Source organism: Triticum aestivum, chromosome 7B, assembly GCF_018294505.1.
Source record: "Triticum aestivum cultivar Chinese Spring chromosome 7B, IWGSC CS RefSeq v2.1, whole genome shotgun sequence".
Classification (NCBI taxonomy): domain Eukaryota; kingdom Viridiplantae; phylum Streptophyta; class Magnoliopsida; order Poales; family Poaceae; genus Triticum; species Triticum aestivum.
The window spans coordinates 469971383-470043471 of NC_057813.1; the positions used below are offsets into that span (position 1 = coordinate 469971383).

General features: G+C 43.5%; 1 protein-coding gene across 1 annotated transcript; it reads left to right on the forward strand.

Moving 5' to 3' along the window:
- The first annotated feature begins 23226 nt into the window (after nucleotides 1–23226).
- LOC123161172 (uncharacterized) lies at nucleotides 23227–24185 on the forward strand. Its single transcript, XM_044579021.1, has one exon. The coding sequence runs from the start codon at nucleotides 23388–23390 to the stop codon at nucleotides 24081–24083; it is 696 nt and encodes a 231-aa protein (XP_044434956.1). The 5' UTR covers nucleotides 23227–23387; the 3' UTR covers nucleotides 24084–24185.
- Nucleotides 24186–72089: the final 47904 nt, after the last annotated feature.

A 72089-nucleotide genomic window follows, 5' to 3' on the forward strand; every position in this document is an offset into this window, starting at 1 on the left:
ATATTAAGGCCTCCTTTTAATAGAGAACTGGAACAAAGCATTAGCACATAGTGAATACATGAACTCCTCAAACTATGGTCATCACCGAGAAGTATCCCGATTATTGTCACTTCGGGGTTGTCAGATCATAACACATAATAGGTGACTATAGACTTGCAAGATAGGATCAAGAACACACATATATTCATGAAAACATAATAGGTTCAGATCTGAAATCATGGCACTCGGGCCCTAGTGACAAGCATTAAGCATAGCAAAGTCATAGCAACATCAATCTCAGAACATAGTGGATACTAGGGATCAAACCCTAACAAAACTAACTTGATTACATGGTAAATCTCATCCAACCCATCACCGTCTAGCAAGCCTCCGATGGAATTACTCACGCACGGCGGTGAGAATCATGAAATTGGTGATGGAGGATGGTTGATGATGACGACAGTGACGAATCCCCCTCTCCGGAGCCCCGAACGGACTCCGGATCAGCCCTCCCGAGAGATATTAGGGCTTGGCGGCGGCTCCATGTCGTAAAACGCGATGAAACTTTCTCTCTAAATTTTTTCTCCCCGAACGTGAATATATGGAGTTGGAGTTGAGGTCGGTGGAGGTCCAGGGGGCCCACGAGATAGGGGGCGCGCCCAGGAGGAGGGGGCGCGCCCCCTGTCTCGTGGACAGGGTGTGGGCTCCCTGGTGTATTTCTTTCGCCCAATAATTCTTATTAATTCCAAAAAGTGCCTCCGTGGATTTTCAGGACATTTCGAGAACTTTTCTTTTCTACACATAAAACAACATCTTGGCAGTTCTACTGAAAACAACGTCAGTTTGGGTTAGTTTCATTCAAATCATGCAAGTTAGAGTCCAAAACAAGGGCAAAAGTGTTTGGAAAAGTAGATACGTTGGAGACATATCAACTCCCCCAAGCTTAAACCTTTGCTTGTCCTCAAGCAATTCAGTTGATAAACTGAAAGTGATAAATAAAAACTTTTACAAACTCTGTTTGCTGTTGTTGTTGTAAACATGAAAAGCGAGCATTCAAGTTTCAGCAAATATTATGAACTAAGCATACTCATAATAACACTTAGGTCTCACAATTACTCATATCAATAGCATAATCAGCTAGCGAGCCATAATAATAAAACTCGGATGACAACACTTTCTCAAAATAATCATAACATGATAAAACCAAATGGTATCTTGCTAGCCCTTTCCGAGACCGCAAAACATAAATGCAGAGCACCTTTAAAGATCAAGGACTGACTAAACATTGTTATTCATGGTAAAAGAGATCCAGTCAAGTCATACCCAATATAAACCAATAGTTATGAATGCAAATGATAGTGTGCTCTCCAGCGGGTGCTTTTTAATAAGAAGGGTGATGACTCAACATAAAAGTAAATAGATAGGCCCTTCGCAGAGGGAAGCAGGGATTTGTAGAGGTGCCAGAGCTCGATTTTAAAATAGAGATTGAATAACATTTTGAGCGGCATACTTTCACTATCAACGCAACAACTATGAGATGGCTGTATCTTCCATACTACAAGCATTATAGGCAGTTCCCAAACAGAATGGTAAAGGTTTATGCTCCCCCAACCACCAACAAGCATCAATCCATGGCTTGCTCAAAACAACGAGTGCCTCCAACTAACAACAACCTTGGGGGAGTTTTGTTTAATTATTTCGATTTGCTTTGATCTTTTTGGATCATGGGACTAGGCATCCTGGTTATCGGCCCTTTCTCGTGAATGAGGAGCGGAGTCCACTCCTCTTGAGAATAACCCACCTAGCATGGAAGATATAGGCAGCCCTAGTTGTAACATGAGCTGCTCGAGCATACAAAATAGAATTTCATTTGAAGGTTTGGATTTTGGCACATACAAGTTTACTTGGAACGACAGGTAAATACCGCATATAGGAAGGTATAGTGGACCCATATGGAACAACTTTGGGGTTTAAAGAGTTTGGATGCACAAGCAATATTCCCGCTTAGTACAGGTGAAGGCTAGCAAAAGACTGGGAAGTGACCAACGAGAGAGCGACAACAGTCATAAACATGCATTAAAATTAATTCACACCGAATACAAGCATGAGTAGGATATAATCCACCATGAACATAAATATCATGAAGGCTATGTTGATTTGATTCAACTACATGCGTGAACATGTGCCAAGTCGAGTCACTCAATTCATTCAAAGGAGGATACCATCCCATCATACCACATCATAATCATTCTAGTAGCATGTTGGCACGCAAGGTAAACCATTATAACTCATAGCTAATCAAGCATGGCACAAGCAACTATAATCTCTAAATGTCATTGCAAATATGTTTACCTCATAATAAGCTGACTCAGAAATGATGAACTCATCATATTTACAAAAACAAGAGAGGTCGAGTTCATACCAGCTTTTTTCATCCCAATAAGTCCATCATATATCGTCATTATTGCCTTTCACTTGCACGACTGAGCGATGTGTATAATAATAAGAGTGCAGGTGCATTGGACTAAGATGGAATCTGCAAGCATTCAACTCAAAAGAGAAGACAAGATAATATGGGCTCTAAATTAAATAAACAATCATGCATATGAGAGCCACTAAACATTTTCAATATGGTCTTCTCGACCCCCAAAGGAAAGAAAAGAAAAAGAAAACTATTTACACGGGAAAGCTCCCAACAAGTAAAAAGAAGAACTAGAAATCTTTTTGGGTTTTCTTTTTAATTTCTACTACAAGCATGGAAATTAAACTAACTAATTTTTTTGGTTTTTCTTAAGGTTTATCAAACACACAAGAAGAAAACTAGAAAAAGAAAATTAAACTAGCATGGATAATACAATGAAAGAGTATGAGCACCGATGACTAGTGTGTGAACATGAATGTAAAGTCGGTGAGAAATACGTACTCCCCCAAGCTTAGGCTTTTGGCCTAAGTTGGTTTAGTACCAAGGACCGCCTGGCTGATTGAAGGAAATATGCCCTAGAGGCAATAATAAAGTTATTATTTATTTCCTTATTTCATGATAAATGTTTATTATTCATGCTAGAATTGTATTAACCGGAAACATAATACATGTGTGAATACATAGACAAACATAGTGTCACTAGTATGCCTCTACTTGACTAGCTCGTTAATCAAAGATGGTTAAGTTTCCTAACCATAGACATGAGTTGTCATTTGATTAACGGGATCACATCATTAGGAGAATGATGTGATTGACATGACCCATTCCGTTAGCCTAGCACTTGATCGTTTAGTATATTGCTATTGCTTTCTTCATAACTTATACATGTTCCTGTAACTATGAGATTATGCAACTCCCGTTTACCGGAGGAACACTTTGGGTGCTACCAAACGTCACAACGTAACTGGGTGATTATAAAGGAGTACTACAGGTGTCTCCAAAGGTACATGTTGGGTTGGCGTATTTCGAGATTAGGTTTTGTCACTCCGATTGTCGGAGAGGTATCTCTGGGCCCTCTCGGTAATGCACATCACTTAAGCCTTGCAAGCATTGTAACTAATGAGTTAGTTGCGGGATGGTGCATTACGGAACGAGTAAAGAGACTTGCCGGCAACGAGATTGAACTAGGTATTGGATATCGACGATCGAATCTCGGGCAAGTAACATACCGATGACAAAGGGAACAACGTATGTTGTTATGCGGTTTGACCGATAAAGATCTTTGTAGAATATGTAGGAGCCAATATGGGCATCCAGGTTCCGCTATTGGTTATTGACCAAGAATAGTTCTAGGTCATGTCTACATAGTTCTCGAACCCGTAGGGTCCGCACGCTTAAGGTTTCGATGACAGTTATATTATGAGTTTATGAGTTTTGATGTACCGAAGGAGTTCGGAGTCCCGTATGAGATCGGGGACATGACGAGGAGTCTCGAAATGGTCGAGACGTAAAGATCGATATATTGGACGACTATATTCGGAGTTCGGAAAGGTTCCGAGTGATTCGGGTATTTATCGGAGTACCGGAGAGTTATGGGAATTCGCCGGGGAGAAGTATTGGGCCTTATTGGGCCATACGGGAAAGAGAGAGAGGCTGCCTAGGGCAGGCCGTGCCCCCCCAAGGCCTAGTCCGAATTGGACTAGGGGAAGGGGCCGCACCCCCTCCTTCCTTCCCTTCTCTCTTCCCGTTCCTTCTCTCCTACTCCTACTAGGAAAGGAGGAGTCCTACTCCCGGTGGGAGTAGGACTCCCCCCTTGGGCGTGCTTCCCCCTCCTTGGCCGGCCCTCCCCTAGCTCCTTTATATACGGGGGCAGGGGGGCACCCCATGACACACAAGTTGATCTACGGATCGTTCCTTAGCCGTGTGCGGTGCCCCCCTCCACCATATTCCACCTCGGTCATATCATCGTGGAGTTTAGGCGAAGCCCTGCGCCGGTAGAGCATCATCATCGTCACCACGCCGTCGTGCTGACAGAACTCATCCCCGAAGCTTTGCTGGATCGGAGCCCGGGGATCGTCAGCAAGCTGAACGTGTGCTGAACTCGGAGGTGCCATACGTTCGGTGCTTGGATCGGTCGGATCGTGAAGATGTATGACTACATCAACCGCGTTGTGCTAACGCTTCCGCTTACGGTCTACGAGGGTACGTGGACAACACTCTCCCCTCTCGTTGCTATGCCATCACCATGATCTTGCGTGTACGTAGGAAATTTTTGAAATTACTACGTTCCCCAACAGTGGCATCTGAGCCTAGGTTTTATGCGTTGATGTTATATGCACGAGTAGAACACAAGTGAGTTGTGGGCGATACAAGTCATACTGCTTACCAGCATGTCATACTTTGGTTCGGCGGTATTGTGAGATGAAGCGGCCCGGACCGACATTACGCGTACGCTTACGCGAGACTGGTTTCACCGTTACGAGCACTCGTGCTTAAAGGTGGCTGGCGGGTGTCTGTCTCTCTCACTTTAGCTGAATCGAGTGTGGCTACGCACGGTCCTTGCGAAGGTTAAAACAGCACTAACTTGACGAACTATCGTTGTGGTTTTGATGCGTAGGTAAGAACGGTTCTTGCTCAGCCCGTAGCAGCCACGTAAAATTTGCAACAACAAAGTAGAGGACGTCTAACTTGTTTTTGCAGGGCATGTTCTGATGTGATATGGTCAAGACGTGATGAGATATAAGTTGTTGTATGAGATGATCATGTTTTTTTGAAGTTATCGGCAACTGGCAGAAGCCCTATGGTTGTCTCTTTGTTGCATAAGATGCAAGTGCCAAATAATTGGTTTACTTTATCGCTATGCGATAGCAATAGTTGCAAGAGCAATAGTTGGCGAGACGACCATGTGACGACACATTGATATAGATCAAGATGATGAAGATCATGGTGTCATGCCGGTAATGATAGAGATCATGACAGTACTTTGGAGATGGAGATCAAAGGCGCAAGATGATCATGGCCATATCATGTCACATATTTTGATTGCATATGATGTTTATCTGTTATACATCTTATTCTGTTTTGTTTGACGGTAGCATTTTAAGATGATCTCTCACTAATTATCAAGAAGTTTTCTCCCTGAGTATGCACCGTTGCGAAAGTTCTTCGTGCTGAGACACCACGTGATGATCGGGTGTGATAGGCTCTACGTTCAAATACAACGGGTGCAAAACAGTTGCACACGCGGAATACTCAGGTTAAACTTGACGAGCCTAGCATATACAGATATAGCCTCGGAACACGGAGACCGAAAGGTCAAGCGTGAATCATATAGTAGATATGATCAACATATTGATGTTCACCATTGAAACTACTCCATCTCACGTGATGATCGGACATGGTGTAGTTGATATGGATCACGTAATCACTTAGAGGATTAGAGGGATGTCTATCAAAGTGGGAGTTCTTAAGTAATATGATTAATTGAACTTAAATTTATCATGAACTTAGTCCTAGTAGTATTTTGCAAATTATGTTGTAGATCAATAGCTTGCGTTGTTGCTTTCATATGTTTATTTTGATATGTTCCTAGAGAAAATTGTGTTGAAAAATGTTAGTAGCAATGATGCGGATTGGATCCGTGATCTGAGGTTTATCCTCATTGCTACGTAGAAGAATTATGTCCTTGATGCACCGCTAGGTGACAAACCTATTGCAGGAGCAGATGCAGACGTTATGAACGTTTGGCTAGCTCAATATGATGACTACTTGATAGTTTTAGTGCACCATGCTTAACGGCTTAGAATCGGGACTTCAAAGACGTTTTGAACGTCATGGACCATATGAGATGTTCCAGGAATTGAAGTTGATATTTCAAGCAAATACCCGAGTTGAGAGATATGAAGTCCCCAACAAGTTCTAAGGCTAAAAGATGGAGGAGAATCGCTCAACTAGTGAGCATGTGCTCAGATTGTCTGGGTACTTCAATCGCTTGAATCAAGTGGGAGTTAATCTTCCAGATAAGATAGTGATTGACAGAATTTTCTAGTCGCCATCACTAAGTTACTAGAACTTCGTGATGAACTATAGTACGCAAGGGATGACGAAAACGATTACCGAGCTCTTCGTGATGTTGAAATTGACGAAGGTAGAAATCAAGAAAGAGCATCAAGTGTTGATGGTTGACAAGATCACTAGTTTCAAGAAAAGGGCAAAGGGAAAGAAAGGGAACTTCAAGTGGAAAGACAAGCAAGTTGTCACTCCCACGAAGAAGCCAAAAGCTGAACCAAAGCCTGAAACTGAGTGCTTACACTGCAAAGGAAACGGTCACTGGAAACGGAAATACCCTGAATATTTGGTGGATAAGAAGGATGGCAAAGTGAACAAGGGTATATTTGATATACAGGTTATTGATGTGTACCTTACTAGTGTTTATAGTAGCCCCTGAGTATTTGATACTTGTTCAGTTGCTAAGATTAGTAACTCGAAACAGGAGTTACAGAATATACAGAGACTAGTTGAAGGGGAAGTGACGATGAGTGTTGGAAGTAGTTCCAAGATTGATATGATCATCATCGCACACTCCCTATACTTTCGGGATTAGTGTTAAACCTAAATAAATGTTATTTGGCATTTGCGTTGAGCATGAACATGATTTGATCGTGTTTATTGCGATACGGTTATTCATTTAAAGTTAGAGAATAATTGTTATTCTGTTTACATGAATAAGACCTTCGATGGTTATACACCCAATGAAAATAGTTTGTTGGATCTCGATCATAGTGATACACATATTCATAATATTGATGCCAAAAGATGCAAAGTTAATAATGATAGTGCAACTTATTTCTGGCACTGCCGTTTGGGTCATATTGGTGTAAAGCGCATGAAGAAACTCCATAAAGATGGATTTTCGGAATCACTTGGTTATGAATCATTTGATGCTTGCGAACCGTGCCTTTTTGGCAAGATGACTAAAACTCCGTTCTCCGGAACAATGGAACAAGCTACTGACTTATTGGAAATAATACATTACGATGTATGCGATCCAATGAGTGTTGATGCTCGTGGCAAGTATCGTTATTTTCTGACCTTCACAAGATGATTTGAGCAGATATGGGTATATCTACTTGATGAAACATAAGTCTGGAATAGTTGAAAGGTTCAAAGAATTTCAGAGTGAAGTGGAAAAATCATCGTAACAAGAAAATAAAGTTTCTGCGATCTGATCGCGGAGACGAATATTTGAGTTACGAGTTTGGTCTTCAATTAAAACAATGTGGAATAGTTTCACATCTCACGCCACCTGGAACACCACAACGTTATGGTGTGTCCGAACGTCGTAACCGCACTTTATTGGATATGGTGCGATCTATGATGTCTCTTACTGATCTACCATTATCGTTTTGGGGTTATGCATTAGAGACAGCTGCATTCACGTTAAAAGGGCACCATCTAAATCCGTTGAGACGACATTGTATGAACTATGGTTTAGAAGTAAACCTAAGCTGCCGTTTCTTAAAGTTTGGAGTTGCGATGCTTATATGAAAAAGGTTTTCAACCTGATAAGCTCGGACCCAAATCGGAGAAGTGCGTCTTCATAGAATACCCAAAGGAAACTGTTGGGTACTCCTTCTATCACAAATCCAAAGGCAAAACATTCGTTGCTAAGAATGGATCCTTTCTAGAGAAGGAGTTTCTCTCGAAAGAAGTGAGTGGGAGGAAAGTAGAACTTGATGAGGTAACTGTACCTGCTCCCTCATTTGAAAGTAGTTCATCACAGAAATCTGTTCCTGTGACTACTACACCAATTAGTGAGGAAGTTAATGATGATGATCATGAAACTTCAGATTAAGTTACTACAGAATCTCGTAGGTCTTACAGAGTAAGATCCGCACCAGAGTGGTACGGTAATCCTGTTCTGGAAGTTATGTTACTAGACCATGACAAACCTACGAACTATGAAGAAGCGATGGTGAGCCCAGATTCCGCAAAATGGCTTGAGGCCATGAGATCTGAGATAAGATCCATGTATGAAAACAAAGTATGGACTTTGATTGACTTGCCCAATGATTGGCGAGACATTGAGATAAAATGGATCTTCAAGAGGAAGACGGACGCTGATAGTGTTACTATCTACAAAGCTAGAATTGTCGCAAAAGGTTTACGACAAGTTCAAGGTGTTGACTACGATGAGAGTTTTTCACTCGTATCTATGCTTAAGTCTGTCTGAATCATGTTAGCAATTGCCGCATTTTATGAAATCTAGCAAATGGATAAACAAAACTGCATTCCTTAATGGTTTTCTTAAAGAAGAGTTGTATATGATGCAACCAGAAGGTTTTGTCAATCCTAAAGGTGCTAACAAATTGTGCAAGCTCCAGCGATCCATCTATGGACTGGTGCAAGCATCTCGGAGTTGGAATATATGCTTTGATGAGTTGATCAAAGCATATGGTTTTATACAGACTTTTGAAGAAGCTTGTATTTACAAGAAAGTGAGTGGGAGCTCTGTAGCATTTCTAATATTATATGTGGATGACATATTGTTAATTGGAAATGATATGGAAATTCTGGATAGCATGAAAGGATACTTGAATAAGAGTTTTTCAAAGCAAGACCTCGGTGAAGCTGCTTACACATTGAGCATCAAGATCTATATAGATAGATCAAGACGCTTGATAAGATTTTTCAATGAGTACATACCTTGATAATTTTTTTGAAATAGTTCAAAATGGAACAGTCAAAGAAGGAGTTCTTGCCTGTGTTACAAGGTGTGAAGTTGAGTAAGACTCAAGACCCGACCATTGCATAAAATAGAAAGAGAATGAAAAGTCATTCCCTATGCCTCAGTCATAGGTTCTATAAAGTATGCTATGCTGTGAACCAGACCTATTGTATACCTTGCTCTGTATTTGGCAAAGGAATACAATTTTGATCTAATAAGTAGATCACTGGACATGGGTCAAGAATATCCTTAGTGAGGACTAAGGAGACGTTTCTCGATTATGGAGGTGATAAAAGAGGCCGTCGTAAAAGTTACAATGATGCAAGCTTTTACACCAATCCAGATGACTCTAAGTCTCAATCTGGATACATATTGAAAGTGGGAGCAATTAGCTAGAGTAGCTCCGTGCAGAGCATTGTGGACATAGAATATTTGCGAAATACATACGGCTCTGAATATGACAGACCCGTTGACTAAGCTTCTCTCACGAGCAAAACATGATCATACCTTAGTACTCTTTTGGGTGTTAATCACATAGCGATGTGAACTAGATTATTGACTCTAGTAAACCCTTTGGGTGTTGATCACATGATGATGTGAACTATGGGTATTAATCACATACAGATGTGAATATTAGTGTTAAATCACATGGCGATGTGAACTAGATTATTGACTCTAGTGCAAGTGGGAGACTGAAGGAAATATGCCCTAGAGGCAATAATAAAGTTATTATTTATTTCCTTATTTCATGATAAATGTTTATTATTCATGCTAGAATTGTATTAACCGGAAACATAATACATGTGTGAATACATAGACAAACATAGTGTCACTAGTATGCCTCTACTTGACTAGCTTGTTAATCAAAGATGGTTAAGTTTCCTAACCATAGACATGAGTTGTCATTTGATTAACGGGATCACATCATTAGGAGAATGATGTGATTGACATGACCCATTCCGTTAGCCTAGCACGTGATCGTTTAGTATATTGCTATTGCTTTCTTCATAACTTATACATGTTCCTGTAACTATGAGATTATGCAACTCCCGTTTACCGGAGGAACACTTTGGGTGCTACCAAACGTCACAACGTAACTAGGTGATTATAAAGGAGTACTACAAGTGTCTCCAAAGGTACATGTTGGGTTGGCGTATTTCGAGATTAGGTTTTGTCACTCCGATTGTCGGAGAGGTATCTCTGGGCCCTCTCGGTAATGCACATCACTTAAGCCTTGCAAGCATTGTAACTAATGAGTTAGTTGCGGGATGATGTATTACATAACGAGTAAAGAGACTTGCCAGTAACGAGATTGAACTAGGTATTGGATATCAACGATCGAATCTCGGGCAAGTAACATACCGATGACAAAGGGAACAACCTCCTTCCTTCCCTTCTCTCTTCCCCTTCCTTCTCTCCTACTCCTACTAGGAAAGGAGTCCTACTCCCGGTGGGAGTAGGACTCCCCCCTTGGGCGCGCCTCCTCCCCCTTGGCCGGCCCACCCCTAGCTCCTTTATATACGGGGGCAGGGGGCACCCCAGGACACACAAGTTGATCTATGGATCGTTCCTTAGCCGTGTGCGGTGCCCCCCTCCACCATATTCCACCTCGGTCATATCGTCGCGGAGTTTAGGCGAAGCCCTGCGCCGGTAGAGCATCATCATCGTCACCACGCCGTCGTGCTGACGGAACTCATCCCCGAAGCTTTGCTGGATCGGAGCCCGGGGATCGTCATCGAGCTGAACGTGTGCTGAACTCGGAGGTGCCGTACGTTCGGTGCGTGGATCGGTCGGATCATGAAGACGCACGACTACATCAACTGCGTTGTGCTAACGCTTCCGCTTACGGTCTATGAGGGTACGTGGACAACACTCTCCCCTCTCGTTGCTATGCCATCACCATGATCTTGCGTGTACGTAGGAAATTTTTGAAATTACTACGTTCCCCAACACTGATATCCATAAGTGAAACTAGGGTCATACTGAGATGCAGCGGCAACCGCCTCTTGAGCTGCGGCGTGTTGGCGAGCTGCCTCCGCTCTCCTCTCGTGTTTAGCTGCTTCCTCCCTGGTGACAATATATCTTCCTTTTGCCGGATAATCAAAAAGGTAAGGAGCAGGAAGAATAACATGGATGACGTTGCGTCTGTCATAGATTAATCGATATTGAAGGAATTGTTCATTCCTCCCAAGAAATTGACGATTGGCCATAGCTTCATAATCCAAATAAATATGAGTTATCAACATATCTCCCGCTCGTGGGGCTATACCAAGATAGTTAGCCACACGGGTTGCATAAATTTCTCCAAATAAATTTCCCTTTCTACTATTATTCTACAACCTACGTGCAACTATTGCCCCCAAGTTATAACCTTCATAACCTAACACAACACTCTTGAGGACACACAGATCAGGGACACACATGTGACATGCTTCATCCTTCCCGTTAATACATCTATCAATAAAGAGAGCAAAATAATGTATAGCAGGAAAATGAATGCTCCCTATGGTAGCTTGTGCTATGTTCCTAGATTCTCCCACAGTAATACTAACAAGAAAATCTCTAAATTCAGATTTGTGAGGATCATTAATATTACCCCACTGCGGGAGTTTGCAAGCAGTTGTAAAATCCTTTGAGTCCATGGTATAAGATGTATCATAAATATCAAATATGACACTAGGAGAATTACGCGCATAATTATATTTAAACCTCTGAACAAAGGAATCAGTCAATTGATAGTACCGAGGACACTTATCTTGTAAGAAGTCCTCCAGCTCAGCATTACGCACATATGCGTCAAATTCCTCCTTGAAGCCTGCTTCGACCATAAAATCATCGGATGGCCACTCAAAAGCTCGTACATCCGCGTCCCTCGGCAATTCAACATCTTGCTCATGTATAGCAATCCCGGGCCCTTTCTTCATCGAGGAACCACCTTGGTACATTCTCCTAGACATAATTCTTTTTCTAAAAAATTTCTAAAATTTTAGTAACTTCAAAATAAAAGTGAATAAAACTAAACAAGATTGGTAGCAACCACTCCTACAAGTGCCTAGAGCCTATATCATGCATTAGAATATCTTGGGACCTCATAAATTTAACATGCAAGCTCAATAACATGGTCACCTATGCAGCAAAAATTTGCAATGAATAAAGCACTAGAATAAAAACTAATTGGATCAATGGAGGAGTCACATACCAAGCTACAATCTTCCAAAGTAGTTTTGTGAATAGAGCTTTGAGCAAGGAGATCGTAAATCGCATCACAATGAGCTAGAACTCGTGCTTGAGCTGGATGGGGATTTTTTTGGGTAGAAGATGAAGTGTGTGGGTGCTGGCATAAGTGGAGGGGGGCCACCAGGGGCCCACGAGACAGGGGGCGCGCCCAGGTGGGGTGGGCGCGCCCTCCACTCTCGTGGCCTGGTGCGTGCCCCTCCTGCAGTGTTTTCAGTGCCTAAAATCCTCAAATATTCCATAAAAAATCATACTAAATTTGCAGGGCATTTGGAGCACTTTTATTTTCGGGATATTTTTTAATGCACGGATAATTCAAAAAACAGACGGATAATACTATTTTTTCTTTATTTATTCTAAATAACAGAAAGTAAAAAGAGGGTACAGAAGGTTGTGCCTTCTAGTTTCATCTATCTCATGATCATCAAAATGAATCCACTAACAAGGTTGATCAAGTCTTGTTAACAAACTCATTCCGAATAACACGGAACCGGAGAAATTTCGAATAACACTAAGTTACCTGAACGGGGATATGAAAATCCCCAACAATAAGAATATCATACTTTTTCTTGACAGTAGGGAGAGAAATTCAAAACCTCCAATAATGATAGTTGGAACTTTTCCAATAGAATTGATGCTATGAACTTGAGATTGTTTCCTCGGAAATTGTACCGTATGCTCATTACCATTAACATGAAAAGTGATATTGCCTTTGTTGCAATCAATAACAGCCCCTGCAGTGTTCAAAAAAGGTCTACCAAGGATAATAGACATACTATCGTCCTCGGGAATATCAAGAATAACAAAGTCTGTTAAGATAGTGACATTTGCAACCACAACAGACACATCCTCACAAATACCGACAGGTATAGCAGTTGATTTATCAGCCATTTGCAAAGATATTTCAGTAGGTGTCAACTTATTCAATTCAAGTCTACGATATAAAGAGAGAGGCATAACACTAACACTGGCTCCAAGATCACATAAAGCAGAACATAATTTCTTTTAATGGAGCATGGTATAGTTGGTACCCCGGGATCTCCAAGTTTCTTTGGTATTCCACCCTTAAAAGTGTAATTAGCAAGCATGGTAGAAATTTCAACTTCCGGTATCTTTCTTTTATTTGTGATGATATCCTTCATATACTTAGCATAAGGGTTTACTTTGAGCATATCAGTTAAGCGCATATGTAAGAAGATAGGTCTAATCATTTCAGCAAAGCGCTCAAAATCCTCATCATCCTTTGCCTTGGATGGTTTAGGAGGAAAGGGCATGGGTTTCTGAACCCATGGTTATCTTTCTCTACCGTGCTTCCTAGCAACAAAATCTTTATTATCATAACGTTGATTCTTTGATTGTGGGTTATCAAGATCAACAGCAGGTTCAATCTCTACTTCATTGTTTTTGCTGGGTTGAGCATCAACATGAACATTATCATTAACATTATCACTAGGTTCATGTTCATCACCTGATTGTGTTTCAGCATCAGAAATAGAAATATTATTGGGATTCTCAGGTGTGTCTACAGTAGGTTCACTAGAAGCTTGCAAAGTCCTATCATTTTTCTTTTTCTTCTTTTTAGAATAACTAGGTGCCTCTAAATTATTTCTCTGAGAATCTTGTTCGATTCTCTTAGGGTGGCCTTCAGGATATAAAGGTTCCTGAGTCATTCTAGCAGTTCTAGTAGCCACTCTAATAGCAAAGTCATTTTTATTATTTAATTCATCAAGCAAATCATTTTGAGCTTTGAGTACTTGCTCAGCTTGAGTAGCAACCATAGAACTATATTTGCTAATGAGTTTGAGTTCACCTTTAACTCTAGCCATATTATCGCTCACACGTCCTATCTCGAAAGCATTATTCTTTAACTCTCTACCAACATAAGCATTAAAACTTTCTTGTCTAGCCATAAAGTCATCAAATTCATCTAAGCATGGGCTATGAAATTTAGTAGAGGGGATTTCAACTTTATCATATCTATAGAGAGAATTTACCTTTACTACCTGTGTCGGGTTATCAAGACAATGTGGTTCTTCAACAGGCGGTATATTAAGACCATGTATTTCTTCAATAGGTGGTAAATTCTTAACATCTTTAGCTTAAATACCTTTTTCTTTCATTGATTTATTTGCCTCTTGCATATCTTCAGGACTGAGAAATAAAACACCTCTCTTCTTCGGAGTGGGTTTAGGAATAGGCTCAGGAGTTGGCTCAATTGGTTCAGGAATTGCCTCAGGAATTGGCTCAGGAAGAGTCCAATTATTTTCATTAGTCAACATATTATTCAATAGTAATTCAGCTTCGTCGACTGTTCTTTCCCTGAAAACACAACCATCACAACTATCCAAGTAGTCCTTGGAAGCAACGGTTAGTCCATTATAAAAGATATCAAGTATTTCATTTTTCTTAAGAGGATGATCAGACAAAGCATTAAGTAACCGGAGAAGCCTCCCCCAAGCTTGTGGGAGACTCTCTTCTTTGATTTGCACAAAATTATATATTTCCCGCAAGGCAGCTTGTTTCTTATGAGCAGGGAAATATTTAGCAGAGAAGTAATAAATCATATCCTGGGGACTACGCACACAACCAGGAGCAAGAGAATTATACCAAGTCTTAGCATCACCCTTTAACGAGAACGGGAATATCTTAAGAATATAATAATAGCGAGACTTCTCATCATTAGTAAACAGGGTGGCTATATCATTCAACTTGGTAAGATGTGCCACAACAGTTTCAGATTCTAGGCCATAAAAAGGATCAGATTCAACTAAAGTGATAATCTCAGGATCAATAGAGAATTCATAATCCTTATCAGTAACACAGATAGGTGAAGTAGCAAAAGCAGGGTCAGGTTTCATTCTAGCATTAAGAGACTGTTGCTTCCATTTAGCTAATAATTTCTTAAGATCATATCTATCATTGCAAGCAAAGATAGCTCTAGCAGCTTCTTCATTCATAACATAACCCTCAGGAACAACAGGTAATTCATAATCATTGGGAGAATTTTCATCATCACTATCATAAATAATAGCATCTTCAATAATTTCATTCCCCCTAACTCTAGCAAGTTGTTTATCAAGAAATTCACCTAATGGCAAAGTAGTATCACACACAGAAGTAGTTTCATCATGCATAGCAGAAGTGGCATCATCAATAACACGCGACATATCAGAATTCATAGCAGTAGCAGGTTTAGGTGTCGCAAGCTTACTAATAATGGAAGGAGAATCTAGTGTAGAGCTAGATGGCAGTTCCTTACCCCCCCTCGTAGTTGAGGGCAAAATCTTGGTTCTGTCGTCTTTCAAGTTCTTCATAGTGATCAACAGATATAAATATCAAGTGACTCAGAGAATAGAGCTATGCTCCCCGGAAACGGCACCAGAAATTAGTCTTGATAACCCACAAGTGTAGGGGACCACAACAGCTTTCGAGGGTAAAGTATTCAACCCAAATTTATTGATTCGACAAAAGGGGAGCCAAAGAATATTCTTGAGTATTAGAAGTTGAGTTGTCAATTCAACCACACATGGATAACTTAGTATCTGCAGCAAAGTATTTAGTAGCAAGTAGTATGATAATAAAGGTGACAGTGGCAAAAGTAAAGATAATAGTTTTTGGGTTTTTGTAGTGATTGTAACAGTAGCAACAGAAAAGTAAATAAGCGAAGAACAATATGTGAAAAGCTCGTAGGCAATGGATCAATGATGGATAATTATGCCGGATGCGATTCCTCATGTAATAGCTATAACATAGGGTGACGCAGAACTAGCTCCAGTTCATCAATATAATGTAGGCATGTATTCCGTAAATAGTCATATATACGTGCTTATGGAAAAGAACTTGCATGGCATCTTTTGTCCTACCCTCCCGTGGCAGCGGGGTCCTAGCGGAAACTAAGGGATATTAAGGCCTCCTTTTAATAGAGAACCGGAACAAAGCATTAGCACATGGTGAATACATGAACTCCTTAAACTATGGTCATCACCGAGAAGTATCCCGATTATTGTCACTTCGGGGTTGTCGGATCATAACACATAATAGGTGACTATAGACTTGCAAGATAGGATCAAGAACACACACATATTCATGAAAACATAATAGGTTCAGATCTGAAATCATGGCACTCGGGCCCTAGTGACAAGCATTAAGCATAGCAAAGTCATAGCAACATCAATCTCAGAACATAGTGGATACTAGGGATCAAACCCTAACAAAACTAACTTGATTACATGGTAAATCTCATCCAACCCATCACCGTCCAGCAAGCCTCCGATGGAATTACTCACGCACGGCGGTGAGAATCATGAAATTAGTGATGGAGGATGGTAGATGATGACGTCGGCGACGAATCCCCCTCTTCGGAGCCCCGAACGGACTCCAGATCAGCCCTCCTGAGAGAGATTAGGGCTTGGCGGCGGCTCTGTGTCGTAAAACGCAATGAAACTTTCTCTCTAATTTTTTTCTCCCCATACGTGAATATATGGAGTTGGAGTTGAGGTCGGTGGAGGTCTAGGGGGCCCACGAGATAGGGGGCGCGCCCAGGAGGAGGGGGCGCGCCCCCCTGTCTCGTGGACAGGGTGCGGGCCCCCTGGTGTATTTCTTTCGCCCAATAATTCTTATTAATTCCAAAAAGTGCCTCCGTGGATTTTCAGGACATTCCGAGAACTTTTTTTTCTACACATAAAACAACATCATGACAGTTCTGCTGAAAACAACGTCAGTTTGGGTTAGTTTCGTACAAATCATGCAAGTTAGAGTCCAAAACAAGGGCAAAAGTGTTTGGAAAAGTAGATACGTTGGAAACGTATCATCTATGCTCGATCAATTTGCATCGCCCGCCGCCGCCATCGACCGTCCGCGCCTCTACTCCGACACCGGCGCGACTGGCCGGCTACTTCACCGACCCGGCGGCCTCGCACAATAGGTGGCCCCTCAAGGCCGTCATCCGCGTGCTGGCCCGCCCGTCGCGCTGCACCAGCCGTCACCGTCCTACTCCGACTGGGACACCTGAATCGCCTACACCCGGTGGACTCGCGCCATGCGGTGGCCAATCATAGCCGCCACTCGCGCATCGGCCCGCCAATCGATCCACGCCACCCGCCTCTGTCGCGTCTGCACGGCGGCCCTGCGGGTTGCCTTGCCGGCTCGTCCCCGACTGCGTAAGGCTGGCTGCATCAGGCCCGTCGGCCGCCTTGAGCTCGGCGTCGCTACTCCGTTGGTCGCTCGGGCCTCGCTGCCCGCGCGTCGGTGCTGCTTTGGTGCCCGGGTGGCGGTGCTGACGTGCTTGTCCGCACGTCGTCCCACGCCGTCCATCATCGCCGGCTTCATCTCGGACTCCCCCGCCACCCGCCTCAACTGAGCGGCGTCCCCGACCTCACGCGCGATCTGATTGATCACCCGCCCGCTGCCGCGATCCGCCTCATCTATGTCGTGCGACCGACCTGGCCCGTCGGTTGCGCGCGCCTCCGCCGCCCCGTGGTTCTTCGCCCGGCTGCACTGATCTGCGTCACTGCTGCGTTGCCCCTTCGGGCCGTAGTGCCGCGGTCCACGGTCCCTGCCGCTGCCCCGAGGTCTTCCCGCCGTCGCCCCGGCCCCGAGGTCTTCCCGCCGTCGCCCCGACCTTCCCGCCGCCACTGCGTCGCCCCTTCGGGCTGTAGCATCGCAGCCTGCGGTTCACCGCCATCCCCGCGCGTCGACTTCCCGTGGCATGCGCCACGCCACCTCCTTTGGCGCGGGAAGCCACCGTTCACGCCGGTCTTCGTCACGCTGTCAGGGTTCTTTGCCTACTTCGAGGTCCGCTGCCGCGCTCCTAACCTAGTTAGTGCCGCCGTCAGGCCACCGCCGCCGCTCTACTTTGGCTGTTGCCGCCGTCACCGCCCGTCCACCTCCTTCGTCTTCGTCCAGCACCATCCCGTCGCCAGCGTCGCCGTCATCTACCCTGACCACTTCGTCTACTCCGACAACCGCGGGCGACATCAGCCCCGCGCCCATTGGCGCTGCAACCGTTGTCGAGTTCTTCTCTGTTGGCCCCTCCGACTTCTTCGACATGGCGTACAGCTCGTGCAGGTCCCTCGTCTACGCATGCCCGGTGCTGGCAACACCGATGCATGCCTTCATCCACGACGTGTCCCCGGGCCTGACAAGCCTGGTGCAGAGCTTTGTCAACTTCGTCTTCGTCCGTCTACGCATGCCCAGCGATGGCAACACCGGCGCGTGCCTTCTTTCACGACGTGTCCCTGGGCTTGGCAAACCCGCCGTGACGCCTCGTCAACACCACCTCCTCTCCGGTGCACCCCTACTTTGACATCACTGCGCCCATGCTAACTCGGTGCCTCCTTGCACCCGCGTCTCCACGACGACTTCCTCGACACCGGCTACCCCGACTCGACATCGACATGCCATTCTTTGCATGGCTACCTCGACCATGGCTACACCGCCCTACGCTCTCGGCTACATCGATATCGACACAAATGGCTACCGCCTTGCTTGAGCAACCTTGCCGGTTTCCACTCCATCCACGACTTCCGTGATGCGTCGACCGTTATGACTATGGGGGGGGGGGAGGGGGGGGGTGTCTGTCGTTGTGCCTTCTTATTCTTCTCCAGTCTCACCGTCTGCGTCGCTACCATTTTGACAGTAGGGGGATGTTGAGTATATTGATTAGATTAGAAACATAGGTTAGACTAGGAAATATTCTGGCTTGCCTTTTACTCCAAGTAGATCATGTACTCCTATATATATGCCCACGAGGCTCAAGAATTACAACAATGATTCCACCAAATCCCTCTATCCCTTCTAACAATAACCCTCAGGTATCTCAGGAAATTCATATCTAGGAGCACTAGTTCCAATGGGTGAATTAAAATTTTCAGTTTCAATAACCTCATCAACTTCAGTAGTTTCATCAGTTTTAGCATTCTCAATTTCTTTAGCTTTAGCAATTTGTTCATCAAGAAATTCTCCTAGTGGCATAGTATTATTAAGCAAAGTACTAGCATCATCAGCATCATCATTCATAGCAGAAGTAGCATCATCAATTACTTCTAACATATAAGAAATAATAGCAGGTTGTGGTGTTGCAAGCTTACTTAAAACAGAAGATGAATCAAGTGCAGAGCTAGATGGTAGTTCCTTACCCCCTTGTCTTATAGGGAACGATCTTGGTTCTATCATCCTTAAGATTCTTCATAGTGATCAACAGATATAAATCCCAAGTGACTCAACAAATATAGCTATTCTCACCGACAACGGCGCCAGATGAAGGTCTTGATAATCCACAAGTATAGGGGATCGCAACAATTTTCAAGGGTAAAGTATTCAACCCAAATTTATTTATTTGACACAAGAGGAGCCAACGAATATTTGTAAGTATTAGCAGTTGAGTCATCAATTCAACCACACCTGGAGATTAAATATCTGCAGCAAAGTGATCAGTAGCACAGTAGTATGATAGTATGATAGCAATAGCAATGATATTAACAGTAATAGTAGTAGCAGTTGTAACAATAGTAACAACAGTAGTAGCTTAGCAAGAACAATATGTGAAAAACTCGTAGGCATTGGATCCGTGATTTTGTTGGATAATATTCATCATATAACAACCATAACCTAGGGCGACACAGAACTAGCTCTAGCTCATCGATGTAATGTAGGCATGTATTCCGTAAATAGTCATATGTGCTTATGGAGAAGAACTAGCATGGCATATTTTATCCTACCCTCCCGTGGCAGCGGGGTCCATAAGGAAAGGGATATTAAGGCCTCCTTTTGATAGAGAACCGGATCAAAGCATTAGCACATAGTGAATACATGAAATCCTCAAATTACGGTAGTCACTGGAAAGAATCCCAATTGTTATCACTTTGGGGTATGCGGATCATAACACGTAATAGGTGCATATAACTAGCAAGATCGGATCAAGAACATAGATATAATGGTGAAAATATAAATGGTTCAGATCTGAAATCATGGCACTCGGGCCCTAGTGACAAACATTAAGCATAGCAAATTCATAGCAACATCAATCTCAAAACATAGTGGATACTAGGGATCAAGCCCTAACAAAACTAACTCATTTATATGATGAATCTCATCCAACCCATCACCGTCCAGCAAGCCTATGAATAGATTACTCACTCCCGGCGGTGAGCATCACGAAATTGGTGATGGAGGATGGCTGGTGGTGACAATGACGGCGAATCCTCCTCTCTGGAGCCCAGAACAGACTCTAGATCTGGTCTCTCGATTAAGAACAAGAGGTGGCGGTGGCTCTGTATCGTCAAACGTGATGAAACTTTCTCTCCTATTTTTCTCTTAGGAAATAGGACTTTATATTATCCATATTAGGGTCAGCGGAGCCTCGTGGGCTCCTCCACTACCCACTAGGGCGTGCCACAGGGGGGTGGCGCGCCCTGGTGCCAAGTGGACAACTGCCCCTCTCTAGTGGGTCTTGGTTTTAGTTTTTTTATTCCAAAATATTTCTCCAAAAAGTTTTGTCCAATTCCGAGAACTTTTATTTATGCACAAAAACAACATCATGGTAGTTCTGCTGAAAACAACGTCAGTCCGGGTTAGTTTCATTCAAAACATGTAAATTAGAGTCCAAAACAAGAGCAAAAGCATTACGGAAAGTAGATATGATGGAGACGTATCATAGGGCATCATAACTGAATAAGGGCATCTCCAACACCGACCCTCAAACCTCCCGCATCCATTTGGACCATGTTGTTCAAACCGTGAAAAAGCCATCCAACTTCCAACACGGGCCTGTATCGGTCCACGACATGGTCCAGACGCGTTTTCTCCCGCAAACCGAAAACAAATGTGGGAGGTTTGCGGGAGTCCGGACCGCTGTCACGTCCGCTTCTGACTGCCCTGGCCCACCCAAACCACCCACCCGTTCTTCTCACGCTTTTCATCCCACGTGTCGCGCCGCTTACGATGCCGCATTTATGCCGGCCTGGAGCATGCAGCGGCCGGCATTGATGTCATGATTTGAACGGACGGGAAGGCGGTGTAGATGGACGCGACCTCTCGGGCGTCGGCGCCACTTCAATGCGGGCGCCACGTCCCGATTAACCCACTCTGGCCGCTGCATCGGGTCGTTCCTCCTCTCCGTGCCTGGCGGCGATGCTGAAGTCCTGGTTCTCCACGCAGGCCGGCGACCACGGTGGCAATTCGTCATCAGGCGGATCATGACGTCACCGCCCTCGCTCACTTGGACCAGCCGCAGTAGCGGCCCCGTCTCCTCTCGGAGGCGGCTCCAACAGACGAAGAATTTGTCCGTCAGATGAAGATCATGACAGAGCGTTCGCTCCGTCTGATGGGTCTGGCTCCACCGTCGTCGACGCGCATGAAGGACGAGCCACCGTCCCCGCCGTGGGTCCGCATTAAGCGGGAGCTCACATCCCCACTCCGGTAGGTGAAGGACGAGCCGGTGTCCCCGCCACGCAACAGTCGCCTCCACATCGATGGTCGCATGAAGCAGGAGACGACATCCCCTAGCGCATCCGCCGCGTGAAGGACGAGCCGCGGAGCCGGCGTCACCCCTGCCGCACAATCGCTACGCGCGGATCGACGGTCCCTCGTCGCCACCACGTCGCCACCGCCGGCAGATGAAGGAGGAGCTGCCGCCCGAGATCGCCAAGACGCGTGGCCGCATCCTCCACTACCTCGGAGGCGATGGTTTCGGCGGTGCCTCCGGCTCTCCAACCGTGGTATCCGAGGCTGAGCACGCGGCGCGACAGCAGGCGAGGTACGACCTGCGCAAGCCGGTAGCCGCTCTGCGTTCGCCAAGACGAACGTGGCGCCGGGAAGGGTCCGCAACGACCCGTACCTCGCTGCGGCGTGGGAGTTCGACCGCTCCGTCACCAGCGCGAGCTTGCCAAGATCGGCGAGGAGTGGTCGCTTAGCGACTTCTCCGCCAACGCCGCCACGCCTTTGGCAGTGGCCAGGGCGGTCCTTCGCACCATGCAACAGGAGGCCGAGCGGCTCCTCTGCGAGCGCCAGGTAGCCGTCGGACAGGGCTGCCGCGGACCTCCGACATCCTTGCGCTGCTAGAGGGACGATGACGATGACGACGGCGGTGCGGCAGGACAGGGCGGCCACACTTACGAGGTGGTCGTCCGATATAGGGTTTAATTTTTTTATAGTTTTTTAGTAGAACGGTCGAAATATTGTCCGTTTATGTAAATTATATTAGAACTTGAATGAAATCCGTCTGATTTGACTGAATTTCATCCGGTTTGTTCAAATAGATTTTGCAATGTATGCAACTATGGTTGGATAATGTGTTCTCACATCCGTGTCTGTGGACTGCTCTTTCTGTTTGTGGACGAATGCGGTTGAAAATTTACGGGTCGCCATTCCATCTTCTAGCGCCGCGCTAGGCTGAATAACTGCTCCATTTCATCTTCCTAGCGTTGAGGGCGAGAGACGGGGACGGGATCTCCGGTGTTGGGCTGGACGACGGAGGGCCGGATGGCTCTAGCAGATCACCTGTCTTACAATTTAATTTTACCGTGGAGATACCGGCAACTAGGAATGCACATGAGTAACTCTCAAAAGAAACGATCAACGCAACATTAACACGCATGTAGAAGCCCGCAATTAATGTGACAGCATCAGCCAACCAACTGCTCTACTAGCAGCGGTATTCTTTTGCAATAAGCAGCACGACTTCCTCGCATGGACGACCTTGCCTCTCTAGTTGGATTTTAAGAAAGGCTTTGTTTGGAATTTGTCGTCTTCACACCGTAATCACCACGCGCGCAATACGCCGTCGACTTTGACTACCGACGCAGCAGCAGCAGCTAATCTCCCGAGCTACCCCTTCCGGCCCCGCGTCCATACTCCCACCTGCTAATATATGCAGCCCAGAGATCCAGAAAAAAGAGTACAAGTGTACAGCCCCATCCATAAACTCATATCCTTCCATCACCGGGCATCACGTGAACCCTAGCTAGCTCTTGCATACGCAAGTTACGTAGCTAGTACTTCGTTTTCGGATCATCGCCGTAGCTTGGCATGGGTGGCGCTCGCGCCCTGGCGTGCTTCCTCTGCCTCTCGGTCTCGCGGCGGGGGCGCACGGCGAGGCTGGTGCTGTGGGGCGGCGAGGCGCGGGCGGCCAAGCACGGGACGCAGGCGGGGCAGGTGATGCTCGACTTCGCAGGGACCGTCGTGTGCCTCGCCGACGGGTTCTACATCGGCCGGCCCGCGCCGGTGCTGGCCATCGAGGACCGCCTCGTCGCGGGGGCCACCTACCTCGTGCTCCCCGTCGACCGCCTGCCGCAGGGCTACGACGCCGTCACCGCGGCGTCCCTGGCCGCGTTCTCCTACGACAAGGCCAGCCCGGCGGGGTCCATTACGGGGGGACCCAAGAGCCCGTTCGAGTACGTCAAGGGCGACGACGGCCGGAGGGTGATCAAGGTCACCCCGGAGTTCCTCGTGAAGGCCGTCACCGCGAGACCGGGCTGCGGCAGCGGCCGGGGTGGGGCCGAGGTCAACGGAGAGGGCGCGTGCGGCGGGGCGCTGTGCAGCACGCCGGAGCTGAGGAAGCACTACGAGCAGCTGGTAGGATCCGGGAGGGGGAGGACATGGTCGCCGCGGCTGGACACGATCAAGGAACGCAAGGGGAGGAGGCTCGTGGCGGCGGTGAGCCCCGGAAGGCTGTCGCCGGTGGCAGTCAGGCTGTTAGGGCTGGGCAAAGGAGAATTCAGGTAGCCAAAGGCTACCAAGGTTCAGTGGCGTGTTAACATTTGCCAGCTCCTTGCTTGTTTCATTTTGTTTGACGGGATCAAGCAATTGAGAGTTGATTTGTACAAATTGAGCGATCGACTCTGGATATGTTATCGTCATGACCAAAGAAGAATTTGGTATAGCTAGGCGTTCTATCGACAAATCGTGTATTCTAGTATTGCTTGACTTGATTTTGTTGACGAAATTGTACATACATCAATTTACATTTTATTAAGTAATATGTGCCATTACGGCATCTCCAACGACGTCTCTTAAAATTGACAAACTATTTATCCGTAGACGTATCCGGACTCATCCATGGACATAGATACAGAAGGCATCAATCCAATCCTATACCTTAAATGTCTGCTTTTTATTTAACTAAAACAATAATTATTGAAAAAAATTAAAAAAATTAAACTCATTAAGAAACGCTAGAATGGTGGCCAACCAGCTACGCCATGTGGCGCATGCTGGTTGGTCACAGTGAGAAAGTATTTTTTATGGTAGGGAGATTTTTTGAGAGAAGTTTTTTTAGGGTTTTTTAAGATGGTTGTGATGTCCACGTGATCCGAGAATATTTTTTGAAAAATTTGACATGATGGTGAGGTGCATATAGTTTTCTTGCGGGCCCCAACCATTAGTAATTGCCCAACGTGGCTTCCGCCATTGATGCACCGGCTTTCCGTGTGGCTTCCGCCATGCACGGACACACGAGCTTCTGCCATGCGGCAAGCACATTACCAAGCAACAGTCTTGTCTAAGGCTAGTCACAATGAGCAAGAACATAAGCTAGTAATTTACATACTTCGCTAGACTATGTTACTACCTTCATAGTGGGTAGGAACATCTATGTAGTGTCATGCAACAATGTATTTATTAGGTTATAGACTCATTGTTTCTTGGAGTGTGTGATGTTCCGGTAACTTAGCTAGTTACCACAAGCACCTCTCTCTTCATTAAATACGTGCCACATAAGTAAAGTTGTATTGGAGTGTGTGATGTTACTTCTAAGTTCCTCTCCACTGTGACCAGCGTAAAAGAAAAAAGACCAAGCAACAGTCTTGTCTAAAAGAAAAAAAAGACCAAGCAAGAAGCAACAGTCCGTCTAAGTATGCACATATAGATCAGTCCGTGGTATGTGGTGGCTTTTTGTTGGCCCGATGAACTTCTGGACTCCGGCAAACGTTCTCTAGATATGTGGTCAGTTTATTGAAATTCGGACATGCGGACTGGTCCACGCGCATTTAGAGGCCTTGTTGGATGGCAAAAACGGTTTGGGCAGGTACAAACGCTTTGAGCGTTCGCTTTGGAGAAGTTCTTAGTCCACTTGTACACCAAGAACTCAAGAAATGATCAATTTAGACCATAAACTCATATATTTGACAAATAAGGCTAAAACCGCGTTGAGAGAAAAAAAACTGTTCTCGTTGGTGTACCTTGGACCGCTCGCAACTGATTAATCTTCACAAGGTTTTATTGCAAGAGTGTCGACTTCACTATTTAAATGCCACCCAGTGGGTTTAATAGGACTCGAACCCACCCCATGAGAGAGGAACCAATGTTGAGTCACCACAAAGATGCTAAATCACTTCTGTATGAAGTGTCACAACAATTGAAACACATTCATCACATTTCTAAACAAACATATACAATTCAAATGCACGATGTACTAATTCAACTATGAGCATAAATCAAATTTGTCAAATCCATCAAGCAACTAATTAAACATAACAATGATTTGGGCTAAAAGATACCAAATGAACAAGTTCCAAAAATCCACGAACACATGGTAGACCAAAAGCCATCGTAGTTCACATGGGCCTCACGCACTCGCGCCGTCACTAGCGGAACCACTGTCGGATCCAAATCCAACGGATCACGGGTAGGGGGTCCCGAGCTGGTGATCTTGCTTGATGCACTACAAGAAATATGTCAACTTGTGACCTTGATTATTGGGCACTGAAAGATCATTGTTTTTCATTTGCGACCTTTTTATGACCAAAAACAGAAGGTCAAAAGCTGTCGGTCGTAAACTGAAATTAACGACCTTCTCTATGAGAAGGTCGTAGACGTTTACGACCAAAACAGAAGGTCGTTGAACCCATGACCTTTTGTTTTGGTCACTGGCTGTTTGCCCAGGCCACGTCGGATCCGACGTGGCAATCTGACGTGGCAAAACTACGACCAATTGAAAAGGTCGTTGACAAGATTTAGCCCGGTCCGGTTCGGTGTTTTACATGGGCGAGCCCAACAATTCAGCCTTTTATATATTTTTTCCCTATTAATTTTGATTAGCTACATGGGCCAGGCCCAACATTATAGCTTTTTATTTTCTGGACGTTTTCATTTCAGCGTTTTTATTTTCTAGGCCTTTTGCGGACCATTTCTTATTTGGGCCTCTTGTATTTTTCTTTTGGGCCTAGGCCTTTTACATTCTATTTCCTTAATTTTCAGCCTTTTTCCTGTGAATATTATTTGGGCCACATCATTTTGAGATGCCAAATACTATTAGGTCTCACTTTTCAGGTACATCCTAGGTTTCAATTTTCATAATTTGAAGCAATATTTCATTGAAAACAATTAACAGATGGAAATTATCAATACACATGCCAATTTTGGCTAGCACAATCTTTACATAGTACATTTCACCCAGATACTACCGTTTTAACACCATGCCTTCCGGGCTCAAAAATGCTGGTGCAACCTATCAATGCATGATTCAGACATGCCTGGAAACACAAATCGGCAAAACAGTGCGATGCTTACGTAGATGACGTGGTCATCAAAATCAGACACGTCAAATCATTAATAGACTACTTGAGGCTTACGTTCGACAATCTCTGAACATACGACATCAAGCTCAACCCGGAAAAATGCGTTTTCAGCGTACCAGCCGGAAAACTCTTGGGCTTTATTGTTTCCAATAGAGGAATCGAAGCAAACCCAGCTAAAATACGAGCTCTCTCACAGTTGGATACCCCAACAGACCTCAAGCAATTCCAGAAATTAACTGGATGCGTGCCCGCCCTAAGCCGCTTTATCTCCCGATTAGGAGAAAAGGCGCTACCTCTTTACCGCCTTCTTCGACGCACCGAACACTTCGAGTGGATGGATGCAGCTACGGCTGGGCTGGAGGAAATAAAAGCCCTCTTGGCCACCAATCCAATTCTAGCAGCGCCAAATGTCGGCAAACCCATGCTGCTATACATAGCTACAACATACCAGGTTGTAAGCGTAGTGCTCGTCGCCGAACGAGAGACAGATGGACATAAATTCCCACTACAAAAGCCGGTATACTATGTATCCATTGTGCTCACTCCATGCAAGTCACGGTACCCACATTATCAAAAGATAGCATACGCGGTCTTCATGGCATCCCGAAAACTACGACACTACTTTCAAGAGTGTTCAATCACGGTGGCCTCCGAAGTACCACTCAATGACATAATAAATAACCACGATGCCACGGGCCAGATTGCAAAATGGGCTATGGGGCTCCTCCCATTCGACATAACATACAAAACACGGCGGACCATTAAGTCGCAGGTACTGGCTGACTTCGTCGCCGAATGGACAGAAGCCGAACTCCCTAAAGAGTACGGCGGCGTACTCCAACTGGATCATGCACTTTGATGGCTCTAAGATGCTAGCTGGTCTAGGGGTTGGCGTCGTCCTGACGTCCCCCACCAGAGATACAGTCCAATACGTACTCCAAATACTTTACACAGATTCCAACAATGTAGTTGAGTATGAGGCATTGTTGCACGGTCTTCGGATGGCGGTCTCCATGGGCATTCAACGTCTAGAAGTACGTGGGGATTCAAATCTCGCAATATCTCAAATAAATGGAGACTTTGACGCCAAGGGCCCGAAAATGGCGCTTACCATAATGCCGTTCTCCAAATGTCAGCCTGATTCGAGGGGCTCGAATTCCACCATGTGGTTCGAGAAAATAATCAAGCGGCGGATATCCTAGCACGCATAGGCGCTAAACGTGACCCCGTCCCACCAAATATTTTTTTGGAAAGGCGGTTCAAGCCATCCGTGGTATGGGAAGGGGAGTCCGGCAATACTAGTCCAGATCCGCACACAACCCCAGATCCTGAACAATCCGACATAATCGGAGGCTCCGCCACCGAAATCACACCTTCGGCCCACGTGATTATGGCGGTCTTCGCCCCATGGACGGAACCCTTCCTAGCTTACTTAAATAGGCAGGAACTCCCAGAGGACCAAAACGAGGCACGTTGCATTGTGCGGCGCTCTAAAGCCTACAAAGTCCACGAGGGAGAGATTTATAAGAAAAGCGCAACCAGAGTGCTCCAAAGGTGCATCTCCGAAGAGGAAGGGTGGCAGCTCTTGGCTGAAATTCATGCCGGACTCGGCGGCCACCATGCCGCAGCCCGGGCGCTCGTAAGCAAGGCCTTCCGTACAAGTTTCTACTTGCCGACAGCCCAGGCGGACGCACAAAACCTTGTCCAACGCTGCGTCGGTTGCCAGCTTTTTGCAAATCAAAGCCATATGCCGCCCACCTCCCTCCAAACAATCCCCATAACTTGGCCCTTTGCGGTCTGGGGGCTCGATATGGTTGGAGCCCTTAAAGGAGGAAGCCATAAGAAGAAATACTTATTGGTCATGGTCGATAAATTCACCAAATGGATAGAAGCCAAACTAGTTAAAACAGCCGAATCCGGACCAGTGATAGACTTTATATCCGGGGTCGTACACCGCTACGGTGTCCCCCATAGCATCATCACCGATAACTGCTCAAACTTTACAGCCGATGAGGTGAAAACCTGGTGCAGCAAAATATGCATAAAACTTGATTACGCCTCTGTCTATCACCCCCAAATAAACGGTCAAGTCGAACGAGTGAACGGTCTTATTATGAGCGGCATTAAACCTAGACTAGTGCGATCCTTGAAGGAATAAGATACGCACTGGGTCAAGGAGCTTGACCCCGTATTATGGGGGCTGCGGACCACGCCAAATCGCACAACCGGATACACACCGTTTTTATGGTGTACGACGCAGAGGCAGTGCTACCCTGTGATATCATCCATGATTCACCTAGAGTGCGCATGTATGAAGAGAGAGAAGCCGAGCTGGATCGATAGGACAGCTTAGATGCCCTGGAGGAGGAGCGTGACGTTGCAAAGGCCCGTTCCGCATTCTATCAACAACAGACTCGAAGGTATCAAAGCATAGAAGTGCGAGCCAAAACTTATAACATTGGCGAACTCGTTCTACGACTACCAGACAAGAAAAAGGACACGCTCAAGCCCAAGTGGGAGGGCTCCTTCATCATCGACAAAGTTCTCACTGGAGGTGTGTACCATCTGCATGATGCATCAGACAATCGACTCGAGCCGAACCCATGGAACGTGGCCAGACTCCGAAGATTCTACGCCTAGCGCTGGACTCTGTGTTTATCTCCTTACCTCCGTCTTCCTTTTTAAATTATACCCTCTCTCTCTCCTTTTTACATTTATAGCCTTAAAAGCTTCACGTATTCTTTGACCGCACACTCTGGCAGCGCTCTGCGCGCTCAATATACCTGGGGGCTTCTTACACAGAAGCTTAATTGTCTTTCGGGCTTTATGCCCACCACATATGCGTCACTTCTCCATATGTGCCTTTTTTCACCACTATATGCATCGATATGACTTAAGTTTTGGCCACGCTGGGTTGCCTGGCTCTTGTGTTTATGGCCTACGTTCCCGTTAATTCGGCTAGGGTATAAGGGGAGCACCTCTGCGATTGTTACTGCCGGGTCAGCCGGATGTGTACCTTAGACTGGGTGAAGCCGAAAGCTAGCGTTCTTAAGGGAATATTCGGTCGGTGAACAACAGATGTATTTTACCTATTACAAAACATGCCCCCAGATGCTTATATCCTGCGTAAATCTTCGCAGTTCGGACATGCACATCAATGCATGCACACCCAAGGAAAGGAACCCTTAACGGAACTATTCTCCCTGGAAGATGTTTCTTACTACCCATGTAATATAACATAACTAGTAGGGTACTTGTCTGTTCAAGCACTTATGACCCCTACGCCTGGTTTCCACGCGTGCCCCGCTTTTCACGTAACCGAACGGGTATTCGGATACACTTCAGACTGTCAGGTCCAGAGGTTGAAGCGAAAAGGTCGGCCAAGACAAATGATTTACAATCCGGCTAGGGACAAAATGTGTCCTTTGAAGTACAAAGTCACTTAGACTGACTAAATTCTTATTCTATACCATCCAACAGGCTGTCTAGCATACAGTCCTGTTGGGAATACTTAGCGGCTAATGCTACCTGGTCATACACCAGATGTAGAGGGATCTCCTTCCCATCTGACCCTACAGGTCTGACCTCGGCCATGTCGTTCGGGTTAGCCTTGGTGTATTGCGTCTTCACCATGGCCCAGGCTTCCCTTGCGCCTTGTCGACAGGCCGATATCTTCCATAATCGGAAGCGCTGCCGCTCTCCCTTAAGCATCTCCACAAGCTCCTCCATGCCTCCTGGCAGGGAGGCGGATGGCCACAAAGCTTGGGCAACGCCTCGCATCACCTGCCGAACTTGTTCGTGCAGTTGTGAGAGCTCAGGCAGAAGATCGCCTGCAGATCCGGGCATCTCCTCCTCGGGACAACCTGTTAGCATGCCTATAGACATAATTCTGTTAGCACGCTTCTTCGCCGAACTTTATAGTGGTTCGCCAGGGCACTTACTGAATATGCCGCGCCGAAGCCTCTTATTCTCCTTTGCGGAGTCAGCAAGCTGGGCCCGAACATCCTTTAATTCGACGTCCAGTCAAACGTTCACGTCCTGGAGAGTATTTTTCTCCTTTATAACCTTTGTAAGCACACGCTGGCCAGCCTTCAGCTGTCGCCGGACATGTTGCTCATCCTCTTGTACGATCTCCGGATTGCCTCCGGGATTGTCTGTAGATTCTATTGTTAGAATCGCATTCATGCTGAATACTTAACTGGTACATGCCATGACATTATTGTCGTTTAAAGCAAATATTACCAGATGGGGCCTTCATAGACTCCTCCATCACAACAATTGCGGCCCGCAGTTGGGCCTTGCACTCCTCCAGCTCTTTGGATAACAGGGTATTCTTCTCTGTGAGAACCTATGCACACGAGGATCCTTAAATCAGTTGTGCCAACTGTTTCAAGTCTCAGGGGCTACTGATATACATGCTTATCAAATTTTCTTACCCATATATCCTTTACGTACTGGTCTGTGGCCCTGGCGAGGCCACCCTGAGCACCCCGGATGTACGCGTCCCCTGAGTTGAAGGCATCGGACGCCTCTTCAGAGAAATTAGGGTCACATAGTGCAGCCCGACGGCGCCTATGATTCATGGCGCTCTCCACTTTGGAGTTTGTAGCGGAAAATCTATCCGCATCCTCTGATGGAGGATCGTCCGCGTTGACCTCCGCCCTTGAGTCCGGCCTCGGAGTCCGGCTGGTGGAGGCATGACCGGCATGCTCTCCGGATATAGTCCGACGAGCACTTTTTCTGTCAGAAGACAGTAGACATTGTTATATCTTAACAATGATAAATTTGTGGCAGGTTTTTTAACATACCTTTGCAATGGCATCTCGGTCCTTACCGCCTTCCTTTTAAGCCTACCCGACTTCGGTGCCCCTTGTTGGCGAGTCGCTGCGGGTTCGGCTTGGCGCCCCGATGGCCTTCCCTGTATGACACAATACATGTGCGGTGGGTGAAGCGTAAAGAGGGAATCCTTTTGGAAGTTGGGACTTTGGCTTTACTTACCTGGGATACAGGGAGTAGGCCAAGATAATCAGCTATATGGCCACCATCACACCATCATAGCTTAACTGATAAAATATCCTGTCAACAAGCTCCACAAATGTGTCCGGATCTTCTTCGATCCGGGGTCAAGAGCCCGGTTGGGGTCCTCTGGCCGAGGAAATGGGCTGTGAACATCCTTCATGGCTCTTCGTAGTTCCTGCTATGAATCGACGAAGTAAACATCTGTGCTAAAAATGTGGGAAAGACTAGAATAAAAGATAGTGACTCACGCAGCTTGGGGGATTGTACATGGAGAATCCATCCCATGGCTTGATATGGATGAACTCCTCCTCTTCTCCTTTGTACAAATCGGACAACATCTTCGCCAGAGCGGCGGGAGAGTCCGGACCTTTACGGCCGCAATAGGTGGCATCGTCTTCTCCATTGAAGTACCACATGGGTTTCCCCCGATATTGAAGTGGCTGCACTCCCCGCATTATACATATGGACATAACTTCAATTATTGTCAGTCCTGATTTGGCCAGCGTATTTATCCTGTCCATCAGGAAAAGGATCTCTCTGTTATCTTCCTCCTAGGGCACCAGCTATGGCGTTTCTTCAACGAGGCATTTACAAACTCGGGAAGGCCCTTCCGAACAGGGTCTGGAAGAGGGACATCCTCCACATAGAACCATTCCAAGGGCCAGTCTTTGGATGTCTTCTTCGGGGTGCCAGATAGGTATCCGGTCCCGGCAATGCGCCATATTTCAGCTCCGCCCACTTGATATACCAACCCCTCCTGAGTGTGGGGTACGAGGCAGAATAGCCTCTTCTACAACTCGAAATGAGCTTCACAACCCAGAAAAAGCTCGCAGAAGGCAACGTATCCTGCAATATGCAGTATGGAGGCTGGGGTAAAGTTATGCAGCTGGAGGCCATAGAACTCCAGGAGCCCGCGGAGGAAAGGATTGATTGGAAATCCGAGCCCCCTCAACAAATAGGGGACGAACCATACCCGCTCTCCCTTGGATCGGTTTGGAAAGCTCTCCGCTTGCTCCCCGCCATTATAAGTGGCTAGTCCAGCCCGGACGGGGACCATGTATGCAGGTGGGAGAAACCCCTTGGTCTGCAACTCTACTAGTCGGCTGTGGGGGACAGAGCATTTCTCCCAATCGCCTGGCCTAGTGCTACGGGAGCGAGAGGAGGAACCGCGACGACCGGCCATGGTGGTATGGATTTTTCCGGGCGCGCTTTGATGAATACTCGCTAGGAGGAGATGGTGTGATTTGGATCTGGGAATACCCGTCTCTTTTATAGATGATTTACTCGCATGGTCGGGGTGGCAAATGTAAAAATGCCTCGATTTCTCACATTCGCTCGACACATGGAGATAGCCATTATTAAAAGCACAGAAGCCGAGGAGCGCGACATTGATGAGGAGCCGGACACTGCTCGTTACAACAATGCTCTGGAGGATTTGGAGAAGAACCCGCCTTGCAATGCCGAAGACAATATGCGCGTCGGACTCATCGTCATTGAAGCCTGGTTCAGGGGCTACTGAGGGAGTCCTGGATTAAGGGGTCCTCGGACAGGCAGACTATATACTTTGGCCGGACTATTGGACTATGAAGATACAAGATTGAAGACTTCGTCCCGTGTCCGGATGGGACTCTCCTTTGCGTGGAAGGCAAGCTTGGATATTCGGATATGTAGATTTCCTTCTCTATAACCGACTCTGTGTAACCCTAGCCCCCTCCGGTGTCTATATAAACCGGAGAGTTTAGTCCGTAGGACAACAACAATCATAATCATAGGCTAGCTTCTAGGGTCTAGCCTCTACGATCTCGTGGTAGATCAACTCTTGTAATACTCATATCATCAAGATCAATCAAGCAGGAAGTAGGGTATTACCTCCATCAAGACGGCCCGACCCTGGGTAAAACATTGTGTAATACATGGATGGCGCGATCTGCTCCATGTATGTCGGTGTCAAAACCGGCGGATCTCGGGTAGGGGGTCCTGAACTATGCGTCTAAGGCTAATGGTAACAGGAGGCGGGGGACACGATGTTTACCCAGGTTCGGGCCCTCTCGATGGAGGTAATACCCTACTTCCTGCTTGATTGATCTTGATGATATGAGTATTACAAGAGTTGATCTACCACGAGATCATATAGGGTAAACCCTAGAAGCTAGCCTATGATTATGATTGTTCTTGTCCTATGGACTAAACTCTCCGGTTTATATAGACACCGGAGGGGGCTAGGGTTACACAGAGTCGGTTACAGAGAAGGAGATCTACATATCCGAATTACCAAGCTTGCCTTCCATGCAAAGGAGAGTCCCATCCGGACACGGGACGAAGTCTTCAATCTTGTATCTTCACAGTCCAATAGTCCGGCCAAAGTATATGGTCTGGCAGTCCGAGGACCCCTTAATCCCGGACTCCCTCACCAGTCACCAACATGGATGATTCGATTCATGGGACCTTTTGTTGCATTTCACCTGAAATGAAGCAATGCCCCATGAGCTAGCAGCTTCTTCTTTTTCTTAAGAAAAGGGCTCCAACCCCGGTTCCATTTCCATCAGAAAATGAAACCCACAGAGCTTCTTCTTCATTATTTGCAATAAAATTGAGCAACATCAAGGTTGGTTGTGAAGCTCCTGGAATGTTCAACTATAATTTGGATATCATTTGTGTAGTTCAACTAAGATCAAGCGTGAAATGTATATCTCTGTTTGCACAAAAAAGGTGGAAAGGAGGGTGACTAACAAGTGATAAAACATGCATCAAATGAAAAGAAGCATGTTCCTTATCTGAATGGCAATCCTACAAGGACAGTAGCAATTTCTAAAGCAGCAACATTGCTAGATATTAGTGTGGGCATTAGGATTAACTATGACAACCGTTAAATACGACATTACTTTAATGGTGTCATTGCTTCATTTTACCAGCAATGTTACATTAACAGCTGCTACAGAGTCGGTATTTGGGCACGGGAGAGTAGGCGGACCAGGACAATTGCATTTCTAATGAAAAGAAGCAACTTATCTTAATGGGACATTTAGCAGGACATGAAAAATAGTGCCATTGATTCATATTACTGGAGGCATTACATTGAAAACAACATTGGTTTAACGAGTCCTTACTTTTAACAGTGCGACTACTACATTTTACCAGTGGCATTACATAAGAGTGGCTCGGGGCAACAAACAACATAATAGGATATTTGGGTTGGTCCCATTTTTGTTCGGTATAGCCACCTTATACTGTGTGAGGCTAGCAAATCTAGTGTTGGACTTACTCTATTGACTTGTCCCCCAGTCCCCACTTTCTTTCCCTTTTCAACCAACAGATCAGGTTTATATTAAGTTTGTACTGCATTTCCCTTTATTTCCCTATTAGACCTAGAGACCAGTTGGATAGCCAGTCTCTGCTACTTTTTGCCCCCATTATTACCTCTTTCGACCAAGTCCTAGATTCAGGTAACAAATCTTCCCCCACCCCCACCCCCTTTCTTCCTTGTTTGAACCAAGTAGTACTAGATTCGAGTGCATGAACTAGTTTTACCTCTTAATAGTAAAAATTTAGGTGGTTTTCGAACGGCCGATCGATCCTATCTACAAGGGGGCCTGAGAAATAGTAAAAGATACAAATGCAGCGACGTCGAGAGCTCGGGAAGTAGAGCAAGGCCGGTTTCGAAGGAAGTTATACCTGAGGGTCACCGGGATGTCACTAGGTGGGCGGCGGGAGGCCGGATCTGCCCACACTACGGCAACGAGGAAGAAGGGGTCGAAGGCCCTCCCTAGCCAGTGGTGCTTAGGAGAGAACGACAAGGCATGCTGATCGGGACACGCTAGTAGTGGTTAAGAGCCGTCGCCGAGGACGACCGCGTGAATGTTGCACCTTCTCATCTTCCCTGACCGAGAGGATCCGGCTGGATCTATGACCAGCGGTGAGCAGAGAGAGAGAGAGAGAGAGAGAGTGGCCACCACTGTCGTTTTTAGATCTGGAGAGGACAAGATAGTGTGAAGAGAGCAACACTAGCAAGCAAGCACGGAGGCTCCTGCCTATATAGTGGAGTACTAGTTTTCTTTTGTCTATCGGAGCCGTCTTGACCTCGTCAATGACTGTCGAGAAGTCTTCATGCACGTGCCCCAGAGGCGCAGTTGTCGTCATTTTGATCTGAAGCACCGGATTATAAAATATAACACGAAATATGCCACATGACAAGGAATCATAACCTCACCTCCCAAAGGAGACAACATGAATCCGGACGGACAAACTAGACGAGGATCAAAGATCAAATTAAAGATAAACTCGTAGAAAAGGAGTCCATCGATAGATGTCCTAATTAACATAGCCGGCTTGACCTAGATGGCAGCCGAGTAGTCTTCGTGCATGTGCCCCCAATGACTAGCCCCTTGGAGGAACTCAGTTGCCGCTGTTTAACCCTCACAATGATCCGAAGCACATGACTCCTAATTTTGCGAGATGACAAGAAACCTTTTTTTAGATCTCTCACCAGAACTACAGCCCTGTACAACACAACCTGCACGATATGTAGACGATAGCCAATCCAGGTGTGTCTGCTGGAGTCTAGTCACATGCATGGACGAATTGATCTTCCGTGTCTTGTAGGGATCATCCAGGCACCAACGTATGTACAACACTTCTCTAGTACTATCGCCGGGGAGTGTGCCTATGGCCGGTTCTCAATTGCGGTCCCACATGTGTGTGCAAATGCAATATGATGCGCGTTCCATTCTGGGAGCGGCGTGTCAGACCGACCGACCGTCTGGGGTGCGACGCGAACATGATGGGCGTGCTGTATATTTCGTACATGTATGCCGCCGTTTTCTTGAGGCTTTTCTCCATGGCGCAATCCATGGATATACAATTAGTATATTGTACTATTTAAAAGTCAAGGGTGGGGCTTTTCCTGTGCGGTAGGCAGGGCAGTTCTGCCTAGTCGGTTCGACAGAGACGCGAGAAGATGAGGGAGTAGGCTGCTGCAAATGTTGGGCTGTGTGATTTGACGGCGATTTACTGCTAGACAGGTGGGGCCCCATGATTTAACTTGCCATTATCGTTTTAACTTCGGCGCTACAACCGATGTGAGTCTCCCGATTCCTGACCACCTCCATACAGGTGCCTCTCCCAATGCTCCACCATGTAGAGTCTGACTCTTGCATGAGAGCCCACTCCTCCACTTTTTCCTTGCCTCTTTCCTCTACATATGCAAAAATGTCATGTAAAGCGGGCTTATAGCCCACTATTGTACTTACTTGCTCCTACAGGTGCTAAGCCTGCCACATATGCATAAAGTCTGATGTGGCAAGCTAATTAAGAAGAGAGAGACTAGTTTGGTAACCCAATGAAGGAATGGTGCTAAGCGCGTGTACCTAGGTGAAAAGACAATTTTGAGTCTATAGCTAATTAAATGAAGCAAACTTAGCAACAAAAAGCTAAGCACCTATGCATTGGGGACTTGATTGCTAAGCCATTTAATGCCCTTAGCACCTCATCTAAGCACCATTTCATTGGAAGAGGTCACTCCTTGGCAAATGCAATAAATACTACGAAGAAAGAGATAGAGAGAAGTAAAAAAAGTACTCTTATAGCCAACCTTATAGCTAACCTTGTTGTAGTATGAGTGACTAAGTGATGACTATGTATGACATGCCAACATCAGATAGCCTAACGCACCATGTTAAATCTCCAAGGGCGCGACCTCGCGAGCGAAGCGACGGTCGTGGTAGGCGCTACCATGATACGGGCTGCTGGCAACCCTTGGATCTGAGATCAAATGGTCGCATGCTAAGTTGCTGAAAATTTGCAGAATAACCCTCCAAGATAGGATATTCACCCATAGGTCTAGAATCACGCCATGCAACCATTCGATCTCAGTTCCAAGGGCTCTCGGAAGCCCGTATCATGGGAGAATGGAAAGCTTCGTATCACCTGTAATTTTCTCGACGCTTGACATGACATCAAAAGTCATTTAATTGGGCGTCGAGTAGACATGACAACTAATTGGGCCCCCATAGTACTATGCATGAATCCATTTATCCACCAGGCAAGCCACTATCCTGCCGTTCACATGCCCCACTCGACATTTTTACAATCGAAAAACCGCTGGCAGTTCGCTCCCACTTGTCCCTGGACGTCCTTTAACATTACGACAGTTCGCTCCTAGTCGTCCTGTCCTTTCACATTACGGCAGTTCCACTAATCCTAACCCTCCTCCCAAATCCATGGCGTCCCAAATCTCCATGATCAGCGGTGAGTACAAGGTTAGAACCATCACCAGCGATGAGTTCGACGTCATCTACACTCGTTCTTCCGTGACGGTGAAAGGATGCCTTGCTCGCTTCAAACGCATGTTTGAAAACTCAAATGATGAGTGGGTCGCTCGGCTAGATGTTGGGTACACCACAACCCTGGACAAAGAGAAGAATCTAAAGGAGGAAGAGAAGATGATGCCCGCCGTGATCCAAGTTTGCGTGCATGACTTATGCTTGGTGTACCACATATGCCATGCTGACGTTGAGTGCGAGGAATTTAAGAAATTACTCAAGGGCGACCTAGTCAAATTCTTTACTGTAGACTTTACAAACGAAAGAATAATCCTAGGTCGGATAGGCCTTGTTGTAGGCAACCCCTTCGACCTCTAGAAGAATGGGCTGGTGCCCTCCCGTGATCATCGTTCAATGCTAACCCTGGCAGGAGCCATGGTTCATCCTTCGTACGGTAAACTAAAGAAACCTCTACACACGTTTCATCGTGCATGGCAGTGGAATGTACTAGATATAGACCACATCCACTATGCTGCATTGGATGGCTACCTTTGTTTTAATATCTACAAGGGTTGGATGAAGATCAAGAGCCAAGTGTGCGGTTTAAGCAAAGAAGTATCGGCCAAGAGGAAGAGGCACAAGGACGAAGTCGAGGACGTGGACGAGGACTCCGAGTAAGGTGGAAGTGTCATTGCTCATGGTGGTTCTAATGCAGTGTCTACCGGATTAGTTGCTTAGTTTAATTTCAGGTGTGTTTACTTTTATTTGAGGGGTGTGTTGTGCCGATCCCCCAACAGAACTATGTTATGTTTCTTCTTGTTACTTTAACTCTTCAGTACGTACATACTAGTATTTCTTACAATTCATCTTTTGGTTGGTATAGTACTACCACTCGTTTCTTCACATTATATACGTACAATATATATGGCCAACATCATATAGCCAGCAGTTTAGTTGTCAAAGAATTTCAGGGTGCTTAGTTTTGTCAAAGAATTTCAGGGTGCTTAGTTTTATTTGAGGGGTGTGTTGTGTTGGACACCATTATTGTGACTCAAATCTCTTTTGCCATGTTATAATGACATAAATACCGATGGGCCAACATGCCAACTCTTCCTCTATCTCACTACAGTAAAATAAAGTGTGGGTCCTACTTGATCCCAACAACGTTCTTATTTTCCTATAAAATTATTCGCTTGGTTACTCCTGACAAGCGGGGCCACACTTATCATTGTGAGAATTGGCTTATTTTTGTCATGTAACATGGTCAACGGGTTTGACGTGAAAATAACAATGTCTAATGGCATTTTGAGCAAACATCTAACATAATGATGGCGTATTGTGGACCCCACGTAACAAGGGGTGGACGTAGTGATCCCGTGTGGGCCTAATGATACCCCATTCAACGCTCTCTCGGCGCCTATGGTTTTTGCTTGCGAAAATCAAGGAATTTTACTATTTCCACCTATGTACCTCTTTGTTCTCAGGCAGTCCAAGCTGGAGGCATTTTTTAGTATACTAACGGAGGTGAAATCATCTCGGTAGCCATCTCCATCAACTTGAAGGCCACCATGATCGCTCGTGAGTAGTTTCCTTTAGATTATGGATTCATGGTAGTAGCTTGATGATTTTCTTTCCCTTGCTTCTCAGTACAAAGATCATATAAGTTTCCCTATATGATTGTGATCAATCTGATGTAATTTGTTGGTGTGTTTGTTGCGATGTGATGAATTGTCACTTTATCATCATATGTACCCATGAATTCTTTTTAGATCAATTTGGTTTCTTTGTTGCATAATTCTTATACATATATGCTCCCTGATCTATCTGTCTTTCTTTGGCTATGTTCATGCATGATCTCCAAGAGGGAGTTGTATATTTTAGTTGGGTTTAATCTTAAAACTAATCTACCATAGTGATAGAAATTGGAAAAGGGTTATATTGTTTTGTTGCCACTAGGGATAAAGGTATGATTGCGTAGTTGCCCTTTAACGCAAGGTGAAGACAATATGTCATCCACTTCATGTCATCATACTTAGTGCAATACTCTGTTTCTACATGCTAGATTTGGTCTTGGGTGGAGTATTAGTTATAGATGCAGTTGATTAAATGGTCTATAGATGTTTGTACATGATGATCACATGCAATTATGCCATTTATAATCATACTTATAAAAACTACAATTTAACCGATTCACAACTATAATTTGTTTACCACAACTTGCTATCTTTCAGAGAGAAATCAGCGGTGAACCTATGAATCCCGGCCCATTCTTCTTCCTAATGCTTCCAACCTCAATCAACACTCTCTACAATTCTTTGCTTTTACTTTTCCTTGTAACTACCAAGGCTAGTAACACTGACAATCTTACTTGTTCCATTGGGGGCCAAGGTAGTTTTGCATTTGTGTGTGCACGTACTGATCATTGGATGCTTAGTAAACTCCTAATGGTTCGATAAACCTTAAGGTCATCCGGTTTCAGGGAAAATTGCTACTTGCTAAAAACCTTGCACTTGGGCCCAAAAACCTTCCTAGTTGAGAGGAAGCAAGCCTTTTTTTTGAAGCCGTTGCCGAGGAGTTTTGTTTTGTGGGTGTACTGAGATTCCTAGCAACTTGCCATCAACATCAAGCCTTCTCTGATGACGTTATTGTGGTGTGTTTGGATACTACCAAATGTCGCGCACTCCTTTACTTTACTTCACAGTTATCTATCTTTCCTAGCTACTTTTTATTGCTTTTTATGTGGCTTTTCTGCTTTTGAAATAAACTCAAAAAACACAAAACTGTTTAAATTCCAGCAAGTATACACTTTTGTTTTACGCTTGGAAACATGCCTTCATCTACCCAAATATCCAAGATCGTTACTCTTCTAACTTAAAACTTGATGGTTATATTAGAGAGGAACCTAGCCCACCTATTAAATATGGTGGCAGTTATGACATTAGGCCTGCAGTTTTGAAAACAAAAACTTATGTCATGGGGTGCGGAAATATTATTGGAAAGGATGATACACAAGATTTATTTTATTTGTATTGGAGTTATACAGACGGTACAGTATACCAGGGGTGGCCCATTGACTAGAAAGCCCAACACTGGGAAGGCCTCAAGGCCTAGGGGGCTCACATTATAGCTCTATCATAGCGTGTAGTCTAGGGGCATGGCTCGAAGGTGAACTATGATGTTGGTGTGCAAGCTAAGAGAATCCCTCTCCAATAAGGTCGGTTAGGAACCCTGTAAATCCTAGCTCTCATCCCCTTTATAAGGCAAGGTAAGCAGTAGCTAGAGGCACATGTTCCATTATACAAGACCTTGGTAGTCATCATCATCATCCACTTGAAACCCCCTCCCATGAGGTGCTCCCACATCAATCTAAAGGAAAGTAGGAGTAGGGTATTACCTCAACCATGAGGTTCCAAACCTGGGTAAAAAAACCTCGTGTGAACTCCCCTCTAGTACTTCTAGCTACGTTTGCCACCCTACCGGGGGCACTGTCGGTTTTCTTCAGCGTCAGTTGGCGCGCCAGTCAGGGACTGCGTCGGCCGGAGACCACGGATGTCACTTGAACTACATCGGTATTTCCCCAAAGAGGAAGGGATGATGCATCACAACTATGGTAGGTATTTCCCTCAGTTATGAAACCAAGGTATCAATCCAGTAGGAGAACCAAGCAACACTATGTAAACGGTATCTGCACACAAAGAACAAATACTTGCAACCCGACGCATAAGAGGGGTTGTCAATCCCTCCATGGTAAAAAGATAGATAAATTTCTGGTAGATTGGATAAATAGATCTCGATAAAATGCAAAGTAAAAGATGTAAATAAAAAGTGCAGAAAGGTATTTTTGGGTTTTTGGAAATATAGATCTGAAAATAAAAGTGGAAAATAATAAATCAGAAAGAAAATATGAAGAAGAATAGACCCGAGGGCCGTAGATTTCACTAGTGGCTTCTCTCAAGAAAAATAACATACGGTGGGTAAACAAATTACTTTTGGGCAATTGATAGAACTTCGAATAATTATGACAATATCCAGACAATGATCATTATATAGGCATCACGTCCAAGATTAGTAGACCAATTCCAGCTTGCATCTACTACTATTACTCCACACATTAACCGCTATCCAGCATGCATCTAGTGTATTAAGTTCATGGAGAAACAGAGTAATGAGAAAGATGACATGATGTAGACAAGATCTATCCATTTAGGAATAGACCCCATCTTGTTATGCTTAATGACAACGATCCACACGTGTCCTGCTGCCCCTTCTGTCACTGGGAAAGAACACCGCACGACCGAACCCATCACAAAGCACCTCTTCCCATGGCAAGAAAAATCGATCTAGTCAGCCTAACTAAACCAAAGATTCGAAGAAGAAATACAAGGATATAAGTAATCATGCAAAATAAGACTCAAATAACTTTCATGGATAAAACAGATCTGATCATAAACTCAAAGGTCATCGGATCCCAACAAACACACCGCAAAAAGAGTTACATCAAATAGATCTCTAAGAGACCATTGTATTGAGAATCAAAAGAGAGAGAAAGCCATCTAGCTACTAACTACGGACCCGCCAGTCTACAATGAAATACTCACGCATCATTGGAGAGGCACCAATGAGGATGATGAACCCCTCCGTGATAGTGTCTAGATTGGATCGGGTGGTTCTGGAACTTGCGGCGACTTGAATTGTGTTTCGTCACTCCCCTAGGGTTTTTGGATTTTCGTGGTATTTATAGAGCAAAGAGGCGGTGCGGGAGGCGGCCTAGGAGGGCACAACCCACCAGGGTGCGCCTGGGCCCCCAGGTGCAACCAGGTGGGTTGTGCTCTCCTCAGAGCTCTCCTCAGAGCTCTCCTCTAGTACTTCTTTAGCCCAACAGGTGTCTTCTGGTCCAGAAAAAATCTTCAAAAAGTTTCGCTACATTTGGACTCCATTTGGTATTGATTTTTTGCAAAGTAAAAAACAAGCTAAAACAACAACTGGTAATGGGCACTATGTCAAGAGGTTAGTCCCAAAAAATGATATAAAGTTGCTATAAAATTATTGTAAAATATCCAAGAATGATAATATAACAATATGTAACAAGCAAAAATTATAGGTACGTTGGAGACGTATCAGCATCCCCAAGCTTAATTCCTGCTCGTCCTCGAGTAGGTAAATGATAAAAACAGAATTTTTCATGTGGAATGCTGCCTAACAAGTTCATGACATATTCTTTTCTTTTGTAGCATGGACATATGGACTTTTATATGGTTCAAATCAATAGTCTAGTTTTGACATGAAGATTTGAATACCCAAGCATATCAACAAGCAACCATGTCTTTCAAAATATCAACACTAAAGCAAGTTATCCCTAGCCCAATATGCTCAATCATTCATGAAACACACTCACATGTTAGCTACACCCAATGCTCAAGTATCATCATAGTGCCCCTTAGTTGGTGCTTTGTAAGAGAAGATGGAGACTCAAATAAAAATAAAAATTGCATAAAGTAAATAGAATGTCCCTTCGCAGAGGGAAGTAAGGATTTGTAGAGGTGCCAAAGCTCAAAGCAAAAAAGAGAGATAAATTTTTTTGGGTGGCATGCTTTTCCTGTCAACAAAAACAATCGAGTAGTTCCCAATACTTTCCTGCTAGATATATCATAGGCAGTTCCCAAACATAAAATAAAGTTTATTCCTTTTTCCACCATGCTTTCACATCCCACGGCTAGCCATAACCATGGGTGTCATCCATATGGACACTTTCCAAGGAATTTATTATTTGATAACATAAAGTAAATTCACTTTTGATTTCGGGACTGGGCATTCCAAATACCTTTGTCGTACTCTCGTGCAATGACAAGTGAATAAACACACATCTTGAAAATAACACATCTAGCTTGGAAAAATATTAGCCACCCTCTACCGTTTCATGAGCGGTACGAGCACACAAAAAAGAAATTTATTTTCAAAATTAGAGATGGCACATACAAATTTTCTTAGAACGGCATGGAAATACCGCATATAGGTAGGTATAGTGGACTCATATGGCAAAACTGAGTTTAAGGATTTTGGATGCACAAGTAGTATTCCTACTTAGTACAAGTGAAGGTCTAGCAAAAAGATTGGGGAGCATCCAACCAAGAAAGAAAAATCTCATAAGCAAGCATTGAGCATAACTAACAACGAATAATGCATCACAAGTAGGATGCAATTTCATTGCATAACTATTGACTTTCGTGCTTGCATAGGGAATCACAAACCTTAACACCAGTATTCTTACCAAAGCACTACTACTCATCAACATGACTCACATATCACTATCATCGTATCGCAAAACTATTACAAAGAACCAAGTTTAATTTGTCCAATGATCTTCTTGAAAGTTTTTATTATATCCCTCTTCAATATCTATCACTTTGGGACTAGTTTCATATGTTGCTTTTGATAGCTCAAACAAATCTAAGTGAAGAACATGAGCATAATTTTTTTCGTCTCTCAAAATAATATAAGTGAAGCATGAGATAATTTCTTCAAAAATTACTAGCTCTCAAATAAATCTAAGTGAAGCATGAGAAAATTTATTCAAAAATATTAAAGCACAGCGTGCTCAAAAAGATATAAGTGAAGCAATAGAGCAATTCCATAGCTAAACAAAATTAAGTGAAGCACATAGAGCAATTCTAACAAATCATAGCATAATTTTGGCTCTCTCAAATAGGTGTGTTCAGCAAGGATACTTGACTCAAACAAAAAGCAAAACAAGCAAAGACTCATATAATACAAGACGCTCCAACCAAAACTCATGATATGTGACGAATAAAAATATAGCTCCAAGTACAATATCGATGGTCGTCGGAAGAAAGAGGGGATGCCACTCGGGGCATCCCCAAGCTCATCCTTGAATATTACCTTAGGGTGCCATGGGAATCCCCAAGCTTAGGCTGTTGTTACTCCTTATTCCTGCATCCATCGTGATCTCACCCAAAACATGAAAACTTCAATCACATAAAACTTAACAAAACCTTCGTGAGATCCGTTAGTATAACAAACCAAACACCACTCTAAGTATTGTTGATAACCCATTCATATTTTATTATGAAATTATATCTACTGTATTCCAACTTTTCTATGGCTCGTGCCCCTCGATAAAGTCCATAGATTCATCAAAATAAGCACACAATGCAACGAAAACAGAATCTGTCAAAAATAGAACAGTCTGTAGCAATCTGAAAACTTTGTATACTTATGTAACTCCAAAAGGTACGAAAATTAGGACAATGTGGACAATTTGTATATCAATCTTGTGTAGACAATTCAGAGAAAAAACACATTTCTATGAATTTCCAAAATTGTTTTACTGGACACAAAAGTTTCTGTTTTTCAACAAGATCAAATCAATTATCACCCAACATGATCCAAAAGGCTTTGCTTGTCCCGAACACTAATTAAAACATAAAAACACAATCACAACAGAGGCATAATTGTGCAAACACTCAAGAACAGAAAGAAAAAAATCAAAAATAAATTTTATTCATTGGGTTGCCTCCCAACAAGCGCTATTGTTTTACGCCCCTAGCTAGGCATAAAGCATAGATTCAAGTATTATCATCTTTAGTTCTAGATCCATAAGATGCCCTCATGATTGATTCATATGGTGGATTAGTTCTTGTTCTAGGGAAGTGTTCCATTCCCTTTCTTAGTGGAAATTGAAATTTAATATTGTCTTCTTTCATATCAATCACGACACAAATAGTACGTAAAAACGGTCTACCAAGTATAATTGGACAAGACGGATTGCAATCAATATCAAGAACTATAAAATCTATGGGCACATAATTCCTATTTGCAATAATAAGAACTTCATTAATTCTGCCCATAGGCTTTTTAATAGTAGAATCCGCCAAGTGCAAATTTAAAGAACACTCTTCAATATTGGTAAGACCAAGCACATCACATAAAGATTTCGGAATTGTGGAAACACTAGCACCCAAATTATATGAAGCAAAACACTGATAATCTTTAATCTTGACTTTGATGGTAGGTTCCCATTCGTCATGTAATTTTCTAGGAATTGAGATCTCTAATTCCAACTTTTCTTCCAAAGATTTCATCATGGCATCTATGATATGTTTAGTAAAAGATTTATTTTGTTCATAAGCATGGGGTGAATTAATCATGGATTGCAACAAATAGATACAATCAATCAAAGAGCAATTATCATAATTAAAGTCTTTTTAATCCAAAAGAGTGGGCACACCACTAGCTAAAGTTTTAACCACTCCAAACCCACTTTTATCAAAAAAAAAAATCATCAATATTTTCACCCTCCGAATTATCGGGACGCCTTCTAGCTAAAGTCGACTCTTCTCCAGTTTACCATCAATTTTAATCTTACTAAACAAGGAATCAATATAAGAAACACCAATCACTTTAAGATCTTCATCACTTCTATGAAAGCAATCACTAGAAAATGTTTTTCTAAAAATTCTCTTTTAGCTCTAAGCATAGCGGTTCTTTTCTTACTTTCATCCATAGAAACATATAAAGCTTTAATTGATTCCTCAACTTTGGGTACAAAAATTGTCATCTTGAGATTTTTTACATCATGAGAAATTCTATCAATGCTTCTACACATATCATCAATCTTATTCAACTTTTCTTCTATCGTATTATTGAATTTTTTTGATTATTGTTAAATTCTTTAATATTATTCTTAAGATTAGAGGTGTTCCTGTTATTATTATAAGAAGGATTACCATAGGAACCACCATAATTATTAGAGGAATTTCCAGGAAAAGTCCTAGGATTAAAATTACCTCTATAAGCATTGTTATTAAAATTGTTTCGCGAGAAAAAATTCACATCTACGAGATCACTATTTTTCTCAATCAAAGTAGACAAAGGCACATCATTAAGATCAATAGGAGAATTTTTATTAGCAACCAATTTCATAAGAGCACCAACCTTTTCACTTAAAGTACTAATTACTTCAACCAAATTAATTTTTTACTAGTAGGTGCCCTTTCGGTATGCCATTGTGAATAATTTGCCATAATATTATCAAGCAATTTAGTAGCTTCATCCAAAGTAATTTCCATAAAAGTACCACCCGCGGCGGAATCTAAAAGATTTCTAGAGACAAAATTCAATCCCACATAAAAAATTTGTATGATCATCCAAAGATTTAAACCATGTGTAGGACAATTTCTTAGCATCATTTTCATTCTTTCCCAAGATTGTGCAACATGTTCATGCTCAAGTTGCTTAAAATTCATGATTTGAGTTCAAAGGGAAATAATTTTCGCGAGCAGAAAATACTTAGTATTGAAAGCATTTTTGCATTTATCCCAAGAATCGATACTGTTGCGAGGCAAAGAAGAAAACCAAATTTTTGCACGGTCTCGCAAAGAAAACAAAATAATTTCAACTTCATAATATAATTGGCCACATCTTTTTTTATTTTGCATATCGCATAGTTCTACGGATGTGTTAAGATGGGACACAGTATCCTCGTTAGGAGTACCAGAAAACTGATCGTTCATAACAAGATTCAACAAAGCGACATTAATATCAAAAGATTCTGCACTAGTGGCGGGAGGAGCAATCGGAGTTCTAATAAAATCATTGTTGTTGGTATTGGAAAAATCACACAACATGGTGTTGTCTTGAGTCATCGTGCACACAAAAACAGATCTAACGAGAAAAAGGCGAATGAAAACAAGGGCGAAAAAATGGCAAATTTTTGTGAAATGGGGGAGATGAAAATGAGAGGCAAATGGAAAATAATGTAAATTGCAAGGATATGAGATTTGTGATTAGGAACCTGATAGATGTTGATGATGTCTCCCCGACAATGGTGCCAAAAATTCCTTTTGATGTCGCTTGAACTACGTCGGTATTTCCCCAAAGAGGAAGGGATGACACAACACAGTTACGGTAGGTATTTCCCTCAGTTGTGAAACCAAGGTATAAATCCAGTAGGAGAACCAAGCAACACTATGTAAATGGTACCTGCATACAAAGAACAAATACTTGCAACCTGACGCGTAAGAGGGGTTGTCAATCCCTTCACGGTAAAAAGATAGATAAATTTGTGGTAGATTGAATAAATAGATCCTGATAAAACGCGAAGTAAAAGATGCAAATAAAAAGTGCAGCAAGGTATTTTTTTTGGTTTTTGGAAATATAGATCTGTAAATAAAAGTGGCAAATAATAGATCGGAAAGCAAATTGAAGAGGAATAGACTCGGGGCCCCTAGATTTCACTAGTGGTTTCTCTCAAGAAAAATAGCATATGGTGGGTAAACAAATTACTGTTGGGAAATTGATAGAACTTTAAATAATTATGACGATATCCACGCAATGATCACTATACATGCATCACATCCAAGATTAGTAGACCGACTCCTGCCTGCATCTACTACTATTACTCCACACATCAACCTCTATCCAGCATGCATCTAGTGTATTAGGTTCATGGAGAAATGGAGTAATGCAATAAGAATGATGACATGATGTAGACAAGATCTATTCATATAGGAATAGACCACATCTTGTTATCCTTAATAGTAACAATCAATACGTGTCTTGCTGCCCCTTCTGTCACTGGGAAAGAACACCGCACGACCGAACCCATCACAACGCACCTCTTCCCATGCCAAATTAGTCAGCCTAACTAAACCAAAGATTCGAAGAAGAAATACGAGGCTATAAGTAATCATGCATATAAGAGATCAAAAGAAGACTCAAATAACTTTAATGGATAAATTAGATCTGATCATAAACTTAAAGTTCATTGGATCCCAACAAACACACTGCAAAAAGAGTTACATCAAATAGATCTCCAAGAGACCATTGTATTGAGAATCAAAAGAGAGAGAGAGATAGGAAGCCATCTAGGTACTAACTATGGACCTGTAGGTCTACAATGAACTACTCACACATCATCAGAGAGGCACCAATGAGGATGATGAACCCCTCCATGATGGTGTCTAGATTGTATCTGGTGGTTTTGAAACTTGCGGCGGCTGGAATTTTGTTTCTTCGACTCCCCTAGGGTTTTTGTATTTTCGGGGTATTTGTAGAGCAAAGAGACGGTGCAAGAGGCGGCCGAGGTTTGCACAACCCACCAGGGTGCGCCTGGGACCCCAGGCGCGACCAGGTGGGTTGTGCTCCCCTTAGAGCCCCCCTCTGGTATTTCTTTGGCCCAACAAGTGTTTTCTGGTTCGAAAAAATCTCCAAAAAGTTTTGCTGCGTTTGGACTTTGTTTGGTATTGATTTTCTGTGAAGTAAAAAAGAAGCAAAAAACAACAACTGGCACTGGGCACTATGTAAATAGGTTAGTCCTAAAAAATGATATAAAGTTGCTATAAAATGATTTTAAAACATCAAGGAATGATAATATAATAGCATGGAACAAGCAAAAATTATAGATACGTTGGAGACATATCAGTCACCTCCATATCGGATCTTACATTGTGCTTGGCGATCTCGCACCAGGACATAGCCTCACCTTCAGTTCCCTCAACTTTGTTGCGGAGGGGGCGCTTGGTCGTCGCCGATCACTAGAATCAAGCATCGGCGCCCACCCCCATTCACACCATCTTCTTTGGAGCGCTTGCATTCGTCTCGATCACTACAACGACCTCCAGCTATGCATGCTAAAACTTGATCAAGAAGCAAGCTAGGCTTCCACAAAACCCGTACTTGCAGCACCAGCCTCCCACTTAGATGATGACACTTCCTTGGAAATCCTCCAGATCGAGATCCAAATCAAGGCTACAAGGCTGGGATGTTGTGGTTATTTGACAACAACCGACCAGCCTACCTTCACATCACACCTTCCCACTCGTCAATGGCCACGATCCAGAAGACTACATTTGGGATGGCTACATCTTGGATGATTGTGCCACTACAACAAGCCTCATCTCGCTCCTGAAAATAGAAAAATATGCTAACATTGACGACATCAAATTAGTTGCATTAAATTATTTATAAAATGTATTTTGGTACTACATATATTTTGTCAAACCTAATAAATTTGACTCAGGACAAGCCTAAAACTTCATCTATTTTGGAACAGATGGGGTAGCTAGTGCACCCGTATTTCTCATTTATCCCTCTATCATTGAAACAAGAATTTTCATTTTGGCCTTATGGAGCTTGAAGTACAATATTTTTGTGGGTTGCATGCTTTGGTGCTAAAATTGTATCAACACTTTGACGCTTCTTGATTAAAATTCGTGGAATATGTATTCTCAATCTGTGAATTGATTAAAGCATGAGATGAGCATTTCGGAGCAGCCGATGCGTCTTTTCTTCATTTGTAAGTTTTATTTTTATCTATATCACTCTGGTTCATAGGTTGAACTTCAGGGTGCCTTGAGATCTTTTCGTGAGTGTTGCTCTCTCACCGCCGGCCATGGCTCTACCACGCCACCTTCATTCGCTGGTCAGTGGTGCACCGTCGGATGATCGCCTTCTTGTCATACACAATGATCATTTGATGGTGCACCACCGTCCATGACAGGTAGGATATGTCGGTATTTCAAGGTGTTCATCAAGTAGGATACCGTGAAGAACCCTGCACTAGAATACTCAGACTTTTGAACCACTTTAAGAGACCATAAGGACATCCACAACTATTTTTGATCCACTAAAGATCATGAATAACCTGCCCTTCATCTTGAGCTAAACGCTCTTTTTGATTCACTAGAGCTCGGTACGCTGATTTCACAGTGTAGATACCTGATTTCTCATGTGTCCATGCCAAGAAATCCTCTCCTCCACTCTATTGTAAATTAATATTAATAATTGCTTTGGCATCAGGTGTGATTCCCTAACCAACTCACTTCTCCATGTCTAGTTCTCCACGTCCATGAGGTCTCTAGCATGGTCCACATTGGTGACCACCTAAACATAGAAGCCATCATGATAGTTGTAGGGATCCACTTGTCTGTCCATACATTCATCACCAATTCACTATATAAGACTAGCAGTAAGAGACTCATGCCCGACCTATTGTGTACCAAGTAGTCAAAGAAGTTTTTGGCACCGCAACTTGTATAAATAGTGCCCGAGAAATGTCGCCCTTTCATGACTTTGGCACGTATGGAGTTAGGGTTTGTTAAGAAATGCCAGTCGTGCTTTCCCAGCAGTTCCAAGTTAAACGGGAGGAAATGACAAAATCCCATTCCTCCTTAACATTTTGGTGTTGCAAGTTCTTTCCATGAGACCCAATGAAGAGAACTTTGGTCGATGTAACTACTCCAATATTACTTTGCCATACTGGAAGTCAAACTCTTACACACCTTTTTTGCCAATAAGAAACAATTCATGTTGTACATGGGTATTGCTTGTATCACTGATTTCAACAGAGTTTCTCTCTTCGTGCAAGCAAAGAGCCTCTCGACCACCCTTGCATTATAGTACTTGATTGTTCACCACTATGATCAAATGAACCACCAGTGGTCCTGCCAACAACAGTAGGAAGCCCAAGGTATCTTTCACTAAAAGCATCAACATAACATCCTAGTATTCCTTTCAAAGACTACCTAGAAGCATGTGGGATTTTTGGGCTAAACTAAATAGCATTTTGACTCAGTTCATACACTGGGCCGAAGCTTCCCCATAAATCACAGTATATCATTGAGTCTTTCCACGCTCTGTGAATTTGCATTAATAAAAATCAGTCTAGTATCTGTAAAAAGTGAATGACTCACCCATGGTGGGCGGAAAGTCGATTTTATGCCCGTGTCAATATGGCCTCCAAAGTACTTGCGAAGAGGCGAGAATCCTTCCGCACATAAGATAAACAAAACTAGTGCCATTGGGTCACCCTTTTTAAGGCCTCTTGATGGGGTAAAATATGGTTGAAATTGCCCATTAAAATGGATCGAGCAGCGAACAATGGAGACTCATTTCATAATAAGCCTAACCAAGGTGCTATTGAAGCCCAGTGTGCGAATAGTAGCCTCCAAATGATGTCATTCTACATGGTCATATAGTTTCATAATATCTAGCTTAACAACACAAGAATATATTTTTTCCTTTCTTCCTCCTTCGCAAAGTGTGCACACTTTGGAAAGCAAAAAGAACATTGTTAGCAATTAAGCAACCTGGAACAAAAGAACTTTGCTCCTCGCTAATTATCTCATCCATGCAGCTCCTCACACGGTTTGTCCCTGAGTTGGCAGCAAGTATACAAGGCATAACGCAATAGGGCAAAATTGGAGATCATTTGTGGTGGCAAACCTTGGGGATTAGGGTAATCGACGTGTAGGATAGGCCCATGGGTAAATCGCCATTGTTTAGGAATCCATATAGGGTAGCGTAACATAATATTTCAACAAGTGCCAGTGCCGCTAGAAAAAACCCGATGTGAAGACATCCACCCTAGGAGCTTTTAATGGGGCTGTCTGAAAAAGGATGTCTAGTATGTCACTTTCCGAGGAAGCTGTGTAGTTGATAGACTTGTTGTGTGTTACTTATTTGGATAGGAATTGTCACTCGTCCAACTAAAATCAAACCAAGAGCTATCATTCCCGAAGCTATTTTGGAAAATACAAATTTGGAATTCATTTAGCAATAACAAATGTTGTGACTCGATTTTGTGGCGGAATACATTCAAGATTTGAAAATCGTTGTGACTCATCCTCAAAAAAAAATCATTGTAACTCGGCCCATAAGTTTACTGAACTTTTGAGTATGAGAAGACTTTTGAGCATATAGTTGAGTGGGCCGGCCCATTAGCATGTGAAGGATTCTAAAGCATATAGCAGCTTTCCATGATTGTTATTTTTTTCTTCATTATAACTTCTGTTTTCTCTGTTTTTCAATGCTTTTATTTGTTATTTTCTTGATTTCCAATAGTTTATTCTTTTCTTTTTGTTATCTTTGTTTTTGTTCGTTTTTTCTCAGTTTTCACTAGATTTTTCTATTCTTTTTTTTCTTTCTTTTTTTTCTTCGGGTTTCTTCATTTCTCTTTCTTTTTCGCAGGTTTTCTTGGGTTTTCCTTTCTTTATGATTTTCATCGCTTTTTAGAACCTTTTTGATTGAGTTTTTTTGTTTTCTATGTGTTGTTTGTATTTTTTTCCTCGGTTTCATATGTATATTTCTCATGTACATGTTAAACGTTCTTTTTCTACATTAAATAAATCCAATTAACATTTTATTAAATAGATATTTTGATGTCCATATGTTTCATATACATCAAGAACATTTTTATACGCATTTAACATTTTTAATACATGGTTACAATTTTCAATACAACTTAACATTTCTTACAAATAAATGTTTCATGTCTACTTTTTGATAAACATTATACATTTTCTATATACATCCAAAACATTTATTCGATATACGATTAACATTTTCCAAATACACGATTAACATTTTTTTAATAATGCCACATACAGTTTTTTTTAAATGCATGACATTTTTAAAATGTCATAAACATTTTTATTCTATCCTATCGACATTTTTCATATACATTTGTACGTTTATTTTATAAACTTTTAATATTTTTCAAATATATTATTTTTATAATGTAAAATATATATTTTAAACATGTGAACATTTTTGAAACTTCACAAACATTTTTCTAATATGCTATCAACATTTTATTGGAAGGAAGCTAGCAATTGTTTTACATTGTGTTAACATTCAATTTCTTGGTTTTAACATTTTATTTGTTTTTATGTTTTCAAATACATTTATCTACATGTTTTTGGAAATTAGAACAAAAGAATAAAAGAAACAAAGGAAGAAAACAGAAGAAAAGTCAAACTTACGTGGAATCTAACTAGGCCAGGCTATGACGTCCTGACATGAGCGGTCGTCCAACTTGCATTAGGCGAGGTATAGGCGCGCCATATAGAGGGGACCTTTGCATCATATAGAGCGTGATAGACAGGAGTTCACGCGACAAAACAATCCAATCACTAAACAATTTTAAAGTAAGGATATTTTCTTAGAAGTCAAACAATTCTTTGAAACATGCACAATATTTGAATACGCAAACATTTTTTGAAACATGAATATTTTTTAAATGGGAATTGTTTTTGAAACATGTACACAATTTTGAAACTCTAAATATTTTTGTAAAATTGTGAATAGTGTGAACCGTTTTTTAATATGGAACAATTTTTAAAACTTAACGCATTTTAAAACTCAGACTTAAAAAATGAATTTATGAAAAATAATAATTGATAAATAAATATAAAAATGAAAAGAAAGACGAGAAAATACCAGGTGGCCTCACACATACGATAAGTGGGCCAGCCCACTCTATTGTCCCGTGTGGTTTCACTAGCAATTTGACGCATTGAGCGTCATATTGGGTTTTCCCATATAGTGGCTATAATATGGTAAATTTTCCCAAATACGTGATTTCAGCCCGTGGTTAAGGCATCTTTAACACGTATCCTCACAAACGCAATCTTATATGTCTGCGTACATCTGATAAGGTGGAGATCATTCAACGATATCCCTTAATTAGATAACGAAGCAAGTCATGCAACACATATTTGATCCAGAAATACACGTAGCTTAGGCATGATCCCTCAAGAAAATGGGGATTACTATATTGAAATGTTAGTACAAGATGTTAAAGACAAATTTATTTAAGATTTGGTTCTGATTTATGGGGGCTCGACATTATAGAAAAGTAAGAAAATTGGCTGACTTATCCAGTCTTTCAAAATAGCATGAGCCCTATCTTGGTGGGGTTGATTTCAACATCATTAGAAAAGCATTTGAAAAAATAAGCCAGGGACACTTGTACATTGGAGTTCAATGCAATCATTAAGCAAGTTGGCCTTACGGAACTTGACTTGAATGGAATACATTGTACTTGAGGTAATAATTTACAAAATCCTATTTTTGAGAAGTTGGATAGAGTGCTATATTGCCCAATTTGGGAGGAAAACTACCCACCATTTGAGGTTACTATTCTAGTAGAGAGAAATCTGACCACACACCTTTGTTTATGGACTATGGTGATGTGCGAAAAAAACTAATCATATTTCGAGATTTGGAAACTCTTGATTTATTTAGAAATGGGATTCAAAATTTGGTGGTTGATACTTGGTAGGATCCTACTCCAAGGGGCTCCAATGTTGGAAAAAAATGCAGTGTAGTCTGAGCAAACTCAAGTGAAAATTAAATAGGATGGAATAAAAATATGCATGCTTGGTGCATGATTTTAAAGAGATATATTCTTATAAAATTATAATACTAATAAACATTGTGAGTTGTTTGGTTTAACTGCTGATACGAGACTGGGACAAAAAGATGGGAGAGCTTAGTTGGATAGAATTATGAAACATGAGGTACTTAAATGAAAACGGATAGCCACCATAAATAAAATTCTTGAAGAAGAAGGTAATAGTAAATATATGCATGCTAAAGTTAACGGTATATGCAGGAAAAACAAAATAAATTCCCTGGACAAGATTGAGGGCACGATTAAAGGGGATAATTTTTTGATTGAGTATGTAACTAAATTATAGAAAAACCTCTTTGGACATCCTGAGGTTTCCAACATTTCTTTGAATATTGAGGATCCTAACCTATTCCTAGAGGGTTGTAGAAAAAATTCTTGTAACATTGCCTTTGAAAGAAATTAAGGAATTTATCTTTAAAATGTCCCATAATATATCCCTTAGACCTGATGAATTACTGTTGAATTCTAACATCTTTGGGATTTGACTAAATTTGATGTGGCGGACTTGTTTGATGATTTTCATAAAGGGAGCCTTGATATTTCTAGATTAAACTATGACATCATTACCTTGGTTTCCAAAACTAAAGATGGTAACGAGATATAGAAATAAAAGCTATCTGCGTGCTAAATTTCGGTTTATATTTTTCACAAAAGACCTAATGAATAGGCTCAATGATGTGTCTGGGGATGTTATATTGCCCATCCTAACCGCTTTTGTAAAACAGAGATGCATAATGGAGGGAGTGATGATTTTACATCTGGCTTTAAACAACAATCATATTAAAACACAGAGTGATGTAATCTTTAAGGTTGATTTTGAAAAAGCTTATCTAAAATCAAGTGGCCTTTTGTTTGACAAATGCTGAAAATTAAAGGGTTTCCTGACCAATGGATTGACTGGTTAATTATCAGAATGGGCCCTACTTCCACACCCAGAAAGGCTTGAGGCGAGGCGATGCATTATCTCCTCTAATGTCTGACTTGGTTGTTCATGCGCAGGCTATATGTGACATCTTGACTTAATAAGAGTGATATACTACTCATATCAACAAGCTGCACCTTCTTTTCCGGGTCCCATCCAAAAGGAACCGCAAAGTTAAGCGGGTTTGGCTTGGAGAAACTTGAGGATGGGTGACCGACTAGGAAGTTAATCCCGGCCAGACACACGTGAGTCTAAATTATATAGGAAAGATTAGTATTGGTAAGTCGGGCCAGTCTAGATCCTAGGTGGTGCCAGGCGCAACGACCAAAAACTGGTGGGTTTCGCCAGGGTGTTACACTATATTAATGAACAATACCAGAGAAACTAGTATGATATAAGGGGTCTTATCTTAATATCTAAAAATATGGTTAACATGTTGCAGTATGCTCAAGATGTGATCTTCCTGTTGTGAGATGACTATGACACTGCTCACAAGCTAAAATTCATTCTTTATATTTTTAATAGATTTCTAGCCTTAAGATCAATTTTTATAAGAGTGAGCTATTTTTGTTTTGGGAGGCCAAAAATAGGTATCCAATTTTGTTAATATGTTTACTTGTCCAGTTGGATACCACCCTTTGAAATATTTAGGAATGTCTCTAGATAAGAAGAGGATTAAAATAGACATTGAAAACGTCGTGAAGATAAGATGGAGAACAAATGCAATACTTATTAAGATAGGCTATTACCTAATGATAGTAGGGTTACTTTGATTAAATCCTCCCTAAAATCCATTCTTTGTATTTTTGAACAGGTGTCTGGTCTTAAGGTCAATTTTTTAAAAGAACGAGTTATTTTTGTTTGGGGAGGTGAAAAAGAAGGAATTAAATTTTGCTGATATCTTTACTTGTCCAGTTGGATCCCTTCCTTTGAAATATTTAGGAATATCTGTAGATGAGAAGAGGATTAGAAACAAACATTGAAAATATTCTGAAGATAAGATGGAGAAAAAACTCAATACTTGGCAAGGTAGGTAAGTACCTAGTGGTAGCAGGGTTACTTTGATTCAATCCTTCCTCATTGGATTTCCATAATTTATGATGTCCCTTTATGCTTTACCCATTGGGGTTAACAAGGAGTTTCTTCACAGCCAGATTACTCTGGCCAGAAGAAGATAATGGAAAGAAACGAATATCACCTTGTCAATTGTACTGAGGTGTGTAGAACCAAAGATTAGGAGGTTTAGATATTCAAAAGATTGCAGTTATGAATCAGGCCTTTTTATGTAAGTGGTGGTCAATATTTATAATTTAGAGAGCTTTTGCAAGAATTTTTAACAAAAAAATACCATAAAATCCAATGCCTTACAGGAATAAAACCTAGACAATGTGATTCTCAATTTTGGACTGGTTTGCTGAAATTCAAGAATCATTTTTTCTTCCTATGTAAATTTACTATGGGAGTTGAAAATATGTGAGATTTTGGAAGATTTGTGGTTGGGAGATAAAACACTCCAAAAAAGTTAACCTAGATTGTATAACATTTACTTTGACAAAAACTTATGAGTAGCTGATGTTTTTTTTACCGTGAACAGTAGGAAAGGCTCCTACTGTGTTAATATATTAAAAAACAGGGGGGCACTGTACAAATGAATATTTACATAAGGGGGGGACTTGTCCACTTTGTGACAAGTGAGGAGAGGTAACTAGGCAAGTAGGGACTACTACTATAAGGAGTGTACAAAGTTTATAACAAATGGCCTACGTCCTCTTTGACCCTATGTTGAAGCAGCTCGAAGTCCCTCTTGAATCTGTCCAACAAGGAACTGAAAGAGGGGGGGGGGTATATCTCTAAAATGCTTGTTATTCCTCTCCTTCCAAATACTCTAGGCCACCACAATGAATTTTTCAAGGAACATTTGGGAAGGGTGGCCAACATTTTCAATTTGAATAGCTTGCAAGCAGCCGGGGAAGGGCTCCCAATGAATATCAAGTTTATCCCAGCAATGCTTGCTGAAGGAGCAGATGAATATCATGTGCTCAACCGTCTCCTCTATATTTAGTCCGCAGAGAAGGTAATGGTGATCGTCTTCGATGTTGTAATGCCTTCTTTTGAGCATATTTCACGTATTGAGTCTGTCATGGAAGAGCAGCCAAGCAAAGACCTTCAATTTCATCATGCACTTTGATTTCCAAATCCAGCATAACACTTGGTGCGATTGAATGTCCCTGAAGAAAAAGCGGTAATAATCCATTGATTTGAAGATAGTTTTGGCCCACACGTAATGCCACATGTCCGAAGCCGCCGTGGAAGGTTGTATTTCTGCCGCAATTGTCCGCATGTTCCTGACCTCTGCATGTGCTTGAGGGGTCAAAGGTAGGTGGAACGTTTCTCCCAGTGACATGATCCCCAAGAAATCCTTGACAGAGACATCTTCGTTCAAAGAGTGGGAGAAGGCACGTGGATGTGAGTCCTGAAGAAGCTGATCTGACCATAGATCTTTCTAGAATAGAGCAGTGGTGCTACACACAATATTGATCCAGGAGACCCCCCTGAATTTAGGAGTGAGCTTGAGTATATCTTTCCACCAAAATGATCCATCCGGGTCGCAAGCATGCGATATTTTTGGGCATAATATGATTCCCAAGTGAGTTGCACCTAGGTAATATCCATCTTGTTGTAGAATTTGTGCAGAAATTTCAAAAGCAGAGCTTCGTTTTGGATTTGAAGATTAAGAACTCCAAGCCCTCCCTTACTTTTGGGCTTGCACACCATGTCCCAAGCAGCCAATGAGTTGCATTTGTCCCCTCGCTCAGTCTTCTTGGTCCACAAGCATCTGTGTCTTATGTTATCCAGTAATTCTATGAGCTTTGGCGGGAAATGCAGTGTGCACATCGCATAGATGAGAAGGGAAGTCACTGTGGAGTTAAGAAGAGTCATCTTCCCAGCAATGGACATAAGAGACAATGTGGAAGACAAGCTTCTTTCAACTATACTGACGAGAGGCATAAAGTCTTGTATGGTAGGCCGAGACGTGCCCAAGGGTAGGCCGAGGTAGGTAAACGTCATGGCACCAATGGTGCATTCGAAGATAGAAGCAATTTGTGAGGCAAGATCAGTCTCCAAGTTAATGGGAATGAGCATAGACTTATGGAAGTTGATCTTAAGGCCGATGGATAGGGCATATTTGGTGAGGATATTTTTGATAGTCAAGGCCTGTTGAGGGCAGGTAGGCATGAGCAAGATCGCGTCATCTGCGTATTGGACAATAGGGTAGTCCATTTGGTGGTTACATGGAAAAGGAAGTTGAATCAGGCCCTCCCTATAAGCATCAATGATGGCTGATTGGAGAAGGTCGGCCGCAAGTACGAAGATGAGTGGAGACAGGGGATCACCCTGTCTAAATCCACGACGACAGTGGAACTGTCTACCTGGTACACCATTGAGAAGAACAGAAGATCTGCCAGAAGAAAAAATTGATTTGATCCAAGATAACCATTTGTCATTGAATCCCATATGTTTCATGATGTTGATCATGGGGTCATGTTCAATGGTGTCGAAGGCTTTGGCGAAATCCAATTTGAGCAGAACGATCGGGCGCTTAGAGGCTTGGCAATGGTGTATGTATTGGAATGTCCATGCAAGGCAGTCCTGGATAGATCTTCCACGTATGAAGCCATATTGGTTATGATGAATAATTTTCAAAATGACCTTCTGGAGACGGTTGGCCAGGTGTTTTGTAATGAGCTTGAGGCAGCAATTAAGTAGAGTGATTGGCCTATAGTCATTAACTGTAGATGGGGACACATTCTTTGGGATCAGAGTAATCAGTCCATCATTGAGTCTTTGGATATTAAGAGTTCCTGCATGGAATTGGTTACACAACATGTAAAAATCTTCCTTGATGATTGGCCAACACGCTTGAAGGAAGAGGCCACTAAATCCATCAAGGCCAGGAGCCCTATCACCTGGCATCTCTTTAATAACCAAGTCAATTTCCTCATGGGTGAAAGGCAAAGTTAGGTGATCAAGATTATCATTAGGCCGGATTAATGATGGAAGGTCGAACTACATTTGCGCGGAGCTTGAGGTGCCTAGCCTGTGTGAGTAGGCGTGGAAGAGGAGAGCCTCTTCGCCAGTGTGTTCTTCCACCACGAGGCCATCAGAAGTTTGTAGGTTTGCAATATTGTTCTTACGATACCTTTCCATGGCCACAACTTGAAAAAACTTCATATTTTCATCGTTAAAATTAACCGAACGAATTGTGCAACATTTCTTCCAATACTATTTCTGATAGTCCAACAATCAGAGGATGTGCTTTTTGATAATCTTGCGGAAGTTGTTTTCAGGAAGTGTGAGAGCTTGTTGGTTTTCCAATGCGTCCAAATCCGCCATGGTGTTGTTTGTGTTTTCAATGGCCATGAAAAGACGAGAAATGTTCTTACTCCAAGATTTGAGCTCTTGTAGTAGATTCTTGAACTTGCGACAGAGCAAGGTGGACACATTGGCCACAGTGATAGGTCTGTCCCAAACTTTTTAAACCACATCCATGAAGCCTGGGTGCAGTAGCCAATATGATTCAAATCTGAAAAGCTTGGAACGAGGTATTTTTGTCTCAATGTTTACTATACAAGGTGTGTGATCCGAGGTGGGTTTGCATAGAGGTTTAACCATAGTATTGGGATAAACATTTGTCCAATGAATAGAGGTGAAGAACCAATCGAGTTGTTCAAGCAGTGGGTCTTGTTGCATGTTGCTCCACGTGTATAATCTGCCTTTAATATGTAGTACGAGATTGTGCTTGCGTATAATATCATTAAAAGTTAACATGTCATTAACATCACCCTTGGCTTGTTGTGGTTTTCTGAACCTCGAATATAATTAAAATCACCAAGGAATAAGCAATCCTCATCTGCCTGAATATCTCTGTCATACAGCCATTGGGTAAAAGATTCACGGGCAGGTCCTGTGCAAGGGCCATAAATGTTATAAAGAGACCAGGCTTGGGTAGATAGAGTGCTGGTGAACTGAATGCCCAAAGCAAACTCCTCCTGAACAATAACAATGCCAGAAAAGATGGAACTGTTCCATACGGTAAGCAAACCACCAGATGCACCACGAGAAGGAATTTAAGGGAATCTACCAAAGCACTTAGGACAGCAGGATTTAATAAAAGCTAGATCGATAACAGGTTTTTTAGTTTCCTGCAAACACACAATAGCACACCCACTAACAGAGATCGCATTAGACAGTGCTAGAAGTTTTTTATCCGAATTTAACCCGCACACATTCCAACAAAGGACATTCCAGTTACGCAAAAGAGGCATCATGACCAACTAATTATGCTGAAGAAGAGGAGGAGCCGTACTCCAAGCTATTGTGGTTGATAGTAGTGGTGTCCGAGGCGAGTAAGGCAGCTTCAGTGAGCTCCTGAGGAGGATCTGCATAGCGATTGATGTCAATATCTTGCATGGCATGGAGAGGGGTCGGCGGGGGTGCTTGGTCCAAGATCGCGGTGGAGGAGCTGGAAACAGTAGAAGGAGTCACCCTGGGCTTGACTTTAGAGGTAGTGGCACGAACATCAATGATCTATGGCACACTGAAGCCATCAAATCGAGTTGATCTGGTGCTGTGACGGACTTCAGTGGTGACCAACGGAGCCTTGTATTTAGAGCGTTGAGGACGGGCTAGAGATAGGCCAGGAACATTGGAGAGCACCTGGGCCAAGCCCAAGTCAGAGCCCTCCTCCATTGGGTCAAGCAAAACGGATTGAGGCCCCTCATTCAAACTTGCATTTGGCGCCAAGCTGGGCAAAACATCACAAGAAGTAGAGCTGTCCCCATTCAAAGCATCCAGATTATTACCTAGACCAGGAGCAGGGGCATGTGAGCCATGGTGCTCCACAGGCAGCAGAGCAGGAACATCATCTTCAGGTAGAAGTTCGGATATTTGAACAGAGCTATGGACTGGTTCTGGGTTCAGAATGCAAGCAGAGAAACACACCAGGTGAGTGGTTTCATGATCAGGAACCTGAAGAGTAGTCCTGGGTGTTGCCATCTGGAATTCTAGCGGAGGTAAGCCATAACCAGAGCTCCAAGGCCCAAAAGCTGCTACCATAGACATAATGGACCTGGAAAGATAAGCAGTGAATATGTTTCACGGGATCAAGTCTGAGGCCAACACAGTAGTGAGCTCATTTCCTTCAACTGAGATACTGACATTCATAGTTACTGCAGAAATTGCCATGTCCACATTGATGATATTTTGGATCATAGGAGGAGCCACAAAGAGAGTGTTGATCCGAAGGTTAGTCCCAGGAGAGGAGCCCTGCGTGCTTGCTGTTGAGCTAGTGTCATACCAAGTAGAGTTCAGGCTATCTGTCACATTATCTTCAGGCAGAATTCCATCTTGCACACGAAGTCCTTGAGCAGCTAGCCAGGCCTGAAATTGACCAGAGCAGCAGGAATTTGTGGGGCAGGGGGCTGCGGCCATGGATCCCACTGTGCATCCTGAGGGCCATCATGCTGAGGGGCATGGTGTGGCGCCTGGTAATTGCCCACACCATTCTGGAGCAGCCAATTCTGAAGCTGTTGCTGGTACAATTGCTCTACAGTGAGGCCATCACCAAACATGGGGTGAGGCACACCATTGGCCGGAGGCGGCTCCTCACAGCCGTTGGGACCTCAGGGTCATGAGCATTCCAATCAGCACCTCTGAGAATGTAAACAACAGTAGTCCAGCAAGCTATGTCCCCTCCTAACTGACGAACCACAATACTTTTGGGGATCATGCACATGTAAATGACTCAAACTTTAATAAGCACCACATATCGTTCCACATTAGGATGATTCCATGTAATTAATCTGCCATAGTCATCTACAGAGCGCTGGAGATAAAAGTCTGTCTGGTAGTCATCAGGAAAACCAATGTACAGAAGCCAAACTTCAGGTCCGTAGGTTGTATTGCGCATGTTGAGAGCAGCATTGTGACGAACAAAAGACACTAACAAATCCTCACCATCGAGCAGGAACATGGTGTTGACTGCTGTATCGCAGATGAAGGAATTGGCAAAAGCAAACATACCAACACCCAGCGGGTGGTCGGAGGACTCAATGGTGTGATGAAACGATTCATGCAGCAGTCCTTCAATGGTGTTGCGGAGATCCTCCCTGAGATGCAGAGGCACGAATCTGCTGGCTTCGGCGATGGCGAGGAAGCTATTGTTGAGGGGCGAGATTGGATTGACCGCCATGTCCGCACGGACCTTGCGATCAGCCGGCCCAGGCTCAATTTGAAGGAAATATGCCCTAGAGGCAATAATAAAGTTATTATTTATTTCCTTATATCATGATAAATGTTTATTATTCATGCGGGAATTGTATTAACCGGAAACATAATACATGTGTGAATACATAGACAAACAGAGTGTCACTAGTGTGCCCCTACTTGACTAGCTCGTGAATCAAAGATGGTTAAGTTTCCTAACCATAGACATGAGTTGTCATTTGATTAACAGGATCACATCATTAGGAGAATGATGTGATTGACTTGACCCATTCTGTTAGCTTAGCACTTGATCGTTTAGTATGTTGCTATTGCTTTCTTCATGACTTATGCATGTTACTATGACTATGAGATTATGTAACTCCCGTTTACCGGAGGAACACTTTGTGTGCTACCAAACATCACAATGTAACTCGGTGATTATAAAGGTGCTCTACAGGTGTCTCCGAAGGTACTTGTTGAGTTGACATATTTCGAGATTAGGATTTGTCACTCCGATTATCGGAGAGGTATCTCTGGGCCCTCTCGGTAATGCACATCACTATAAGCCTTGCAAGCAATGTAGCTAATGAGTTAGTTACGGGATGATGCATTACGTAACGAGTAAAGAGACTTGCCGGTAACGAGATTGAACTAGGTATTGAGATACCGACGATCGAATCTAGGGCAAGTAACATACCGATGACAAAGGGAACAACGTATGTTGTTATGCGGTTTAACCAATAAAGATCTTCGTAGAATATGTGGGAGCCAATATGAGCATCCAGGTTCTGCTATTGGTTATTGACCGGAGACATGTCTCGGTCATGTCTACATTGTTCTCGAACCCGTAGGGTCCGTACGCTTAAAGTGCGATGACGGTTATATTATGAGTTTATGTGTTTTGATGTACCGAAGGAAGTTCGGAGTCCCATATGAGATCGGGGACATGATGAGGAGTCTCGAAATGGTCGAGACGTAAAGATCGATAAATTGGACGACTATATTCGGACATCGGAAAGGTTCCGAGTGATTTGGGTATTTTTCGGAGTACCGGAGAGTTACGGGAATTCGTCGGGGAGTATATGGGCCTTATTGGGCTTTAGGGGAAAGAGAGAGGAGAGTTTGGGCGCCCCCAAGGCCTAGTCCGAATTGGACTAAGGGGAGGGGCTGCGCCCCCTCCGTCCTTCTCTTCTCTCTCCCCTTTCCTTGACTCCTACTCATACTACTTGGAAGGGGGAATCCTACTCCCGGTGGGAGTAGGACTCCTCCTAGGGCGCGCCATAGAGAGGGCCGGCCCTCCCCCTCCTCCACTCCTTTATATACGGGGAGGGGGGCACCCCTTGGAGACACAGCAATTGATCATTGATCTCTTAGCCGTGTGCGGTGGCCCCCTCCACCATAGTCCTCGTCGATAATATCAGAGCGGTGCTTTGGCGAAGCCCTGCAACGGTAGAACATCATCATCATCACCACGCCGTCATGCTGACAGAACTCTCCCTCGACACTCGGCTGGATCGGAGTACGAGGGACGTCATCGAGCTGAACGTGTTCAAGAACTCGGAGGTGCCGTAGTTTCGGTGCTTGATCGGCCAGGCCGTGAAGACGTACGACTACATCAACCGCGTTGTGCTAATGCTTCCGCTTTCGGTCTACGAGGGTACGTGGACACACTCTCCCCTCTCATTGCTATGCATCACCATGATCTTGCGTGTGCATAGGATTTTTTTTGAAATTGCTACGTTCTCCAACAGTGGCATCCGAGCCTAGGTTTTATGCGTTGATGTTATATGCACGAGTAGAACACAAGTGAGTTGTGGGCGATACAAGTCATACTGCTTACCAACATGTCATACTTTGGTTCGGCGGTATTGTTGGATGATGCGGCCTGGACCGACATTATGCGTACGCTTACGCGAGACTGGTTCTACCGACGTGCTTTGCACACAGGTGGCTGGCGGGTGTCAGTTTCTCCAACTTTAGTTGAACCGAGTGTGGCTACACCCAATCCTTGAGAAGGTTAAAACAACACTAACTTGACAAACTATCGTTGTGGTTTTGATGCGTAGGTAAGAACGATTCTTTCTCAGCCCGTAGCAACCACGTAAAACTTGCAACAACAAAGTAGATGCCATCTAACTTGTCTTTGCAGGGCATGTTGTGATGTGATATGGTCAAGACATGATGAGATATAAGTTGTTGCATGAGATGATCATGTTTTGTTGAAGTTATCGACAACTGGCAGAATCCTTATGGTTGTATCTTTATTGCATAAGATGCAAGCGCCAAATAATTGCTTTACTTTATCGCTATGCGATAGCAATAGTTGCAAGAGCAATAGTTGGCGAGACGATCATGTAACGACACATTGATATAGATCAAGATGATGGAGATCATGGTGTCATGTCGGTGACGATGGAGATCATGACGATACTTTGGAGATGGAGATCAAAGGCACAAGATGATGATGGCCATATCATGTCACATATTTTTTGATTGCATATGGTGTTTATCTTTTATACATCTTTTTTTTGATTGACGGTAGCATTATAATATGATCTCTCACTAAATTTCAAGATAAAAGTGTTATCCCTGAGTATGCACCGTTGCCAAAGTTCGTTGTGCCCAGACACCACGTCCTGATCGGGTGTGATAAGCTCTACGTCCATCTACAACAGGTGCAAGCCAGTTTTGCACACGCGGAATACTCAGGTTAAACTTGACGAGCCTAGCATATGCAGATATGGCCTCGGAACACTAAGACCGAAAGGTCGAGCGTGAATCATATAGTAGATATGATTAATATAGTGATGTTCACCATTGAAAACTACTCCATTTCACGTGATGATCGGTTATGGTTTAGTTGATTTGGATCACGTGGTCACTTAGATGATTAGAGAGATGTCTATCTAAGTGGGAGTTCTTAAGTAATATGATTAATTGAACTTAAATTTATCATGAACTTAGTCCTGGTAGTATTTTGCAAATTATGTTGTAGATCAATAGCTTGCATTATTGCTTTACATATGTTTATTTTGATATGTTCCTAGAGAAAATTGTGTTGAAATATGTTAGTAGCAATGATGCGGATTGGATCCATGATCTGAGGATTGTCCTCATTGCTGCACAGAAGAATTATGTCCTTGATGCACCGCTAGGTGACGGACCTATTGCAGGAGCAGATGCAGACGTTATGAATGTTTGGCTAGCTCAATATGATGACTACTTGATAGTTTAGTGCGCCACGCTTAACGACTTAGAATCGGGACTTCAAAGACATTTTGAACATCATGGGACATATGAGATGTTCCAGGAGTTGAAGTTAATATTTCAAGCAAATACCCGAGTTGAGAGATATGAAGTCTCCAACAAGTTCTATAGCTAAAAGATGGAGGAGAATTGCTCAACTAGTGAGCATGTGCTCAGATTGTCTGGGTACTACAATCGCTTGAATCAAGTGGGAGTTAATCTTCCAGATAAGATAGTGATTGACAAAGTTCTCTAGTCACTATCACCAAGTTAGTAGAACTTCGTGATGAACTGTAGTATGCAAGGGATGACGAAAACGATTCCCGAGCTCTTCGTGATGTTGAAATCGATGAAGGTAGAAATCAAGAAAGAGCATCAAGTGTTGATGATTGTCAAGACCACTAGTTTCAAGAAAAGGGCAAAGGGAAAGAAATGGAACTTCAAGTAGAATGATAAGCAAGTTGTCACTCCCGCGAAGAAGCCCAAAGCTGGACCAAAGCCTGAAACTGAGTGCTTACACTGCAAAGGAAATGGTCATTGGAAATGGAAATGCCGTGAATATTTGATGGATAAGAAGGATGGCAAAGTGAACAAGGGTATATTTGATATATAGGTTATTGATGTGTGCCTTAATAGTGTTTATAGTAGCCCCTGAGTATTTGATACTTGTTCGGTTGCTAAGATTAGTAACTCAAAACAGGAGTTACATAATAAACAGAGACTAGTTGAGGGGAAGTGACGATGAGTGTTGGAAGTAGTTCCAAGATTGATATGATCATCATCACACACTCCCTATACTTTCGGGATTAGTGTTAAACCTAAATAAATGTTATTTGCACTACAGGAATCTAGTACTTTGCCATCTGCCATGGCGGACGGCCAAGGCAGGGACGGCTGACGGCAAAGCACTTTGCCGTCCGCCGCGAACGGCAAACACAGACGACAAAGATAGGTTCAGCAAACAGGTCCTTTGCCGTCTGCTTTCCAAGGCGGACGGCAAAGAGCCCTTTGCCTACAGCGGCGGACGGCAAAGAGGGGGGACGGCAAAATGTGGCACGTCCACCATTGTCACTCCGTTAGGTGGCTAACGGCGGCCTTTGCCGTCCACCAGCGGACGGCAAATTAGTGCGCCTCTTTGCCGTCCGCCAGGTGACATCAGCAATACCTCAGCGCCCGTTTTTTTTGCCGTCCGCCTGGCGGACGGCAAAGGCGAAGTCTTTGCCATCAGCCAGGCTTTGCCGTTCGCCACTGTCGGCAAATTGGCCAAATGGTCCACCCCAGGAAGCACAGGTGGGCTCCACGTGCCCCCTTTGCCGTCTGCCACAGACAGCAAAGGGCTCTTTGCTGTCTGCCGCGGACGGCAAAGAGCCTGCACTGCCTCTTTTTTTTTCTGTTTTTCTTATATCCAACAATTATCACAACAAAAATTTCACAACACATATATATCCATCACATAAATATCCATCACATAGTTCCATCACATCACATATATATCCATCAAAAATTTCACATCACATATATATCCATCACATAGTTCCATCGATCCATACATATTACAATATGCAAAGTTTCTTCATAGCAAGCCAGCAGAATACAAGTGCATCAAAGGAAAAAACAGGAAAAAGCAAGCAATTCATCATAGGAAGTTGGCTTCCGTGAAGTGAATGAAACCTGCAAAATGACAAATAAGAAAGTTAGAAAAAGAAGACTAGAAGAAGAATTAGACTAGAAGAAAAAGAATAGAAGAAGAAGACTAGAAGAAGAAGTATATGCCATATATTAGCTAACTTAGGTGAAATGTATCGTATATGAGCTAACCTAGGTGAAATGGGTAGTTTATGAGCTATCCTAGGTGAAATGGATCATTTTGGAGCTAAGTTAGGTGAAATTGGTCGTTTATGAGCAAACCTAGGTGAAATGGGTCGTTTATGAGCAAACCTAGGTGAAATGGGTCGTTTATGAGCAAACCTAGGTGAAATGAGTCGTTTATGAGCAAACCTAGGTGAAATGGGTCGTTTATGAGCTAAGTTAGGTGAAATGAGTCATTTATGAGCAAACCTAGGTGAAATGGGTTGTTTATGAGCTAACCTAGGTGAAATAGGTTGTTTATGAGTTAACCTAGGTGAAATGGGTCATTTATGAGCTAAGTTAGGTGAAATGAGTCGTTTATGAGCAAACCTAGGTGAAATGGGTCGTTTATGAGCTAAGTTAGGTGAAATGAGTCGTTTATGAGCAAACCTAGGTGAAATGGGTCGTTTATGAGCTAACCTAGGTGAAATAGGTTGTTTATGAGCTAACCTAGCTGAAATGGGTCATTTATGAGCTAACCTAGGTCAAATGGGTCCTTTATGAGCTAACCTAGGTGAAATGCCACGTTTTTGAGCTAACTAAGGTAAAATGGATCGTTTTTTAGCTAACTTAGGTGAAATGGGTCATTTTGGAGCTAACCTAGGTGAAATGGGTCATTTTGGAGCTAACCTAGGTGGAATGGGTCATTTTAAAGCTAATGTAGGTAAAATGGATCATTTAGGAGCTAATCTACGTAAAATGGGTCATTTTCGAGCTAACTTGGATAAATTGGATCACTTGTAAGCTAACTAAGGTAAAATGAGTCATTTTAGAGCTAACTTTGGTAGAATGGATGGTTTATGAGGTCAGTAAGCTTATTAAGTCATTTTGGAGGAAAAGAAGCTAACTCTAGGTCATTATGGTAAGCATATTGGAGAAATAAAGCTAAGTCTAGGTCTTTATGCATTTGTTAAGCAAAACCCTAGAGAAACTTACCGTGATCACGAAGGTGTAGGAGCGGGCTGGCTCGCGCCGGTAGCTGGAGAAGGAGTGGGCTGGCTCGCGCCGGTAGCTGGAGAAGGATCGTGCGATGCGTTTCTGGAGTTAAGCTGCACCAAAGATCATTTCCAATGTCTCGTTAGCATTATGACACTCAAATGTTAAGACAAGCAAGTAATGTCCATTCAAATTAAACTCACCGTGCTCCCAGGAGCAATCACTGGCATCGGCGGAGCGGTCTGACCGGACTTCTCGCACACAGACTGCACATTTGGTTTTCACAACAGAGTCATACTAGTTAGTAATGAGACTCAAATGTTAAGACTAGCAAGTAATCTGCAGAAGAAACTTACCACAAGGAGCTCGTACATGGCCCTTGCCTGCATGTCATTCCATGCCCTCTCCTCCAACATCTTTGTCGTCTTCTCCTCCAACTCCCGCTGCCTCTCCGCCGCCTCCGCCAAAAGTTTCTCCGTTCTATCTCTCTCACTCTGTATAGCAGCCTGCAACACCACTCACATGACCATTTGTAATCATTGATGGAAGCGCACACAATGTAATGGAGAAAGATAGCTGAGTACGTATAACGAACCTTGATGGCGAGTTGGACTGGCCGTTCACAAGGCCTTATCTCAGGAGTGGAGCTCGACTGGCGCGCCTTGATCTCCGGGAGAGTGCTAGGACAACGGATAAGTCCATCTCCCATGGCTATGGATCCATGGGACCTCCCGCCACCAGATATCATCAGCAGCTCTGTATCAATGGGACCCTGGCTCGGGTTAAAGTCCTCCCCTTTCCTCGCCTTCCCCTGATCTCTATATTGCACGAGCTTCTCGTGGGCAGAGATGTTGGTGAAGTTCTTTGGATCATCGAGGTCAGATGCAGAGAATGCCTTGACTTTCTTATAAGGGCCAGTGTGGGCCATGGCATACAGGTCGTACACCTCTGGCACCTTATCCGCCTTATTGTAGCGTGCCTGAAAGAGAGAAACAAAGTAAATTAGTAATTAAAGGGCTAAAGCTAGCATGATGAATGAATTGCATGAATCATGAAGCAAACCACATACCCAGTTCCGCCCGTACTGAAATAAGTTGGAGCTGCCTTGGTGGTGTGGCACACCTTCCATTTGGGCACGTTTGTCCTTGGCCTCTTTGTGGGTGGCCAGCCATTCTTCTGAGCACCACGCATTGACCAACACCTCCCAACAATCCATCCGATCTGCACACCATCTCGGAGGGGCCTAAGTTAGCAAATAGAAACTTGAGCGCTAAGGCTATGAATTACTAAATGAAGGAAGTAAGTACAAGGCCTTAAGAATTACCTTCATGTACTTCTCCTTACTCAAGAACTTATCGCGGCACTCCTGCTTGGGCTTCTTGATACCACGCCCGGCGTAGTAGTCTCGAACAACCTGCACCCGAACCTCATGCTGTAAGTTCTGAAGTAGGCGCTTGCACTCCTTGTGGATAACATGATCCGCCTCCTCCTCGTATCCCTCCTCACACCTGTAGAATGTCTGCAATCAAATGAGACAATATTGATTAGTACAATTAATAACTAGCTAGTTGAAGATTTTAAATTGCGTAAAGGAGCAATTACCCAGAACTTTCTGGTCACGACGTCTGCCCTCGTCTTGCACAAGACACTGTCGATAATCTCACCCGGCGGGGCCGGGGCAGCCAAGTAGTGCTCCCAAGTCAATCCAACATCTGGAAGCCGACCCTCACCAGGCAACGTGACAAACCCCGGGAAGTTTTGCCGAATCAGAACTCCAAGGACGGAGTTGGGCCGGCGGACACTTTCATGGTGGTCCCAACCCCTGCAGCATGACAAGGCCAACACATCAGTTATTTGAAGAAACGTGAATGTAGAAGGTACAAAAAGATTAAATGCACTTACCTCTCCCCATCAGGGAAAATCAACCACCTCTGCTCGCGGGTCGCCGGCACGGACGGGAGCCGTGTAGCACCACGCTGGTAGACGTTGCCCCCCTCCTCCCCCTCCTCATCAGTCGGCTCCCCGCCATCATCAGCATGGCCACTTGGCTCCCCGCCATCCTCAGGCTGACCCGACCAGGTACCCCATCCAGACGTGTGCTCCTCCGGGGTCTCGTGGGCCGAAGGCCCGTCGACCCGAGGCTCGTGGGCCGAAGACCCGTGCACCGGAGGCTCGTGGACCGGAGTCCGTGCAGCCTCCTCCTCAGCCGAGTCCACCCTAGCAGTCACGTGCTCGGGTGAAACAGCTGGGGGCGGTGGCGAGGAAGGCGCCGTAAGAGTCACCCTACATCCTCTCCCGCGACCACGTGCTCCACCTCCTCTCTTCTTCTTACCTCGTCCCCTGCTGGGCACCGCGGTCGACGAAGAAGGGCCCGGCGGTGTCGCCATACTATCCAGCAATGCTCGGTGGAGAGGTGCAGGTGGAATGGAAGACCTCGCACGCGCCGACGAAGAAGGGGCCTCGGCGCGCTCCCGACCAACGCCCACCATCTTTCAACACCTGCCATGG

What these genes read in the sequence shown, in the direction of transcription:
- LOC123161172 (XM_044579021.1), top strand. Translation starts at nt 23,388, where the DNA reads ATGGGTGGCGCTCGCGCCCTGGCGTGCTTCCTCTGCCTCTCGGTCTCG.